The following is a 72089-nucleotide window of genomic DNA, read 5'->3' on the forward strand; positions in this document are numbered from 1 at the left end:
AATTATCCATATTAGTTAAAACATATTCGTCATATGTTTAAATCTTTCTGGAACTATTGCTGGAGTTGGATTGGAGTATTCAAGACCAATTAACTTGTTCTAATTGTTATCCAAAGTTGAGGCATTGAGAAAAATTCTGAAACACATTTTGGAAATCATTTCAGCTTCATTTTGGGAAGCACATAATCTTGTGACAGATGTTATTTAACTTTTATGCTAAGGAAATAAATTTGAAACCCTTCAGTGTTTTTTGGGACCAGATTTGGAGATGTCTCTTTACCTACTTTGTGTTTAAATTGGGATTTGGACCGTAATGGGCTCAAATACATGCGGTAAAGACAGAAATGGGAAACAGATTTCAAAAAGCAGAACTTGAGAACATGAGAGAGGAGTGCTTCTGGGCACTAGCTTCTGGAAAATGCTTCCCTTGCTCTGTCCTCTTTTAATTATGACAACAATGTTGTCAGCATCTCTCCAATTATTGTGCAAATTTAAAAGAATCTATTTTATAGCTTAATTTTTGAGTGTCTTAAAAGAGAAAAAAAATATTAAACCAAAGGCATGGTATCTTAAATTTTGTAACTACTGAGTATCTACAAAGCCCTTTTAAGAATCCCATCATAATTTTATAGTATTTTAAAAATATTATTGGTAGGTGGTTTTTAATGCGTCTGTGGTTTATTTCCAAGAATGATCATCACTCATGGTAGTGGCATGTGATTTATCTCATGCCTAGCCTAGCACCTTCCTTGAGTTCTAACCTTCCTCTCACAGTGTTATGGGAAAGTCTTTGAAGAGTTGATACCTCAGGGGCAATTTTGAAATTGACTTCACCCTTGTGATATCTGCGAAGTGGAAGCTCCAATTGAAATGTACCTGCAGTTTGCCACCAGGAGGCATATTTGGCCATTTCTAAGATGCAAACAGCTGAAAATGCATTCATAGGTATTCAAATGAAATTCAGTTATTTCTACATTTCTGTGCTCCTATTGGATGCAGGGTTTGCAAAGTGCTACAAAAAGACTCATCTTACTCATAATGAGGGTGTAATAATAGCAGGAAAGGGCTATGAAGTGAGATTTTCCATCTGACATTGTTTTTCACAGATCTCTCTAATAGTTTGGTATGGCTTTATTAAGTGTTGCTTTATTCCCCTGAGCTTTAACTTCCGTATTTCATTGTAATTGTATCACTAGTTTAATAAATTCAACTAATGCCTACTGAGGCTTTCTTATATTTATATGTATACAAACATAAAATGCTACTCCAGAATAAAAATCCTGGACTATATTAAGAGAAAGGTACAAGACTGTTTAAATAACATTAAAACATTCAATTATTATTCAGCTAAAACTTCAGCATGGATATTTATTCAAATTCTCACTTCCTGTTGAGGGAAAAAAACACTAAAAAGATTAGTATGTCAGAGAGTGGATCAGCCTTGAATATTATTGGGTAGTCCTGACTCTTCTACACATTTCCATCATGCTTTATGTGGCCTCAGCACTCCTGCTCATCCAAACTAACCCTCTCAAAGTTTCTCCACACACTGCATTTTACCTCATAACTCCATGAATGTGGAGGGGCTGAATTGGGGCAATAATTTGCTTTTCTGCTTCTTCTCCATGTATTTTCCTAAAACTCAGATTTAGGGTCACTTCCTATTAGCAGTGATCCCTGCCTGCTGTGGCTGAGTTAGGGGCCCCATCATTGTGCATCATTATGTCCTACACTTATCCTTTCCACAGCACCTACTTTACCATATTTAAACACTTTTTCTTGCCTTACTACTCTATGCTTGGCTGTGACTTCTTGACGAAGGATACCATGTTAATTTTTATTTCCAAGTATATATTGAGAAGATACATAGTAAACATGTATTATATAAAAGGGCTTATGGAGTTTACCACAGGGCTGTTTAGTTGCAGGGAGATAATTGCCCAGAGAAAGAATTTTTTTTCTTTGTGGGACATTTTTATTTTAGAGAGATGATGAATATTTTGGGGGGCCTGTACAAGACCAGGCTCTGCCAACAGTGTGGGTCATTTACATGAGGGTCAGATCTGTCCCATGACTTCTCAAGCTGAGATCCTATGCAGTAAAGGATTAACTCAGCACAGCTGGATTGTCCACACTCTGTGCACTCCACAGAAAGGTTTAGCCTTTGCTCTGCTCCTCAGAAATAATGTCTAAGCCTTTGAGATACCCTTCCTGATAAGAATGTTTGAAATGTGTGCCCTGGGCCACACTGGTTTATGCTAACATTGTGGTTTATGCTGTGGCCCTCGGGGGCTGGAGGCCAAGGTTAGCCACATGGGTGATCAGCCATGCCAACATGATGGACCACACCAAGGCTGGACACCAAGGCTCAGATAAACTTTTCTGTTTAGCCGCGCTCTGTATCAGCACCTATTGCTGCTGGGAGAAAGAGGTGTTATACGTGTGACTCCACTATGAGAAAGAAATTGGAAGCTTACTTCTGATGTCTCCTGGAACCTGCCCTATGAACCTTTTCCCTTTTGCTGTAATAAACCTTAGTTATGAGATAATAGCTTTCTGGAGCTCTGTAAGTCCTTCTAGCAAATCACTGAACCCGAGTGAGGTCTTTGAACATTCAAATGCAGAATCTGAGCATCAAAGGAACAGTATAGACAAACTTCTGACCATCCGTGGTTATCTCAAAGTGTCTTATTTCCTCTGCATGTGGAAGAAAAGGTTTGTAAACTGTAGTACACAGCTTCAGTTTAATATTCCCTTCTCCTAACCTTCCATGGAATTTTCTGGACCTTTGATGATAACTTATGTGAGCTTGATATTAAACTCTACTTTTAGGTTGAATGTTAATTCTTAGTGTATATTAAATCAAACTAAAATCTGTTGTCTTCTCTGAAACAGATTAGAACAAAATGAAATTAGTATCTGAGACTTCATCATATTCTTCATGGCCTTACTGGTCAAAATATTTCCTGAAATCCACTTTACTGTAAATAACTTCTTACATAGGTTTTAATTAGGGATGGGCTTAAAATGTATAAATATGCAATTTGTATTGCATTAAGTACAATGGAAGAATGGTAGAGAACTAGTAAGAAAAAAAATTTGTCTACTATGGAAGTTAAATTGGCTTTAATATGAACAAGCTTGTTTGAAGATGCAAATATAATTCATAGGGTAACCACTAGGAAATAATCCAAAAATAGAAAGTTAAGAAAATAACAAAGAAGCCAACCAATAGTATACTAAAAAATAACTACTTAAAAAGAAAGTAATAATGGAGGAATAAGGAAATTTAAAATAAAGGCAAAAATATATAAAGATCAATTTGAGATACATAAATACCCCTTATTAGAAAGGATAAAGTCAGTGAACTAAACACTACAATCAAAAGACAAAGACTAGAAGAACAGAAAAAAAGCATAACCCACCTAGAGGCTGTATACATAAGGTGAGAAGATAAAAGTTCTGGATAAGTTACCAGTGGCAGGCAAAACAGTGTTTTTCAAACACTCCATATATTTTCCTTTACTTCTTAGATTCCTTATAGTAAGTTGATTTCACTGTTGCAGCCAAAGAAATGTGAATGGAAGTGAGTATGTTATTTCTAGGGCCATACTTTTTGAGAGCATAAACTCCCTTTGCATCTCTCTCTTCTTCCTTAGTGTCCTTGAAAGTTATTTCTAAGATGTTTGGAACTTGAAACTCTTAGCCACTGCCTGGTAAGGAAATGGCCTGACCCCCACTTGACTTTTCATAAGCAAGAAATAAACTTGTTGCACTAAAACTGTTTTATTATTTATTCCCAGGATCTATTTTAACTCAATATGGGAACAAATACATCAACAAATGAGGTAACAGTTTATAAAATACATAGTAAGGCACTATTCTACAAAAAAAATAATACCTTACGCAGTACAGAGGACTGTAAAATGGATTTTTGAGCTGATCAAGGATGAATCCCTTTTGTTAGCACTGTCTTATTCAAATTCTATAATACCTCAATATATTTATGAATATTTCTTAAATATTGCTCTTGAAACATAATTGAGGTCATCTTCCCTCCAATTCCCACAGTGTCTTATGTGGCCTGATTATGTCAGTTACTGATTAGCAGGCTTCATTCATAAAATTGTTAGGAATCCAGTTTTTAGAAGATATATAGTTAAGTATCGTCGACCGACAAGCCCCCAAATATTAGAAAGTCAAAAAGAAAAAAAGGAAAGAGAAAAGAATTAAACATTCTTTTAGTTGTCATGTAAAAACCTTGGAGTTATCCTTGACCCCTTTCTGCCTCTCATATTCCATATCCAGTCCCTCACAGTCCTGCCTATTCAGCCTTCAAATTACATACAAAGTTTAACTACTTCTTATTATCTCTATTGCTGCCACCCTAGACTAAGCGACCTTCATCTTTTACCAGGATTAATAAAAGCTTTTAAACTGGTCTGCTTGCTTTTCTACCTGTCTCCTCTCTCTCTATTCTCAAAAGAGCAGCCAGAGTGATCCTATTAAAAGGTAGTCAGATCATGTCAATTCTCTGCTTAGTAAGCTTCAGGCATGCCATCTCCTTTGGAGTAAAAGCCAAAGTCCTAACAAAGACCTACAAGCCATACATGGTATTTCTGACCTTTGTTCCTCACTACTTCCACCCTTGCTCCATCTACTTCCTTGCATTTCTAGGAAGAGGTCAGGCATGATTTTGCCTTAGTTTTGTTTTGCTTTATTGTTTTGGAATTGATGGTCTTCAAGTATCCACATGGCTCACTCTCTTGCTTTACTACAGTGTTGCTTTTTGTTAGACTATCCCCTCTCATCAGGTCATTTTATTATTCTATATGGACCCCTTCCCATCCCTTTTCTTTACATTTTTTTTCTCCTTCCTTCTCACTACTTAATGTAATACACACTTCATTTGTCTTCTTAATTTTCAGTTTCTCCCACACAAAGTATGCCCCATGGGGCAAGGATTTTTGCCTATGCGCCTAGGACAGTGCTTGGCACCTAAGAGTCTTCAATAAATATATTTTTAAAAGTACTTCTGAGTGGCAGATGCAGAGCTGGCCTTTTTGTTTTACACATTTTCACTTAATCTTCATAATAATCTTAATATGTAGATTCTTTTGTCTCCTTTTGTAAAAGATAAAGACATTGAAACTAAGAGAGGTTAAAATATGTGAATCTAGGTCTTCCTGACTTCAAAGTCATTGTTCTTTATTCCATCTCAGTTACTTTTACTCTGGAAAATAAGTGTTATGTGACAGGTCCCTAGGTCTTTATTTCCTTTTTATCTAGGGCTCTATTCAATCTTCCTTTTGCTCTCTAGCTTTTCATGTTAACACTGCAAAGACAACCCACTGTGAAGCCTGGCTTAGCCACACTGTCACCATCTCCTCTAAAATCTCACTAGTTGGAGTAGAGCTGTCAGCCTTTTGTGAACATGGCAAGCCTCTTCGTGAAATAAAAGGCCAATGACACGGTGTACCTTGTAAAAGCTATCCTAGTGGAAAAGAACATGCAGCAATGTTCACATCATGAAGAGAAATGTCACCGATGCATATAATTTTGAAATTCTTACCTATATTTTTTATATACGCTACTTGGGTTAACAGTTCTGAGACAATAAAAGAAAGACACAATGATTTTGTTCGGCTCAACTGCTCAAAATGAAAAAAAAAAAAGGTTCTCTATAAAAGTGAATATCAGGTGAGAAATCTCTGAAATATTGCCATTGATCTAATCAAAAAAGACCATTCAAAATGAATATAGTCCAAGTTTATATAATATTTAGAATAAGTCAAATGCTTGGTACTTTTGAGGTAAAAGTTTTATGATATCTGAATAGTAATGGTGGAAAAGTCAAGGTCAGGAAAGATAAATTTGGAATAAAAAGTGAAACCAAGTGGAGTTGCGAGAAGTTGAGTCATTAGGAATGAAGGAAAAAACAAAACAGGAAGCTTTGCCACCCATGGTAGTCCAAGATTTATTTGAATAAGGATATTTGAGTATTCATGGTGGAAAGGCGAGCAACAAGATGATAGATAGAGGCTTTTAATCCTTAGCTTGTTGAATCTAGATTTTTAAACTTCTTACCATGAACAGTAATAAATGCCATAAAAAGAAAGTTTGTTGAAAGTTATCAAAACATGTATATTTAGGTTCTGATGTGTGTATGTGTGTGTATGAAGAGGACACACATACATTTCCCAAACAGCTTATTTTTGTGATTCCATAGGTCAGAGAAAATTTACTTAGGTTTTTTTCCTCACAGATAAAAGCAAATAAACCCTCACAATTCATGACTTATACTCTACAAGTTCATTTCTCACTCATGTAATAGACCAAAGCAGGTGCTCTTAGCCAGCCGTTTCTCCTTCCGCCAGAAATGTAAAGATCCAGGTAACCCTGGGATCATCTCCACTCTAAGCTACTGTAAGGAAAACAAACAGGGAAGATTGTGCCCGGCAGGTTTTCATGGGCCAGGCCAGGAAATGCACAGTTCTCTTTTGCTCATGTTCCATTAGCTACATCTCCACAACGTGGCTATACTCACCTGTCCAGCTATGTGCCCAGGAGGAAGAGGAACATAGCTTTGAGAACAGGTTGCAGTCTTCCCTATGATAATAGCACATGCATGTTGAACTTCTACATACACAAGGCACTATTTTAGTTGCTGACACACATATATATTTGAATATTGTGTTTTTTGAGAACAGAATATTAACTGTATGACGTTTAAGGATAATAAACTGCTCCATTTGGATTATGAAATATGTAATAGTACATATTTGGGCTTATGTCATATACCTTATTAACACGTACTTTTTGGCTTATATCACATGACAGAAAACTTAGAATTTTAGAGTTTCAGAATAGTTTGAATTTAGAAAGCTACTCACCATAGATTATTTGGGGCATTAATAAAGCTGTATAATTGAAATGCTGAAAATGTAAATTAATTGGCTTGTAAATGAGACAGGTATAACAAGTAAATGAGGTCCTGGGGGTCTGTTTTCATTCAGCTACTGAGTTGCAGGAGAAAATGAGAATGTTTACAGAGGTTAATGGAATAATTATGCAGGATTTATCAATTCTATTAAAATTACATTTAAAATATAAAGCTATATTGTACACTTTAAATTATAAAATGGGCTTTCTCAGAACTCAAATCTTCAGAAGTCAAAAAGAGCCATTTTGCATTATCATGGAAAGGTAACAGTCTTTTTTAAATTAGGAATTTATTTACAACTTTCTCTTTCTATCCAGTTTCCAGTCTTTTATACAAGGGTCATCTGTCTTCAAGGTTAGTTCATTTAAGTCATAGAGGAGAGAAATACCAAGAGCAGAATACAAAAGAATATCATGGCCATAATGTGGATTTCTTAGATACCACCACTTAGAAAGGTGTATCTCCAGATGAGACTATTTTAAATATTAGCATGTATAAAATTCTTTTTTTTTACTCTTCTTTTTCTTTCTTTTTTTTTTTTTTTTTTTTACCAGTTTTATCATCTCTAGATTGTTTCTTCCAGTGAATTCTTAATGTACCGGCTAAAATGATGGGAGTGGAAGCCAAGTACAGGCTTTCACCTAAGTTAAGAATTTATGCCTCCAGGTATTAGTGATGCCTAAAAAAAGCTGCTAAAACCATCACCTTCATTCTTCATTTTTTGGGGTGAACTCCCCCATACACCCAAGAGGAGTTAAGCTTGTATCATTTTACAAGTATGTCAGATTAATCTTTCCAATATCCCTCCAGTTAGTTTTATGTCTAGAAATTCATCTTTCCTAGATAGCACTCATCTCTATTCACCTGCTTTTTTCAATGCCTTTTTGAACTTAGGTGAATCAGTAGTTTTTAAGAAACATTATTCATACTCATTAATACTCTAGATTTTCTTAGATAAAAATAAAATTTCATCTAAAAATTGAAAGTCTGAGGAGAAAATATATCATCTGAACATTTACAATCTAAATTTAAAACTTTTTTTTTTTTTAAATAAGAGCTATGCAACTGTTTTTCAACCTTGGCATTGAGATTTTGAACAGATGATTCTTTGTTGCGGGGGGTGGATAGTGGTGGTGGGGGCTGTTCTTATATTGTAGGATATTTAGCAGGAGTCCTGGCCTCTATCTACTAGATGCCACCCAGCTGGGACAACCTCAATTGTCTACATACTGCAAAATGTAATCCTGGAGGAAGACAAATTGCTTCAGTTGAAAACCGCTGGGCATTATAGTTTACTTTAATCGCAAATATTCACATGTATGCTCTAAACTCTTGATGAAATATCACATCCCTCTTTGCAGCAATTCACCATCCAGAGGGCAGAATTGTTTATATGTTTATACAGCTATTAATCGATATGGGACTTGAGGCAAGTCTCTAGTGAACGAGACTTTGTGGGCTAATTTGTTGGTTTTAACTTTCATAATGAAGGAGAAACTAATATGTTTTTATTGTGGCTTAGCCTTTTTAAGTGCTGAAGTGTCAAATTATGATAGTACAAATTGGGTCAGTGGATTTCTTAGTGTTTTCCTATTAGAATGGGTGGGTGAGGGACAAGCATGCTAAATAATAAACTTAAGAGTCACATACCATAGTTATATCTGAATATTAGAGTATTTAAGATTATTCTTTAGATATTTCAATTTGTTTTTATTCAATATTGAAAAATGAACAATTATCTGATGAATTTCAGTCATAAAAAATTCTATAGGATAAATTTTGCATAAAAAAGCATTACACAGTCTATATAAGTCTCATATTTAGGATTGTGATATTTTTGAGAAATAGCCAGATTCTGAAACTCCTGCAGTTTGTGTTCCAGCTAGCTTGGAGGCCACTCCACTACATAGAAAATTCTGTATGTGAGGTAAAACATCTTAGCAATGTGAGGTTATTCTCAATAATGACTCTGGTTTGGTGGGCAGAGGGTGATTCTCCTAGAGGTGTTCACATTGGAACATTCACCAGCAATTGAGAAAAACTTAACTGGAAGATTGAAAAGAGATGAGTAACATCTGTATTTTTAATTGTGAGCAACTTTGGTTCTACCATTCCTTAACTACTTAGCTCACTAATGCTCTAGCATGGATGTTTCATACATGTGGGTTAAATTCTCAAGTTATACTTGTAGTGCTATTCAAATAATCTTCGTATTTGAAATAAGCACACAATTGGGCAGCTTGTTGTTCTAATATGACTCCAGTTCAACTGTATATGCACTTTCAGGTACCCCAAAGGTTTCCTAAGGCCAAATGTCTCTTAAGTAAATATGTGAAGCAATGCACCTTATTTATTTCTTTGCATATACTCTACAGATTTTACCACAGGACCCACATAGAGGCACCCTCATGCCACACTTTTTAGTCTGCATATGTGAACAGAGTATGGAGAATGGGGAAACATTTTTAAACTACATTTGTCAGACTTACACTACGGTGCCAAAAATATTAAATTACCAAGAAAGTACAAATTTTGTGTATGAATGAAAAAATTTTTCCTGGAAATAAATACTACATAACGCATCTCAAATGCCACCTTTTCCATGAAGTATTTCCCAACTCCAAAATTTGTACATTTCCTCTCTCAGGATAACAACCATCATGACCATTGTGTCTTTACGGTTACATGTTTTGAAAATAATATTGTCTTATACTATAGAAATGCTTGTGCTTATCTTATATTGCTTTATTAATCTGCAAGCTCTATCAGGAGATATTTCAGAGTTTCATTTTAGATATCTTGTCTCCCATAGTGATCATTCTAGTTACTATAGCCAGATTTAAAAAAAAATCACCCAAAAGATTTATTATACTTACCGGTCTGTAGTTTGAGTAGGGTGCAATAGGGATAGGTCATTCTTGTTCTACTAGGTATCAGCTAGAGCAGCTAGATATTTGGGCTCTGAAATCCTCTGAAGACTTACTCATCCACTTATCTCATGGATGATAATAACTGTTAGGTGAGCCCTTTGCTGAAACTGTTGACCAGAATATCTATCACTGGACTCTATGTGGTCTCTGCTTCCTAACAACACGATGACTGTGTTCCGAGGGTGACAAATTGATGCAATGGGATATAAAGGATTATCAGCAGCCTCTGATGCAAAGCAAAGTGTATTCCTTTGGGCATACAGGGTCAAGTGACATCTAAAGCTCACTTTATGCGTCTCTGTGTTGCATTGACTATTCTCAGAGAGATCATTATCACTTAGGGAAGCCTGGTTGCAAGGAATTTATCATTGCAATGAAAATTTCCCAGATCTCTTTTCCCAACACCACCCTCCTCTCTACTCTGCCATTCAGCACCTATTCATCTCTTCAAGAGCTTCTGAATGTAGCTCACTTTTCACTCCTATCATTTTGTTTGGAAAGCGTTTTCTTGTTTGCTTCTCCTTGATCTTTGTTCAGAGCCTACCATGTCACTTAAAATTTCAGACATCGAGTTTTTGGTGAAGTAATAGAGAAAATAAATTTTGGATTTTGTGTTGTCAGCTTTATCAGGTGAAGAAAACACCTGTGGCCTTTTGCAGATGGAAACAAAATGCTTTAGGAGCTGACTTGGGGTGGAAAAGAAAACCTGGAGCTAAAAGTGAATGAATGAATGAATGAATGGCAGTAGAAAATCACTGTAATCACTAATTTGGCCATCTAAATAAATTCTGATAACTCACTTACTAACTTTGAAAGGCTTAACAGTACTTGCCTAGAACCTCAAACTCTAGTTAGCACTTCTAGTAGAAAGGTTGAGACATTTTTGCTACATATACCATTAGACAATGAGCTCTTTTTCAGAGCAGTATCAAAATAGTCAGTTGTAATAGTTTCTTTATAAATGTTGAATGAGCAGATTGATTAAGATAGACTTTTGATTAAATATATTTTATGTTCTTGGTAAACATACACTTTGGTAAACCAAGTTTACATGACTTTAATTATTAATGTGGAGAAAGTCATCTTTTCTTGTCTACTACTGTCACCTTTTCCCCATTGTTACAACCATCAAATCTCTATCAAGGCAGAATATTAAATATTGTAAAGTTTAATATCTGATGTTAAGGTATAATGATAAGAAAATTTTTCCTGAACTATAAGAAAAAAGTCAAAAGAAGAAAGAGGGTGGGAAAGAGAATATAATGAGATTGTAAGTATCCAGGAAATATTGTCTGTCTGTTATGATTTATGTAATGAAATTAAAAAGTTGAAAGCCAATTTTAAAGCATTTCAAAGTAATATCAGAGAAATTAATTTGAAGGATACATTTAATGTTTTGAATCAGAATCTGTCAAGCCTGCCATGAATTTTAACTGAGTAAAAAAAGTACTCTGATGCATATTGTATGGATGTTGGAGTTTCAAATACCACAAATCTACCCAAGAGATGGTGATACAATAGAAATCAATTACCTGGCAGTAATAAAGTACTTCAGTTGAAATCATGATAAATGTCAAAGGAAATATTTTGATGTATTCAAATAATGAACTCTACTGTTTGTAAAACCTAGTTGTGCCAGATAACCTTTAGAACAGTATCTTTAATTTTAACTCTACTTTTTCTTAACTTACTAGTATGTGCACACATACACACACACACACACACACACACGAATACATAAATATAAAGTTCATTATATTTTCACAAACCCAACACCCCTGTAAAACCAATGACCATATCAAAAACACAGAATATTGTCAACTCAACAAAAGCCCTCATTATGCCCTCTTCCTATCTTTGCCTGCCTCCCAAAGTAATTAATACCTTGACTGCTGACAGAATAGATTATTTGGAACAAAAAAGGTATATGTATTTTTTGTGTGTGTGACAGGCTTCTTTTGCTCAACACGATTGCCTCGAAGAGTAAAATGGCCAGTTATTTTATCAGCAAAATGGATTTATTCAGAAATAGCAATATGATTGCAATTTGGAACATGCAAGCTATGGCAAACTATAGGCAGGTCTGGAGATCCAGGAGAGGCCTGTTACTTTATAGAGAAAAAAATTAAGTTGGGAGGGACTGCTTTGAATGAAAATCCATTGGAGAAAAGTGAGAGTTCAGGATGGTGATGGTTTCTCATTGGCTGAGTTGTGGTATTTTTGTTATTGGCTGAGCTGGTTGCTAGGCAAGGAGAAATTCTTCTTGCATCCTATTGGAGCAGTAAAGTAGGCTTCTGTTATTGGGAATGTAAAGTATGTCTTTTGCTGTTCGGATCTGCAACTAACAATGAGTAATAGGACATGAGAAGTCCTCCATCTAGCTTCTTGACTACATTTTATATGAGGTTCCAACCTTATGTGTGTGAGAATAATTTTTTTTGCTAATAGTTGTATATTGTTAATTTTATTGCCACATAGTATTCTATTAGATAATTATCCTACAATTTTTAACCACTCTAGTTTTAATGACAATTTGGGTAGTTTCGGTTTGGTACTATTACAAGTAACACCACTGTGAGCATTCAAATACATGCCTTTTAGTGAATATATTCTAACACCAACTACTCTCAGCAGGTGCTATGTAAATTATCATGTAAAATTACACAATTAATGTTAATTATATCTATTATTCAGGTATAAATACAAAATGACTTTTTTTAACCTTCTATTTTAAAGCAAGGTACTTATAAAAGCAGACTCTTTGGGGATCCCTGGGTGGCGCAGCAGTTTGGCGCCTGCCTTTGGCCCAGGGCGCGATCCTGGAGACCCGGGATCGAATCCCACGTCGGGCTCCCGGTGCATGGAGCCTGCTTCTCCCTCTACCTATGTCTCTGCCTCTCTCTGTCTGTGACTATCATAAATAAATAAATTAAAAAAAAGCAGACTCTTTTTAAAAAATATTTTATTTATTTATGAGAGACAGAGGGAGAAGCAGACTCCTTGCAGGGAGCTGGATGTGGGACTCGATCCTCGGTCTCCAGGATCATGTCCTGGGCGGAAGGCGACGTTAAACCACTGAGCCACTGGGGCTGTCCAAAAGCAGACTCTTTAAAGAGAGTCTAGTATATGCCGGATATAAAAATAGATACCTTATCAAGTTATACTTGGTAAATATTCTTTAAAGTGAATATTGCTATACAATTACCAGCTAATGTTATTACGAATTTATCAATATTAAGTTGCAAAAATGAATTATGTTCTAACATAAATTTTGTTTGCAAAATGAAGGAAGGGAGAAATGGGAAGAAGAAAAAAGAAGGGAAATATATTGCAAAGAGTTGTTTCCAAATGCATTTTTTAAAAAAGATTTTATTGATTTATTCATGAGAGACAGAGACAGAGAGGCAGAGACACAGGCAAAAGGAGAAGCAGGCTCCCTACAGGGAGCCTGATGCGGTACTGGATCACCAGACCTGGGATCACGACCTGAGCCAAAGGCAGATAGACGCTCAACTGCTTAGCCACCCAGGCGTCCCTCCAAATGAAGTTTAGAACCCCAGTCAGTTTGATCTCAAAGCCTGTCTGTTTTAATTTAAATTTTCTGAAGGGCAAACCTTGAGACAAAGATTCAATCAAGGAAGTTGCCACTGTGGACAACTAGAAGTCTGGGAACCATTGCAGATTATAGGGCTCAGTGAAGTTTCCCTTTGGGACCATGGGAGCTGGGGTGTTTTTAAATCAGCTCTTGGAGTTGGCGGTACAAGACTGATCCTAGAAGTGTTATTTTTCTGTCACATGCTGCCTGCTGTGACAAGGGCAGAAAAGGTTCCAGATAAACATTTGGGCTGGCACCCCTGGGTGGCTCAGCTGTTAAAGTGTCTGCCTTTAGCTCAGGGCATGGTCCTGGAGTCCTGGGATCCAGTCCCACATCAGGCTTGCTGCATGGAGACTGCTTCTCCTTCCGCCTGTGTCTCTGCCTCTCTCTCTCTCTCTCTCTCTGTCTCTCATGAATGAATAAATAAATGAAATCATAAAAAAAAACCTTTGGGCCAAGAGATAAGATTGCAATTGAGAATCAATTAGTATGTACTTAAATAATAAGGCCTTAAAGGGACATGGGTGGAGACCAAGAGCTTCTGCAACATTTACTTTCCTTGGACATATCCTCCCACATCCCATGTTAAAGTCACTCAAAATCATCACTATTTTTCATGTGGTGGCCAGTCACAGGTTCATTGAAAAAATATAATGGATGGAGAAGGGAAAGAAACTAACACATTTCCTCTCCCTCACCAAACTGTGATTCTATATTCTCTTCACTCTCAGGCAGCCTTTTCACTGGTCTTTCCCAATAAGTCAACATACACCTTGGTCCTTTAGGGATCTGTGTCACTGGATAATAAGCCCTTGTAAGTCATACTTGTAATTACCCATTAATGAATATCACTCATCATAGAAGCACCAGATGATGACTGCCCAGGGAATATCTTGAATTCTAGTCATAACTCTCCCTACCTCCATTATGTAGCAGCAGTCCTAACTCCTCATGATAATCTATTCTATTATTCCTGCTAGAAAAGTAGCATTTTGTTTGTTTTGCTTTCTGGACATGTCAGTCAGGAGAAACCCAAAACAATCAAGTAGCAGTTTTGCATTTAGGTTTTCTGAAACTTTTACCATTTCACCTATTATAAGAGTCCTCCCTGGGAACCAGAACCAGAAACTCTGGTCCAGCAGAGCTTAAAGTTATAAGCATAGGAAGCACAAATCCTAATGTGAGTACCTGGAAGTATGGGGAAAAGAACCACTATTTCTATCTTCTGTTTCTTGATTTATTCATTCTATAAGAGTTATAAGACCATATGATTCATTGGTTCAACTATATCCCACACCTTGGAGGGTAGCAATCAACTCTGAATGGCACCATCCGCAATCTGGTGTCTCGGTTCTGCATTTCAAGAGGCCATGCTAACATTTGATTAGGCTAGCGGCCTCTAAATGATGAAGTATGTCTGGGAATAGAGAACTGCATACTCCTATGTTCGTTGTTCACTTCGTTTGCTGTAAAATGGGTTCCTTGATCCTAGGTTATATTATATGGGATGGATGGACAATAGATCACTCACTCTGTGAGCCCTGACAATGACAAGTTTAACATTCCCCTCAGTCTGACTAGACTTTTGACAGGATTCTTCTTGACCATGGGCCCTGACATCCCTTTTCTCAATTACTTTAGAAAACATCATTGTAAATTCTATAAAATAAAATTAATATAGAGAGCCAGCTATATATATTGTGTATAGTGGTTAAGTGATCTGAATTCCTTCTGATGATATTTGTTTAAAATTAGTAGAGTTAATGCTGTTTTGGGGCAAGACTAAATATGTATAGTTCCATCTATTCCAGGTAAATATAAACTCCTTCTAATCCTCTTTCCTGATTAGTATTGGAGGTAAAAAGCACGTTTGCCAGATCAATAACTGTATATCAAATGTTCAAGGCTGTATCGATCTGTTCTAGTAAAGTTACACATCTGGCACAGCAGCTGTAATTGGAAATAACACCTGGTTAAGTGTATGCTACTTGCTATAATTTGCCATGATCCATTTTTTTTAAGGAAGGAGTTATGTAAACTCATCAATTATATAGGGTGAAAATAAAAACCACCAGCATTATATCCTTCAGGCTTCTGCCATTGCCATTCTGCTCTCCTACCTGGGCTACAGCATTGCTTTTAATTTGCTAACCTTCTTGGAAACGAGCAGTTTCAGAGGCTTCCACTTGAACTTTCCTACCATTATTGCAGTCTTATGCAGGTTGGGTTTCACTTATTGGAGCCCTGTCAACCAATATATGCATCCTGATTATGCATTCATGGACTGAGAAATGTCAGAGGTAAGGGCTCTTTGGAATCACCAGATCCACGACAAGATGACTAATGGTCAGTATTCCATCTATTATGCATCCTACCTAGAGGTCTATGATGACACTGTGGGTTCAATATACTGTTAGCCCAGACTTTGTAACAGGCTTCACATGATAAAAGTGGGTCCTGATATACTTCTTTAGGATCCTCTGAGGGCAGATTATGAAATTTGCTATTATGTATAGTTGTTTTGTTTTATAGAGTATTCCTCAAGAGGATGCAGCCTCTTCTGGAATAAACTCTCTTGAAATTGATCCATGGATATGATTTTGCATTGTGGTAGCTGACATCAGCCTTTTGATCACATGTTTTTAAGGTTTCTGTGTTGCATATGTGTGTTGTTGTTTTTATTGTACAAGACAGGCAATATCCTTACGAAATTACAGTCCAGCAGCCTACAGGATCTGAGTGCTGCCCAGAACTACATGAGCTTGGAAGAATTTGCTTCCCCAGTTAGTCTCCTGTTGAGTCTCTTCTCTCATGAAGAGAAATGTTAGGTCTGTCTATACACTGAAGCCTGACACTTTGATAGTAGCTATGTGGGAAACTAAAGATGATCCAGCTAAGTTATATCTAGAATGACTCATAGAAACTGTAGCATGTCTGTTATTTTAAGCCACTAGTTTGTAATTTGTTATGTGGCAATAGTTGACTGATATGACAGGGATAAGGCTGTTGGACTATCAGCTGGACCAGGCTGAGTCTTACTCATGATTATTGTTATAGAAGCAATGAGGGAAATTAGGAGCAGCTCTGGAAGAGAAAAAAACAATGTCTGTACAAGATATCTGCCTCAGGTGAAGTCTTTGCATCGTCTCCAGAAGAAGGGATGCTGTTCTTGTCTGACAAGAAGAATGTTCCATTTCTGCCAGCTCAGGGAGTTATAGGAAATCTCAGGGTTCAAGGTTCTCAAACATTCTATGTAGATACATCATTCTAAGTTCTTGAAGTCCCTTTCTTTCCTTACCAGAGCTCTGATTTGAGTATAGAAGACTTGTCAGGATGTGAATTTAGCTTTCTCTATACCTTTATTTGGGGGCCTGATTTTCAGTTCAGTGTGCATACTAGTTGCAGGATGGGAGACTCTCTTTAATGGTGGCCTGCCTTGTCATACCAGATGACATGACCTTCAGTTTTTTTTTTTAATTACTTAGTGACCGAAAATTTCTGCCACTCCCATAATAATTATTGTCCACTATGTCTAGAGATACTACATAAGCCAGTGCATTTTATTTCATTTGTATCATAATTCATTACTTGGTTATTACAATGCTACAACATTTCTAGGGTTTTCATTACCCTACTTACTACTAGCAATGGGATCTTAGAAGCATCTGCCCACTGAGTGATGCAATTTCAAAATTTTATCTTGAAGATCTGCATCTTAAGCCACTTATAGTACCAATTGTCTTAATTTGGGTTCCTCCAGAATTTTATACCTAGATGATGCGAGTATCATAGCTTATTTGTGAGATATTTCAGGAAACAAATAACAAAGTAGACATTGAGATAGGGAGGGGAATGAGTGAATAAAAGATATACTACCAAACAAATGATCATCATAGCCAACTGGGACTTAAACTACATGAGGAAATCTCAGAGTTATTGTCCCTAATGGATGAGGTAGTTGGGGTATTTGTATACCAACTCAGATCAATTTTTGGTAGAGAGCTATTTTATGAGCCATTACCTCACTATGACTACAGTTCAGCCACAAGGCTATAGTTCAGCTATTTAAACTTCCACAGAGACTTATCTTGAGACAAAGAGATTCAGATGCTAGGCACTATTACTATGCAGTAATCCACCAAATGATGAGGTAGAGAGAACACAGACTGAGCAACAGGAGCATCTGCTATACTATTCTTTTGCCTTTCTCCAAAAATAATATTATATTAAGAAAATCCTTTAGGGAAAAGTTAAAAAACTGTACCCTCAACTGTACACTAGAATACATGGTAATATTTCTGGGAGATTCCTATTATCAGCCTAATAGAAAGCTATAGGTTAATAATCAAATTCATACCAAAGGGTTTTTTTTCTTTAATCAAAAACTTTCTAAAAATTATTCTTTATTACCATATAAAAATATTTATTATTATAATTTTTAAAGTTGTAATTATTTAATTTTAAATATCCTGGGATTGTCTTATTTACTTTGAAACTGTTGACAGGATACTGAATATTCCTATAAAAATGAAAATTAAGATCATAGTTTGGATTTTTGACAGCTAATAAACAAGGCTTACAGTATCCTGCTCTGTGACAAAAAATTAGATCTAATCCTTTCACAACAATTTGTGTACTGTTGTTTTACTCTCACATACAAATATTTTATGCAAATAGGGATCCCTGGGTGGCGCAGCGGTTTGGCGCCTGCCTTTGGCCCAGGGCGCGATCCTGGAGACCCGGGATCGAATCCCACATCGGGCTCTCGGTGCATGGAGCCTGCTTCTCCCTCTGCCTATGTCCCTGCCTCTCTCTCTGTGTGTGACTGTCATAAATAAATAAAAATGTTCAAAAAAAAATTAAAAAAAAAATAAAAGTGTTTAAAAAAAAAACAAATATTTTATGCTTAAATAATCTATTCCTAACACTCAAAAATTTTACACTAAATATAGCTAAAACATTGAAATGCATATATATATAAGTAAAAAACTATTGTATTAGGATGTGAAATGCTTTTTAAAATTACATCATAATCACCAATTAAAGCATATATTTATATAGGAACTCACTAAGTCAAAGTTTATAATGTAATATCTAGAATAACCATAAAATAACAATAAAGAGAATGAGTAACTATCAAGCAAAAAAAGGAAAAATGGGGTAATGAAATTTAATCAACATAAAAGAAGAAAAGAAAGAAAAAGCAATGTAGTTTAGATAAGAGAGTAAATTATAAAATGGTAGACTTAAACCCAAAACAGTGGTAGTTGCACTAAATGTAAATTAGCTAATCAATTAAAGAGGGATTTAAATTTAAACATTAACTATATTATGCATATAAGAGATATACTTAAAATAGAAAGATACAGAAAAGTTATTTAACACAAAACGTTAATATGTACCTTTAACCAAGAGAAAGCTGGTTTAGCTCCATCAATAGATTTATAGCGAGTAAAGTAGACTTTATTCCAAAGAAATTAATATTAATAAGGAGATACGTTTTATAATAACAAAATATTGGATTCACTAGGGTAATTTAATTTAATTTAGGGTAAATTCTAAACTTGTATATACCTAATAATAGAGTCTCAAATAAAGGGAAAAAATTACAAGAAATAAACAATAATTAGGGTAGGAGAGTTAATATGCCTCTCTCAGCAACTGATCAAACAAGTAGAAAAATACAAAAATAAAAAATACAGAAAACTTGGAAAACAGTGTTCATAAACTTGACCTAATAGAAATACATAAAACACTGCTCAATACAATTACATAAACATTCAAGTTCACATGGATTATTTAACAAAATTTACCATATTTTGAGTATATCTCATCAGTCTTCAAAACATTAAAATCAGAGCGGACAGATCTTCTTACCACAATAAAATTAACCTAGAAATCAATAACAAAAAATAAATGGCTAGAAAATTCGCATGTATTTGGAAATACACTCCAAAACAACCCATAGGTCAATGAGGAAGTCATTGGATATTAGACAATAAACTGAATGATTATGAAGATAAGCTTCATGAAGAGAAAGCTTAGGTCTGTCTATACACTGAAGCCTGATTGTCAAGCATATACAGTTCAGCATATAGTAGATGTTCAGCAAATACTTCCTACAGTAACCGAATGTAACTCCTTTGATGATACTACCTACTGGGTATGAGAGATTTAAATCTGTGCAAAAAAACCCTCAATAACAGTTAAATATTCTGGAAAAAAAAAACCACTGTAAGTAGAGCTCAGAATACAGGCTTCCTATTTTGCAGTATGAGGTAAAGGAATTGGAGGAGGAGGAAGAGAAAGACTAGAGGAGGGCAGTTGAAAAAACAGGTACTATTTTTCATAATTAAAACTAAGACTCCCACCTGCATTGCTTACAGGGTTCACAGAGTGATGCCAAACACAGCCAAGTCTGGGGGAAGAATGAGTTAGCTTATTTTATCTAAGCTTTATATAAATCAACTTATTACTCATTAGAATATGGAATATTCCTTCTGTCTTAAGTTTATATATGCTGGTCTAGAAGTTCTTCAGAATCATAAAATGACTATTACTAATTGTAGAGTCATTTTCAGAATCCATAGCTTCTCATTCCAGAAAAGAAATTCTATTAAACATTACCAATTAAAGATTCAATTGTCATTATTGACCTAAATTAATCAGTTGTAATGATATTAGCATGAAGGTTTACAACATTTTTCTGAAGCATTAATAATCTGTGACTGCAGAAAGGTGGGACTGGAAGATAAATGCCAATATTCTTTCCATTTCACTTGTGAAGCTGCTTTACAAGGTTTCAATTAGATCCTTCTTTTTACCCCTGAGAGAAGCTAACGGATGTATTGCATTAATTATGGTTCTTGGAGACAGGCTCAGGGAAGCCAACATTATAAAATTATAATCACTGCAGTTTTGCAGGCTCTACTTTTTCTCTCATTCCATGTGCTTACAGAGTTGAAATGTGGCTTTACAAACAAGGGTTTCAGAGGTAGTGTAAGACTAGCACCAAAGGCTCTGTAGATCAGGAGAAAGGGAAGGGGGAGGCCATTGGACATTATTTGCCTTTAAATATATGATTGGATGTGGTTTATAGTATTTAATATGCAGCATTCTTTAACCTATTGAATACCACTTCATGTGTATTTATGGCTCTATTAAATTTAGTTTTCTGGGGTGCCTGGGTGACTTAACTGGTTAAGCATCAGACTTTTTATTTCAGCTCAGGTCATGATCTCAGGGTCCTGGGATTGAGCTCCATGTTGTGCTCTACAGGGAATCTGGAGATTCTCTCTCTTCCTCTCCTTCTGCCTCTTTCCTTACTTGTATTCTAAATCAATATTTAAAAAATAATAAAATAATTTAGTTTTGTTTACATATATACATATGTACACACATACATAAATAAAGTGGGAATGAACTCTCATTGAATATAAAAGTTGCATTTGTACATGTTTGTACACATTTGTGTTTATGTATGTATGCGTGTGGGGGTTGGTATATGGGTATGGATAGAAAGGGGTGGGAACTTTTATTATCGTCACACAGAACTGTTCCAAATCACAATGCAGCTATTTAAAAAACAGAATGGATTGATATAGTGATTAGTGATTTCTTTTAATTTTTTTAAACCAAAAATGAATCGAATGGCTCCCCTGAAAAATACAGTGTCAAAAATGTACTTTTTGACTAAGGCAATCACAAGTATAAACTTGCATGTTATTCTAAAAGCCACAGTCTGTAGAAAGAGAAAAGCTAGGGATAAAAATCTTATCTCTCTTTATAAGGGTAACATTTTGAAGAGAGATGCTACAATAGTTTCTTTTTTTTAAATAATAAATTTATTTTTTATTGGTGTTCAATTTGCCAACATACAGAACAACACCCAGTGCTCATCCCCTCAAGTGCCCCCTTCAGTGCCCGCCACCCCAATCACCCCCACCCCCCGCCCACCTCTCCTTCGACCACCCCTAGTTCGTTTCCCAGAGTTAGGAGTCTTCCAAGTTCTGTCTCCCTTTCTGATATTTCCCACACATTTCTTCTCCCTTCCCCCCATTCCCTTTCACTATTATTTATATTCCCCAAATGAATGAGACCATATAATGTTTGTCCTGCTCCGATTGACTTACTTCACTCAGCATAATACCCTCCAGTTCCATCCACGTCGAAGCAAATGGTGGGTATTTGTCGTTTCTAATGGTTGAGGAATATTCCATTGTATACATAGACCACATCTTCTTTATCCATTCATCTTTCTATGGACACCGAGGCTCCTTCCACAGTTTGGCTATCGTGGACATTGCTGCTAGAAACATCCGGGTGCAGGTGTCCCGGCGTTTCATTCCATCTGTATCTTTGGGGTAAATCCCCAGCAGTGCAATTGCTGGGTCGTAGGGCAGGTCTATTTTTAACTCTTTGAGGAACCTCCACACAGTTTTCCAGAGTGGCTGCACCAGTTCACATTCCACCAACAGTGCAAGAGGGTTCCCGTTTCTCCACATCCTCTCCAACATTTGTGGTTTCCTGCCTTGTTAATTTTCCCCATTCTCACTGGTGTGAGGTGGTATCTCATTGTGGTTGTGATTTGTATTTCCCTGATGGCAAGTGATGCAGCTGCTACAATAGTTTCTAAATTTAAAGAACAAAATTTGCTAGGAATTCCTATATGTCACAGTATTACTAAAAGCATGATTAAGTTTAGAAATGGAATTTATTAAGTGATCCAGATCCAGGACTTTAGGTTACTAAGGTTATAAATTAAAAGCACTTGTGTGCAGAGGTAACAGGCACTGGGCTGATTTTTATATGTTTGGAAGGAAAGATTTTATTTTTGATGAAATAAAATTTTAAAAAATAATGGGCAATTAATTAAAAGTCATAAAGTGCAAGGGACAGATTAAGTAATATTAAATTTAATTTAATAATTCAAGGCAATGCTTTCTAAATACTAAAATTGTATAATAAATCATATTTATAGCCTGAATAAAATAAGAAATAAGTGGCTGAAATAGTAGGTTAATTATAATTAGTACATTTTCTAAACTGGCAAACCAGATAGCTTGGTGTGCTAATATATTAGGGATTGGCAGTTATTTCAGCCAAAACAGTGAAAGCAGATGGGCATCTAGACATGGCCTCAACAGACTTTAGTTTTTCATGGTCTTACGCAGGGTCGCAGAAATTACCACATTATCTTTTTTGTTGAAACATTATCATCCCATGATGAATATGTCTATAGACTAAATATTAATTGTATAACTTTTTAACTATGGGAATCTGGCAAGCTATCCCTTTCTCTTTCACCTCATTTTCTTTACTTTAAAATAGAGATAATAAAAAATAAACACAATAAAATAGGAATAATAAGCTCTATCTCCTAGGAATTTTCAAAGGTTAAATTGATATACAAAATAGAACATTGCCAGACACATACTAAACTTCCAATAAATGAAAGCTAACGCATTTTTAAAAATTCCTTTGCTTTGACACTTATGGTATAAAACACTGAAGATATTTTAGATGCAGAGCACAGTTTAAGTCACAAATTCTGCAAATTTTAGTTTTCATTTTGTGGTGTTTGGGTTTATAACAGCTTTGCAAGCAGTTAAATAGATTACAACTAAGTAGACCATGCCAATCTAATTGAAGAGGCAACAGAACTAGGGTTCTATATTTCTTTCCTTTAGCCATTTTATCTATATGAAAATTATCCTCTTCAGGATCTTTTAGAAGAGCTATTCCACTGTTGGAACACTTTTAATAAATGGGATTTAGGCTAGGAAAGAAAATTAACAAGAGACCTCAAAGAAAATTTACTTCAGAAAGAATATAACCTTTTAGATAACATGGTACCTTATAGAGAGTTTAGATATGGACGAGAATTGGTCAGGAAATAAAAAGGGAGGTTTTTTTTTTATGATTCAGGGACTAAAAATGAAATCTGTAATTGGAAAAGGTCTACAAGATCATGATGCCTTTTGAATTGCAAACACCAGGTTAAGAACTTAGGAAAAGGATATTTTGGAAATTGCTCAGGTTGCAAATGATCTAATGCCTTCTCTCTGTTCCCATCTATCAGAGGTCCCATTGCACACTGCTTGTCTAACCTGACAGAAGATTTTTGATTCATTGGCCTTAGTGCTGACCTTTTATTCTCTTAAAACCAAAAGATCCCACATACCGGTGCAGCAATATGGGGAAATTTCCTTTAGAGTTAGGTCTGATTTCAATTATTTCATTTAACACTTTGTGTTTTAATTTTCTTGTGGATGGGGCAGGGAGAAAGTGGGAGGGAGATGGTATAGCATTGCACAAAGATCAAGGATGTTGGGTCCCATACTACCAGGTTCAATTCTCGCCAGTGATAGATGCTGTGCAACTTCTGGAACATATTCTTTACTGGAAAGGACTGTTATTGACTATTATTTATTCCATTGCACACATCATATAGTGTACATAGAACAAGTACTCAAATAATGCTTATTGAAAAGGCGGGCTGTAAAGCAAGTGTTATTTCTTTAACTTCACATTCTCTTTCCTAATCTATAAAGTGGGAATAATGGTACTTTTTAAGCTTGTGGGAATTAAATTAGACAATGTACATGAAATGAACTAGACAAAGCAGCTGACACATGGCAACTTTCCCCAATCAATCACAGGTCTGATTATTTGTATTAAAAATATTCAACCGTACAACAAGATTTTGGTTTTCTTTTTGGTACATAGAGCTATTACTACTTTAAACATTTAGTCTGCCAAGAATTCATACCTTTTGAGTATTTTCTTCACATACAAATTTGATTTTATTATTTTGATATCCATGGAAATAAATATTTTCATAACTATATAACAGAGTTTTAGTTGAACATTTTTATAGGTTAAATTGATTTGGAACAGTTATGATCTATATGAATTATGAAAACCTACATTAAAGAGAGAAAGAAATTTTATGCCAAGAAATACCTTTGTTTCATTTCCTGGAAACATTTCCTTCCTCAAAGACTATAGGATCTGAAGAAGGAAATGCTAAATGCAATTCCATTTATGGTGGTGAAATTGCCTGGAAAGAAGTTGTTTTTCTTCCTATCAGAAAACTGTTTGGTTTTTTTTCCCCCAGAGTTCCATTCACAGAAAGTCATCTGAACTATTTTTTATACTTTCATACTGACTTAACTGAAATACTCTCTAGATTTAATAAAATTCAATATAAGACTGCAATCAAGCATTAGATTCTTTCCTAGTCCATCTTTTCAATGGTCGATATGACCTCTAAATGCCTTCAAGTACTAAATTAGGAAAAGCCAGGCAACTCTAAAGTCTCTTTGTAAGGATTTTCTTTGTCTATGTATTATATAAAGTGCAATTTGTAAGTAAGCTGTCCTGTGTTTCTTTCACCTACAGTACTTTCAGCCAGCAAAACACTGCAAGACCATAACTTGACCTAATACCCATTGATTACCCAGTATGGGGTGATGCTTTTAACCCCATATCAGCACTAGCTCCCTGCTGATTCTAATTTCAATGATAGCAATATGGCTTTAAAGAACAAGAAGGACCACCTGAGACCTTCTACATTTATTCTTATACATTAGATCATCCTTTGGTTCACAGGCCTTTGATGGAGGCGAAACCAAGAGATAGAGTTTTTACTTTTATTAAACTAGAAACACATTCAGATGTACCCCTGCTGGTTTACTGGAAAAGGATACAATCATTAAAACTTTTCACTGATAATTTTGGATACCAGTAGAGGAATGATGTGGTTTCAATACTCTGAAAGCAGAAGCTTAGATAAGCATCCTTGGCCAAGAGAACTGCTCCTGGGGAGTAAAGTCTTTTCCACTAAGCATGTTGGCGTTATTCCTTTTGCTGTCAACACATACCTACTTTCTCCACATGGAATCTAAGAACTTTACACTTAACAGATCTTATATCTTTCTAGCTTCCGTTACCTAAGAGATTGCTTGAATCTTTTAAAATTCCAAGTCCACAAATCCTAGAGAAAAGAATTATTATTTTAAGATAAAGGTTGCATCAGATGCCATTCATTGGGTCCATTAATTGTGGCTAAAGTAACTTGATTACATAAAAATGTGACACCTCTTATGTGAACAATATAGATGCAAGGGAGGAAGGAGAAGATGCTAGAACAATGGAGGAGGTGAGCAAATCGCCTTTTTGCAGTTTGTCATGTCTCATATATTGTCGTACTTTCATACCCACTCCTCCAAATTAGAATTTTCCAGATCCATATGTAACAGTAAATTAATGTACTTTGGACTACCAGGAAAGTACATTTTTATGGCACCTCAACTTGACCTTTTTTGTTAAAGTCCCTTGTTGAGTCAAGAAAATGGTATCTGAATTCTTAATCATTACAGTTTCTCTGCTGTATATTAAATTACAGATCTTATAAGGCATCCAAACTAGTTCTTAACTACTGATATAATGGCTTTCTGGTATTGATTCTATGCACTCTGTTTCTCTGGATCTCATTTTACAATTGATTTTTAACTGACACTGTGATATATTGTAGCTTTTTGTTTGTCTTCATATAATCTCTGTGCATCTAATTTTTCCCATTCTTTTGTAACCATGATAGGAGAAATCATAGTCAACCATTCCAATGAACTATAAAGAAATACGTATGTGGGAAATGTTAAAGACAAAATGTACCAGAAAGCTTTCACTAAAATATAGGCAAATGAGCTCTGTATCAAGTAAAAAAAAAAAAACAAAAAACAAAAAAAAAACAAAAAAACTAGCGTGTACATTGGAAACACTGAATTAAAGCTGTTCATTTATTTTAAGATACTGAGATTTATCACTAATTAGACTTGAGGTCTCACAATTCAGTATAGATTTTAAATATCTCCAATAGGCTTCTCCTAAAACATCAGAATAGTTAAAACAGAAATCTATTGGATTAAAAAAAATCAGTACATTCTTTTCTTCCCAATCGTAGGTAACGTGAACATCATCTGATAGCAATTATTCAGTTAATTCAGCCAAACAGTCAGTGTCACTTTTTGATGTTCAAAATAAGTAGAAACAATGTCCCAAACAAAAATGTTTCCCTAATAGTAGAACAATTTTTCCTTAATTTGTTATACTAACAGTGACAAACCACATTAGTCAATGAAATCTAATTTTTGGTGACTCATTTATCTTTTTTTTTTTAATTTTTTTAATTTATTTATGATAGTCATAGTCACAGAGAGAGAGAGAGAGGCAGAGACACAGGCAGAGGGAGAAGCAGGCTCCATGCACCGGGAGCCCGACGTGGGATTCGATCCCAGGTCTCCAGGATCGCGCCCTGGGCCAAAGGCAGGCGCCAAACCGCTGCGCCACCCAGGGATCCCTCATTTATCTTATGTTTTTTTTAAACATTAGCTTTATTTTCTACGTTATGCCTAAAGGTCAAAATTAACAAGATAAGTTTAATTCAATGGTAAAAAGATTAAAAACTATAATTACTGTATCTCCTCTGTTCATTACTCATCAGGCAATATTATTTAAGCTTATTTAAAAGAACAAAGTGTTACCCTTCTTTCTAGATATGATATAATCTCAGACAGAAGAATCTGGATGTTTAATACTCATAGAACTACTTTAATACAGGTTTTATTACTCGATGACCCAATGTATAGCCGAGCTGTATTTTAACAAAAAGATCCATTAACATTTTCTGGTTCACTGAATCTTATGGAATTTAAATTAACTAATTTATTTTAAAAATTGTTTATTTGATTTATATCCTTTCTGAAAATCAGCTTCTTAGAATCATATGGTAAGACTTAATCAGGCTATAGTCAGAAAAGGTAGAATGAACATTCAAGGGGAAAAAAAGACCCTAAATTATAATAGATTCTGTAAAAGAATACTACTTTAAGTCAACATGTACTCGATACTCAGTCTAAATTAGTCGGTGGATTCTTTACCCATTGTTCCATCATGTGTGCTTATTTAATCATTTCCTTGTATACCAGTTTATCAAAATAATGGTAAGTTTTTGAAAAAAGTCTCTGCAAATTTTGCTAGATATAAACAATAAAATTCAGGTTTTCTAGTACTATTTAAACAAAATTTAAAAAATATATATACTTTTCATTTTTCCCTTAAGCTTTATTGAGGTATAATGAACAAATAAAAATGTATTTAGGTTGTACAATGTGATAGTTTATTAAAAGTATACAATATTATGATTTAATATACATATACATTATGTCATGTTTGCCATAATCAAGTTAATTAGTTCATCACCTTTTGTAGTTACATTTTTTCCTGTGGTGAAAACATTTACGATCTACTCTCTTAGCAAATTTCAAGTAAACAAAGTAGTATTGTTATCTATAATCACCATGCCGTACATTAGATCCCCAAAACTTAATCATTTTATAACTGAAAGTATGTACCCTTTGACTAACATCTCCCCATTAGATACAGGTTCAAGACACAAGGTCCAATCTGTCAAAAGCCCCATGAGGACTGGGATTTTAGTTTGTTGTATTCAATGTTGTATGCCTGTAATCCCAAATAAAACTCCTGGGCATCATTGCTTAACTCTTATTTTAAAAAGAATACTTCTAACATTTTCCAGTAAACATTATATTTACTGTGGATTTTGGAAAATGTCTCTTGGCTTCTCTTTATGTTAACATACATGTCTTCTTATTTATCTGTTTTTTTATTGATAAATATCAATAAAAAGATAAATATCAATAAAAGGATATAAAGATAGATATCCTTTATCTTTTTAAATATAAATTTTAGTTAGTTAATATACAGTGCAATATTGGTTTTTGGAGTAGAATTCAGTGATTCATCACTTAACATAGAACACCCAGTGCTCATTACAAGTGCCCTCTTTAATACTCATCAGCTATCTAGTCCATTCCCTACACTTCTCCCTCCATTAACCCTCAGTTGTCTATTGTAAGAGTCCCTTATGGTTTATTTCCCACCTCCCTTTCACCCCCACTTCTCACGTTCACCTGTTTTCTTTCTTAAATTCCACATATGAGTGGTATTATATGGTATTTGTCTTTCTCTGACTGACTTATTTCATCTAGCATAATACACTCTAGCTCCATCCACATTATTGCAAATAACAAGATTCCATGTCTTATTTTTTAATATATTGAATCTCTATTTCCTTTACACACCTTACACAGGGAGAAGCCCCACTGTGTCCTGCACTGAAGAACTATCCTTACATTTGATGTAATGACAATCATAAATTTTTTGTCCTATGATTTCTGACTTTGAAGTTTTGTTTTTAAAGTACTCTGCTGCCTATAGATCATAAAGATCTCCAAGTTTGTTTTTTCTACTATCTGATAGTTATCTTTCACATTTAGATAATTAATCCATTTAGCCACTTTTGGATGTACTGTTAAGTAGGCATCCATTTTTATTTTTCTCCTTGAAATAGTTTATTTAACCCCTCCTACTAAATTATTTGTCCTATTCCTACTATTTTTAATACTTTCATTGTCATATGTAAGCTCCCATACATACTAACAAATTTTAAAACTTAGAAAAGATATATCAATTCTGGAAAAACACATAGTGTCAAAATGTCTTGTTCCAAAACTTAACAATAAATTTTAAGCAAAATTAAATAGTAGCCAAGGTTTCCCCTTTAGCCATAAACAAAACAAGACAAAAGCCAAGACCAAAAGGTTTTGAAGTGAGTTCATATAAACTTTCAAGTAATATTAAACTCCTATGTTATACAAGTTGTTTCACAAAATAGAAAACGAGGTAAAGATGCCAGGTTCATTTTATGAAGCTAGTGTACTCTTGATTACCATAAAGGTAATGACAAAATAAGTGCATATCCTTTTAACTTGGGAATATATATTTCAAAATAATGCGTAAGCTCAGGGATCCCTGGGTGGCTCAGCAGTTTAGTGCTGCCTTCAGCCCAGGGTGTGAACCGGAGACCCAGGATTGAGTCCCACATTGGGCTCCCTGCATGGAGCTTGCTTCTCCCTCTGCCTATGTCTCTGCCTCTCTCTCTCTCTGTGTGTGTCTCTCATGAATAAATAAATAAAATCTTAAAAAATGCATAAGCTTATTGAATCCTACAGTTTTATTTAATTACATGATCAAGTATGTATATAATGATGGTTCAGTATCAGAAAAATCTATCAATAATATTCAGCCTATTAAAAGAAAACAATCTTTTGGCTATCTCTATTAATTAAAAAAATCAATAAGTGAAGACTAGATGAAAACATCCTTAACTTGTAAAAACTGTACATGAAAACCAATAGTAAACATTATACTTGACAGAGAAATTTTAGATATATATAGATGTTTTAAGATCAGGAACAAAGCCACATTGAATATAGCACTGGAAGTTCTGCCTCATGTTAAAAAGAAAGAGAATTAGGAATTTTAAGGATTAGAAAAGAAAATATACAATTGTCATTATATGCAGATGTTTAATCATCCACCTAAGGGAAAGGAAACAATAGAATAGCATACAAATTATAAGAAAAAAAATGAGTCTTGTAAGTTGCCTGGATACACATTCAGCCTATGAGGCAATACCATTTGTGCACAAGAAATAACCAACTAAAGATACACAGTTCTCTATGGCTCTGTTGTAGGTCTTGTGGACAAAGGTCCTGACTGTCTTTGTTCAAGGCTATCTTTTAAAGGATATCTGTATTTAGAATATGACGGAATTATTTATTTTCCATTACAAAAGATGTGGGTTCCCTTTCTTCAGAGTTCCTCCCTTGCAACACCCCTCACTGCATGTGTAGTCATCCTCTGGCCATCATCTCATTTTCCATGGTAATTGGAGTTCAGAGAACCAATGCAAAAAATGGATATTCTGGCTACTGTTATTGTTGTGAGTAATAAATTACCCTTTGTCTCTGAACCAAGAGTCATGTTTCTTCTGCCAGCATCCATGAATATGTGGTAGGCCAATTTGTTAGCTTGCAAATTGGGTAAAAATCTTAGACCCTTCACAGTTCTTGGCACCAACTAAAGAATTCAAAATAGGGCACAATCACTAACAATAAAAACTTCAATTTACATAGTAATTTACTTCATCTTGAGTATAATGTGGGGAAAAAACTATAGAAATAATTAAGTATATAAAGGGTCTTAATTTTTCAAGAGGTATTACCTTTTTATGAAGAAACAAATTGACTATGTTTAGAAATGGGTCAATTATTTTGAGTGACTCATTGTCCTCTAACAGTTCCAATTTGAAATGTAGATAAAGTTAACAAACGATCTACAACTTATATAGAAGAGTAATTTATGAATAGCTAATTCAATCTTACATAAGTAAGAGTAAAGCAGAGTCATTTGCCCAAACAGAATTAATATTATAAAACATAATTATACATACGATGGGATATTGGCCCAATAACTTTGGCTCAAGAGCATGTACTTATACTTTTAAAAAATGTCAGTGGATTTTTAAATTAATTTTATGTATTATTTAGAATTATTTTGACAATGCAAACCAGTACCATTAAGTAGCCTTTTAGAATTATTTGGTGTGGACAGCCCGGGTCGCTCCGCGGTTTAGCGCAACCTTTGGTCCGGGGTGTGATCCTGGTGACCTGAGATGGAGTCCCACATCTGGCTCCCTGCATGAAGCCTGCTTCTCTCTCTGCCCATGTCTCTGTGCCTCTTTCTCTCTCTCTCTGTTTCTTTCATGAATAAATAAATAAATAAATTTAATTTTAAAAACGAATTATTTGGTGTGCAAAAAATATGCTATCTAATGCAACTTTAACCAGGGGAAAAATGCTCAGGCTATCTAACATCATTTCAAATGTATGGAGTTGCTTCATTACACACATTGATCTGTAACTTGCATGTAGCATGCCTTTTTGAAGTGAACCCAAACTCTAAGCTTACATCGGCAAATATATTTTTTTCACCAGTGATAAAAATTCATCAGTAATGCTGATACCAGGTTACTTTCATAATATAATATGAATAGAAAAAAGCAAATTTCTTTAAAAAAGAAATAAAGGAATATGCAAATTATGATACACTGGCTGTGTTTTAAAAGCAGATCTTCCCATGAGTCTGTATCTAAGTGGAATTCACTGTTCTGAAGGACAAACAGCTGATTTACTCCAAAGAGTATCCTTTAAATCTCCAAGGTTAACATGAAACTTAGTAAATGGATAGTGTAGAAGCTAGTGAAAGATTAGAATATAAATAGAGGATCTCAAACTTTATTGCTGACTTTTGAGGTTTAGAAATAATATTTGTCACATTATTAGAAAGCTATTGCTTTTCAGTGACAAATTGTTTTTCATGAGGGGTTATAATCATTAGACCACACTTTGGATTATATTGATTGTTCAAACATGAAATCTAGTCACAATCTTAGTATTTTTTTCCCTCAGCCTTCCCGGCTAGATCATGCAGTGCTTTACATATTTTTTTTATTGAGGACAATAGCACAACAATGAGGAAAAGAAAGAGTAGCATAGAGTAGTTACTTTGTTTTAATGTATAAAATATAATGTTGCAAATTTAATTATATCACCATGGTCCTTTGATTTTATTTTAATGACCCAGAAGACTTTTTAATAAATGTGCCATTTATTATATAGTTCATCTGTGAGGAAAGGAAAATTAACCCCTAAAAATTCAGGACTTGCTTGACTAAGACAGCTAGGCCTTGATGCTTTTAGGAGTTGAACTGACCTACAGCTAGGCCACTGTGTTCTCCTGCTGGACATAAATGATGTTACAGAGTATCAAATTCAGACAAGGTTATTCTGTGACTATAATGAAGTGAGACAAAAACAAGAACAATTCATGAAGTGGACTAAGAAAAACAACATCACTGTGCAAACCCTAAAAGATCAAACACCCACCTACCTCAGCTTTAGATTTACTCTTCACCTTTCTCTCTTTCTTAGTAAGAATTTTTACTCAATCATCGAACTAGCCACAGTTCCTGAAAGCATCCAATTCAGACCAAAGCCTCACTTGTTTGAACCCTCTCCTAAAACACCTACTCACAGCCCAAATCTTGTAATAAATTCTTTCTAATGTCCTCTTAATGAGATGCTCCATGTTTCCACATTGTGTGCACTCTCCATCCCTGTACTGCATAATAAACCCAAATAGTTTTAGAACCGTGTTCCTGCAAATCTTTTTCTGGAGGATACTGTAACCTTGTCTTATATCCTTAAAAAACAAAAAAGAAAAACAAAACAACTCCCTCTCCAAACAGAGAAACAACAACAGCATAACAGAAACAATGAAAACCTATCAAAGTATGTAATTAACTTTAGAACTAATACCTGGATATTAAGTCTCAGTCAGTGTTGAGAAAATTGTTTCTAGCATACTTCAACATTCCATCTCACTAGGCATCAGGAAATTGCAACTGAAAACAAAAAGTTAATTCTGCTACTATCTGCAAAACCACCTTTCTAAAACTATTTTAAAAAATCAAAAGGAGTCTCAAGAATAAAAGAAGATTGTGGATATGTTATCCTATCTAAAAACTAGCTTATCAAAAACAGTACTTCTAACCTCTATCTTGTAAATGATTCTCTCTTAATTACCATTTAATACTGGTTCTTCACAAACTCTTCCAAAACAGATAAGGGGAGGAACACTTCCCAATTTATTTTTATGGTGTTAGTACCACCTTGGTATCAAAAGTAGACAAGGACACCATAAGATAAAATTATGTACTACTATATCTTAGAGATATAAAAATCCTCAAAAAAATACTAGCAAACCAAATCCAGAAACACACAAAAATAACTGTATACCATGACCAAGTGGTACATATCCCAGGAAAACAAGATTATTTTAACACCCCAAAAAATCAATTGATGTAATACATCATGTATTATGCCGTAATACATATAGGCAAAAAAACAAAAACAAAAACAAAAACAAAAAACCACACACACAAAAAACAAAATAAAACAAAATAAAAACAACCTCATGTGATCATCTCAATAGACAAAGAAGAAACATTTGATAACATCCAATATTCTCTCATGATAAAACACACTAAAAAAGAAAAAATAATAATACAGGGTACTTCCCCAACCTTATAAAGTGTACCTACTAAAATTCCACAGCTAACATCATACTTAATGATTAAAGACTAAAATTAGGAACAAGACAAAGAGTGTGCACTCTTGCTATTTCTATTCAAATTGTATATGAGATTCTAGCTAGGGCAACTAGGCAAGAAAAAGAAATAAAAGGTCTCCAGATGGAGAGGAAGAAAAAAATACTCGATGGGATGAGCACTGGGTGTTATACTATACATTGGCAAATTGAATTTAAATTTAAAAAAGTGTAAAATGAAATCTCCATTCTCAGATGACATGATTTTATGCATAGAAAGTAATCCAATAAATAACTTAAAACTAATAATGATTATGGCAAAGGTCCAGGATATACGATTATTATACAAAAACCAGTTGTATTTTATATACTTGAAATAAAAAATTGAATTTAGAAAACAATACCATTTATAGCATTAAAAGGAAAGAAATATATAAATTTCACAAAAAAAAAGTGCAGAGCTTACACTCTGGAAACTACAAAACATTGCTAAATACATTTATAAAGATATAAATAAATGGAAAAACATGCTATGTTCGTGGATTAAAAGGCTTAACATTGTACATGGTAAAACTGTACATGGTAAAACTGTACTAAAACTGTACATGGTAAAACTGTACTAAAAATTGATCTACAGATTCACTGAGATTTCTATCAGAATTTCAGCTCACTTCTTTGTATAAATTAATAGATGATTCTAAAATTTGTATAGGTTATAAGGGACCGAGAAGAGCCAAAACAATCCTAAAAAAGAACAAAGTAGGATGACTCAAACTACCTGATTTCAAAACTTACTTTACAGCAACAGTAATTAAGACATTGCAGTACTTGCTCAGGAAGACATATAAATCAATGGAATAAAATTGAGAGTCCATATATAAATCCACATATCTGTGGTCAACTGATTTTTTACAATAGTGACAAAACCATTAATAGGAAGAGAATAGTATTTTCTTTCTTTTGAAAAAAGATTTATTCATTTTAGAGAGAGAGAGAACATGCACCAACAAAGGGAGGGAGGGGCAGAGGGAGAGAGAGACACAAAGAAGCAGACTCTGCTGAATGCAGAGTGGAAAGTGAAGCTCAATCTCAGGACCTTGAGATCATGATCTGAGCTGATATCAAGAGTCAGATGCTTAACAACTGAGCCACGCAGGTGCCCCAAAGAATAGTGTTTTTCAACAAATGCTAGTGAGATAACCAGATAGCCACATGTAAAGGTATGATTGGACATTTATCTCACACCATATGCAAAAATTAACTCAAAATGGATAAAAGACCTAAATGTAAAAACTAAAACTACAAAACTCTTAGAAGAAAACATAAGAATAAGTCTTTATAAACTTGGATTTAGCAAAGAGTCCTTAGATATAGTATTAAAGCTTAAATAACAAAATAAAAAATAACCTAAAAATACATAAATTGACCATCAAAATTAAAAATAAATTGTACTACAAAGGACATCATCAAGCAAGTTAAAGACAGGGACACCTGGGTGGCTCAGTGGTTGAGCATCTGCCTTTAACTCAGGGTGTGATCCTGGGATCCAGCATAGAGTCCCATGTGGGGCTCCCTCTGGGGAGCCTGTTTCTCCCTTTGCCTGTGTCTCTGCCTCTCTCTGTGTACCTCTCATGAATAAATAAATAAATCTTAAAAAAAAAGAAAGCTAAAAGACACAAACCAGTGGTTACCACATGGGAGGTGGTAGGGGGATGGATGAAATAGCTGAAGAGAATTAAGAGTACACTTATTGTGATGAGCCCTACCTAATGCATAGAACTCTTAAATCACTATATTGTACACTTGAAACTAACATAAAGCTCAATGTTAATCATATTGGAATAAAAAAAATTAAAGCTAAAAGACACACTGAAGATTGGGTGATAAAGAACTTATATCTAGAATATATAAAGAACTCTTACAATTCAACAACAAAAAAGACAAATAGCCCAATTACAAATTGCAAATAACCTGAATGATCATTTATTCAGAGAATTTGTGACTTTATGTTTATATGATGAATAACGTAAATACAATTATATAAACATAATTTTGGACAAAAGAAGTCACAGAAAAATATGATATGATTCCATTTTTATAATGTATTTTAAAAGACCATCTTGTACTATGGTGATAAATGTTAGGACAGTGGGTACCTTTGTTGGGGCAGAAACTGGAAGACAGAACAGGAGCACTTCTTAGGGTGCTAATTTCTTAGTAATTTGTTAGTAAAAGAGATTAGTAAATTTCTTTTTTCTCGATGTTGGTGTTGTTACAGAAATGTTTATTTTGTAAAAATTCATTGAGCTGTACATTTATAATAGGTGCACTTATCTGCATATGCACTTTCATTAATAAAGGCTCTACAAATGGATATCAATAAAGATACTACAGGGATCCCTGGGTGGCGCAGCGGTTTGGCGCCTGCCTTTGGCCCAGGGCGCGATCCTGGAGACCCGGGATCGAATCCCACGTCGGGCTCCCGGTGCATGGAGCCTGCTTCTCCCTCTGCCTGTGTCTCTGCCTCTCTCTCTCTCTCTCTGTATGTGACTATCATAAATAAATAAAAATTAAAAAAAAATAAAAATAAAAAAAAATAAAGATACTACAAATGTACATTAAAGAAGTTCTATGAGTTAAATTAAGCTTGAGAAACACTAACACATATAACAGTATATTTTTCAATAGGGTGGTCTTTGATTATATGTGATTTTCTTATTTTAAATTTATATTATGCCACATTCTAGAAAGTATTAAAGCTGGATCTAAGAAGATAAATGAAAATATAGCAAGACACAGGCAAAAGAGAAGAAAAGTAGAGGTAGAAATTAGAAGCCTATGATCCCAGTTATGTGTATTTATAAGTTATTTGCACTTCTTTCATCAGTCTTTGTCTTCTTTTGCAGGTCTCGTTGATGTAGGAATGAGTTAGGGGCAGATGGGAATAGACAGGGAAAGATAAGGGAAAGGCCCCAGAGTCAGGCTCCTACCCATCCAGAGAAAACAGAGATAAGACAGAAAAAACAGAAAAAAATAAATCTGGCTCCCTAGTTCCAAAATGTTATGGAGTATCCTCCTTTAATGGCTACTAAGTAATCACAGAAATATGTCATTAAAGTGTTGTCAATAGTCCCTGCTCAAACTAAGACAGCACAAGACTCTCAAGGCCATGGGCTACCTGACTAGGCTTACAGAAATCCCAGTTATAGAGAAATGTTAGGGAGGATATATTAACCAGAAAGAAGGGAACACCTTGTTTGGGCTCATGATATTTACAAAATCATCTTGTTTGTTATTCTGATAGTTATAAGTCCACCATGTTTGTTCTAAATATCCACCCTGATATTGACAAGAAATTTACCAAGTTCCCTAGACAGTTTCCTATAAAAGACAGACCATGAAAGCCCTCAGTGGCAACCCTGTCAGGACCCCTCTCACTTTTGAGAGCTTTCTCTGTATCTCCACCTAATAGAACTCACTCTCTGTTGTCCATAAGATTCATTCTTCGACTCCATGAGACAAGAACCAAGCTTCCCTGTGTCACTATTAACTATGTCTTTTATTCAGCTTGGTGTATAGTTAGATAATAAGGAAAGTAAAGGGAATATCCATATTCCATTCTTAGAATTTTACCTATTTTATATTTATCCAAGTAAAATCTAAAGAATCTCCTCTGAGAGGCTCTGAAGAGTACAGTGGGACAGTGCGAGTCCTTAGCAAGATAAGAAGTTCTGAGAAGGGCTATCCTCCTCTGCTTTGGGGCAGCCCTTGCTGCCACCTTCCTTTGAGCTCCTGTAGCCTTTGCCTTTAGTGTTCATTAAACAGTCTTGTTACATTAAAAAAATTTGTCTAGATTTCTGCCATTTGCCAACTTGTTTATACTATCATGAATCTTATATACTACATTATTAAAGAAAACTCCATCAAAACAGTGTTGGTATCTCAGACTGCAAAATATTATTTCCTTTCTTTCCAGGAAAATGTTCGGAGTTTTTGCTGTTATAACTTCAGAGCTGAGTCAGCTTGAAAAATATGAAGCATAGCTCTGTCTTCTCTGAACTGGGAGAAAGTCTCCTGCAAGAGCCCCTCATCCCCTGACAATGTATGCCTGTGCAAGATTCATCTCTACCCACTTCTTGGTCAGGAGCACCTCTCAACTGTTGAGCTGCACACTGTCTGCAGTGGTGCTAAAACCACTGGAGACACTGACAGATGAGGGCCTCAGCATCTTGGCAGCCCCACATCCCCTGACTTCACGTATTCCCAGCTGCCACTTCCAAACCAGCACCATTTCAAGGGATATAGCATCCAAGTTCATTGTGGCTGGGGTTGCCATGGTAAGGGTGGCTGGCTCTTGGGCTGGAACTGCGATTATTTGCTAGCCTCATCATTGATTATGCCAGGAACCCTTTTCTGAAGCAATGGTTCTTCTCCTATACCATTCTGGGTATTTGCCTTCTTGGAGGCCATGGAGATCTTTTGCCTGATGGTGGTGATTCTCATCCTCTTTGCCACGTGAAGGAGCTGTCTCTACCTCCCATAGGTCTTTGTCCTGTGTCTCAATGGCCCTCTATGTTCCTTTTCTTCTACCTCCCCAGGCAGCCTGGGGAAAGTGATTGGCTCAGGATATGATAGAGGGAAGACAAATAAATATACTCTATTAATAAGGAAAAAAGATTAAATAGTTAAGGCTTATTTTTAGGTAACATCTATTATTCAAATAAAAAATGAAATAATGATAACAAAGTATTTTAAAATCCCTTTACTTTTGTTGTTAATAGTCTTAGGAGCCATGTTTCGGTTCAATTCAGCTATGAGTCTTTTCTTTTTCTCATTTTATAATTCTGTGTTCAGTCATATGCTAGATACTCTGAAAAGATTTTTAAGACCTCTGCCTTTAAATAACTTGCATTCTCATTGAGTGCCCATCTTGGCTATACAAAAACAATAAAATGTGACAAGGCTCATTTCAGTCCATGCTCTGCCAGGACCAGTCCAGGTACCAAGGGCTGCTTTCTTTGAAAACCCTTAATTAAGATCAGCATGATTGGCTTGACAGATTGTGTTCTCATTGTCTTGATAAAATGAAGCAAGTGATTGGCTCAGGGATGCTGCTGATGGACAACTGAGCTAGGTTGAAGGTTCGTTTGCTTTCAAAGTTTGCTTTGCATTTGCTTTGGTTTAATTTTATTTTTCATAATATTTTGTGGTTCCCCTGACCTCTTACTTTAATCTACAGCTGTTGTCAAATACATAAATAAGCAGACATTCTAGCTCTAAGAAGCAAGACAAATGATTCCTCTGATTCAATTTGTTTGAGAGCACAGACAGGACTATGCTTGCTACTACTTTCTACTTTTTTTTTTCTTTGTCCAAGATGATCCATTTATTGTCAGTATCTGAGAGAAAGAAAACATTTTTATAGTTATGTGTATTTATAATTGTGACATATACCAAAGATTGAGAAGATAGTCTGGTAATAGCCACTTTCAGTAGACATGTCTTTAAACAGATGGAAAGAACTGAAGATACTAGAATTGTTAAGTTCTTAAATTGAGAAAAAAAAAAAACTTATACATGAGGTAAAGTCCTTTATTTACTCTTTTGAGGTTCAAAGAATTCTGAGCAGAGTTGAGAGGCTTGGCTCCTATTCCTGATTTTGCATTAGAGAAAACTAGTCATCTCATTCTTTTGGGCTTCAGATTCTTTTTTTTTTTTTCTTTTAAGGATTTTATTAACATATGTGAGAGGGGAAAAGGAGACAGGGAGAGAGCATGGAGAGGACAGAGAGAGAAGGAGAAGCAGACTCCCCACTGAGCAGGAAGCCTGACATAGGGCTCAATCCCAGGACCTGGGGGATCATGACCAAGCCAAAGGTAGATGTTTAAATGACTGAGCCACCCAGGCCCCCCACAGATTCTTTTTTTTCCTTTCCTTTTTTTTTTTTTTTGTTAAACTTAATGGCTTTAAGTTATTTTAAAAGTCTAATTTCTGCATGTCTTTTACAATTACCCTTTAATCACTACCTAATAGGCAAGCAAGTAGGCTTTACTTTACCATCTTGCTTGAACCTCCTAATGGTTTTAGGAAAAGGATGTTGTAGGTATCTCCATTTTATAGATCAATAAATTGTAGCAGAGATGAAGAAACATCTTGTTGAGAGAAACACAAGTGGCTAGGCCATGGTGGAGCCACAAATCCAACTCATTCTGTGGGAAACCAAAATCTATTGTTGGTTCCCCTCCATTAAGTAATCCTACTTTTATGAGAAGCAATCCACTTTCTTCTTTAAATGAATGCATTTTGAGCAGCCTGGCGGGCTCAGTGGTTTAGCACCACCTTTAGCCCAAGGCCTGATCCTACAGTCCCGGGTTTGAGTCCCACATCAGGCTCTCTGCATGGAGCCTGCTTCTCCCTCTGCCTGTGTCTCTGCCTCTCTCTCTCTCTCTCTCTCTCTCTCTCTCTCCCTCTCATGAATAAATAAATAAAATATTTTTTAAAAAATAAATGAATGCATTTTGGAGTCAGTCTGCAGAGGCTAAACTGAGCTCTGTTGCTCAGCCACTATACAACCTTTAAGAAATTATTCTACTCCAGTCTAGTCTCATCATCTATGAAAGGGGATAATAATTGCTCCTTCTAGATCAGGTTCACATGGGATTTAAAGTTCGTGTACACAGAGCACTTAGGACAAAGCCCGGTACCATTAGCACTCCTTTGGCGTTACTCACTTCTATTCTTTTCCTTGCTCTTATATCAAAAGAAGAGCCAGAGGATTAAAATCAATTAGTGTATGGGAGTGGTTCTATTGCATCAAATATATCAGTTCATTTTGCATGACAAAATCGTCTAGTTCTTGTTTTAAATCAGAACTCTACAAGTCAAATGGAATTTCAGTCATCCCATAATAGCCTTGCAAGATTTGATTTAAAAATTAAAATGAAAAATCACTTTATGCTGTACATGGCTTTAACAAGACTTCTATCTCCTATCAATTATGTAGTAATGTCCATTGTCATGGTGAATCATTTAGAGTAGACATTGAAGTAGATGGCATCACTTGAGGAGACCCATTTCAAAGCAGAGTGTATAGTATGCCCATGTGTGTGCACACATGCATACACATAACTGGGATTAGACTCAGAATGCCAGTGTGCCAGTCCTAACTCTGCTGATCACCTTCTAGTAAAGCATATTTAAAAAATCTTTTAATCTCTATGTGGTTAAATTCTTTACTGCCAATGAAACAAAACACCTATTCTTTCACTGGGCCTATTTTGAGGATCAAATGAAGTAACATCTGTGTACAGTGTTCAGTACAATAAACTTCTTTTCAAAACCAAAATACAGTGTTACAGAAACTTAATTTTATATTTAAAAACTGCTTTAAATTCACCCCCAAATTCTACTAACCGTTTTTATGCCATAGCCTTTCAGAGTGCAAGAGTTTTGGAATCTAGGGGCTTACATTTCTATACCAGTCTCCTGTAAGAGATCAAATGCTTTACTGTTTCTAGGGTTACAAAGATTATCTTCTCCAATAGTGGTTTAGTTCAAGGACTCAGAAGAATGAGGGCAAAGGGGAGTTATATCACACATTACATCATTCTTTCACCCCCAGTTATTCGAGAACATGTAATGCACTAGGAATAATGCAATGAGACTCAGTGGCCTACATTCCTTGCTCACTGAGCATTCCACAGAGAGTATTGATGGGAAGTCCCTCTGTGTAGCCATTAGGCAGAATGTGCTTTGTAGCAATCTGTGTCCAGCTTGCAGATTGTGACTTCCAGTTTATATGCATCCTACAACCTAACCAAATGTAGCTGGGATCCCAGCACTGGTTTCCCTAGAGCAAGCTGTACAATTGGTAGCAGTTTATGCCAAATAGCATCTTCTGGCCATTTCCCTTTTAATTAAGTATGTGTTCAAGGCCTGAAGCTCATGGATGACTTTTTCAGTTTTTCTGGTATATTCATTTTGAGGTTAATTTTTCTGAATCACATTCCTTACTCTCAGCCCCCAGGTCTCCTCACCATTTTTCAGCATCATACATTAAACTAGCATGCCAAACTTGATTAAATGAGTAAAAACAATGTGGCAATATTTTCTTTTTAATTCTGAATTAGTAAGTTATCAAATAGACTTCAAGAATCATTAAGCTTCATCCCTAGCAGACACCATTAATCTTATGGAACCAAAGAGATTCCAAGAAAACCTAAACCCAGATATGTTGTTCCATCAATTAGACAAAGGTTTTGTGAAAAGGCAGAAGATAATACTGGCCATTGGCCCACTCATCACTTAACATTACAGCAGATTTTTCCCCCTCTCCTTTTCACTAATGTGAGGATACAAAGGATAGAAATTGTTGACTCAAAGCCCACACTCAAATATTTTTTTTTTCTCTCAAATAGGAATAGACCTTTATATAGAATTCAAAGGTCATTCAAGGTCAAGGCCTAAGTGTTTATGTATTATGATATCTGTTTCCCTCTCTGTCTTTCTTAGCTAAATCTAGTCTTGAATCAGTTTTAGTTGGTTGCCTTTTTTTCCCTGACTTCCACTGATTTTACCATTTAATATTAGTGGGTTTTTTTTAAATGCAATCCTTGGTGACATTGTAAAAGCAAGACATACTGACTGATAAGCATAAAATCATCAAATGCTTATGCTATGAACCAAATATAATTACTCAGCTTGGGATACAGCCAGAAGCATTTGCTATTGGAATTTTAATGTCAAATGGCAAGAGATTTCCATTTACTTTAGTTCAGAAAGTTCATGGGCACGTGTCAATCATCGTATCTGTTTTTGAAAATAACACTACAGTGTTCCAACTATTTTTCCAATTAATTCTTCCCCGTTATTATATTCTCACCATGATTCTACTGCAAGTATGTTCTTTAAAATCTAGATATGACCTCTATTCAAGAGCTGTTTCTTGTTTCTCTGAGGATTTCTGGATGAAGAGATGGCTTTGTAATTTAATTGGGTTTTACTCCAATATAATAATAGCATGCTTCTAATTGTCAGATACTTCAAAAAGCAAGTTAAATAAACACTATTTTATGAACTGAAAAAAAGTTTTATTGGCCATTAACTTTTATAAGCCAGTTTCAAGGTAGTACCTTATACAATCAAATGTGTCGCCTTACTTTTTGTTTATGGGTCATTTTATCACTACATGGTTTTGTAAAAACAGTAAAAACTATTGAAGGGTTCATATATCTAAAGACACACACAAATTTATTAATGCCATTAGTGTTTATATGGTTATAATACATATTCTATTGACTTTACAGAATTCATTTAAATACTATCTCTGGAGAAGTCAATAATTAATGGGAACTTGATTTTAGAAATGCACACTTGATTTGATAAACATTAAAAATAAACTATTACTGTTTTCATTGTTGTTGAGTGACTAATATATAAACCCTAAATAATTATTTCTTTTTACTAACATTTACCATGGAGGAAAAATTTCTAGATTATATGACTGGGTTTTTCTCAATCATCATTTCTTATGTAATCCAGATTTGCTATTTCCCAGCTAAGGCTGAACAGCTTTGTCCAGTGCCTGTTCTCTAGTGCTCAGTCTGGAGCCATGGATACTTTCCAGCCAACTCACTTACTGCCAAAGCCACTGTTCCCTTGGGCCTTATTTCAAAGTCCAGCTTGCATGCATTCTTACAGCTGACCCTGAATGCTTTCTCCTGATAGTTTAGACTATATTGTTCTTAAGGCCATATCTATTATTGTCTCAGGTGACTTGCTAGGATCTTGAGGGAAAAGAAAGCTATGGAAATTGATTTGGGAAGGCCTGCTTCATCAGCTTTCCAGACACACCAGGTGTATATAAATTATAGTTTAGGATTGAGCAGAGATAGAATTATTAACCAGATTAATGTTAAGCAGCATTATATTATGTACCACACAAATCAATAATGATCCTTACACCAGGTCTTTTTAAAATTATTTCCAATGCCTACCACAGTATACTTTCTATATGTGATAAATAAATCTTTCTGCTGAGTGATTTAATGAAGGTATTTTTAAAACTATTAACACCAACACTGCAATATACATACACAAATGTATCTCATTTACTTATTAAACAGGTGTTTAATGGAACAAATTTTACGTCTGCTGCGATATACAGATGTTGCTGAATAATCACTATAAGACTTAAGAAGGGGAAGACACTTAAAGACACACAGTTACTAAGGTGTAAATGACATTATTAACATAGATCTGTTTCATTTCAAATCCTATTTTATTTCATTGAGTCTCACTTTATTATACATTACCCAAAAATGTATTTAAAAAGCACATAGAATGATAATGGTTAATACATATTCAGTTCTTTCAATGTTTTAGGCATTTAGCTAAGTATATTATACTTAGGTAATTTAATATTTACAACAATTTATAATTTATTGTTCCTATAATACAGATGCAAAGACTGAGCTGCAGAGAAACAAGTCATATGCTCAGGAAAAGTTAGTAACAAAACTTTTATTTCCTAGATGTTTCACTCTAAATTTATGTGTTCAACTATTGCAGTAAATGTGAACAGGATAAAGAACTATCAACATAAAGTCTGAACTAAATTATTTGCAAATGGTTTTAGGCAGAACAAGAATATATACAGAGTGAGCTCAGAGAGTAGCTGAAAGAAAGTGCTGTATCTAGAGAGGGTAAGAAGTACTCAAGCATACCTTGATAACTGAGAAATGCTTTTTGGGGAAGTTAAATTATGGAACCATTTATTGAAGACTAAGTCATGAGAAGATCAAAAGAGGGAATTTGGGCAATTTAAGCATGCAGTACTATGGCAAGTGCTGTAAGGCAGAAGTGAAATAAATGGATAAAGCAGTTTTTGATTACTTTTGTCAGGAAATTGGCTGGAACTACAGTGAAGGAATAGGGAGTTTGGATGAAGGAATTCAGGCATAGATGAAGATTTTTGAGGAGTATTAAAAAACAATGGGATCCTATAACATACTTTTAAGAAAAAGGCATATACTTACTCACATCTTCACTTTTACTGATGTAATAAAATGCCATTCTTGTGATCAATAAAAGATTCAAGCATATTCTACAATTATTTTTCCAATAAATAACTTGGAGGCAAATGTAAGAAAGGATAACATAAAGCAGCACTGTATGGCTTAATTTCAATTTATTTATTTGATTAGTCTCTCTAACTTAAGTTCACATTAACATAGAGGAGAAAATTTTTATCTATGCATAGGAAATATATCTCATTGTAAAGGTTAATAACTTAGAAAATATGGCAGCAATTTTCTTTAGCATTGGCTTGATGTTAAATGGAAGAATATTCCACTACAGCCAACTTTGAAGTTTATCACTATAGCCATTTGAGTGCTATTGAGCTAAATAAAAGTGCTGTAGCAAATTTTTATAATGAGAATTTTCTTATTCATATTACTTACACTTGGATGAAGTGATTTTACTCTCTTTACTCATAAAAAGATAACATTTGAGAAGGCTTCCTTTGAGAGGTCATTTGCAGATATAAACACTTTTTTTAAAGATAAGGAGGAATGGCTTTTCTGTTTCTAAAGATCCTCATGTTTCAATTAAACATTGAAACTTTCACAGAAGTTGGGCAGCGCCAGTGGTGCAGCAGTTTAGCGCTGCCTGCAGCCCAGGGCGTGATCCTGGAGACCAGGATCAAGTCCCACGTCAGGCTCCCTGCATGGAGCCTGCTCTCTTTCTGCCTCCTCTCTCTCTCTCTCTCTCTCTCTGAATAAATAAATAAACAATCTTTTAAAAAAATTTCACAGAAATTATACCAGTAATGTCAACTTTGAAATACCTCAACATTGTCAACTATGTTAAGATATGAGAATGGAGTAGAATAAATAACATTCTTTTATTGAAAGAGTCTGGAGTAAGACTAGAATAAACTTTTTAAGTGCATGTGCTTGGCTTAAGTTCTAACTTCTTCTTAAGCTTGAGCAATACTTTTCTGTTGGCAGATGCAAGGTGCTGTAAATCTCCAGAGATCCAAATGTATTATTTCAAAACGTTGTAACACATTTCTTCATCTTTCTTTTTTTTTTCTTTTTTTTTTTCATTTCTTCATCTTTCTCCACTGTTTTCCATTTTTAAAAAGTCATAATTACATCGGAGCTTTGATTATAGAAATTACCGATTAATGGCATTGGAAAATATTTCAAAAGAGTATCATATCTCCCATTTGTTTTCTAGGCAGGACTTCGTCTAAACGGGTTATCATACCTGGAATGAACAAACATTCCTAGAAGGGAAAATCTTGCCATCCTCATTAAAACCCACTTCAGATTAACCAAAAGAAAACCTGAACTGTTACCTACATATGAGTCTACATATTTAATGTGGTAGCAAGAGGTGGTTCATAGCAATCAAGTACTATAAACCTACCACCACAAACACTACCAGCCAACCCTCCACACAGTCACCCCTAAAAAAATAATCTCCTAGTAAAAAACGATTGTTGTGGCAATACAACCTCAAGAAATGTTTCTTTTTTTTTCCTTGTGTTTCGAATGGGATGATATCTATAAGCTTTCTCTAGAAATTCTGGAGTTTCTGCTAGCCTATATATGTATAGGCTTGAATGAATATATATCTAAAACACTGTTATATAATACATTCAGTTCTGGTTTCCACCTATAAAGATTGAAACCATTATCCAGGTATATGTAATACCTGGCCCTTCTAAGTGACTCCAATCCAAGCCCACTCCCTCAAACAGGTTAAATTATCACACATCTGACAATTTGGAAGTCCTGTTACCTCAATCTTTAACCCATTCACTTCCTTTTCACCAGACATTATATTTCTTCCTCCCCTGGGTTTATGGCAACACTCTATTTTCTTTCTTATCTTTTTCTAGATATTCTTGTGTCTCTGCCTTTCTCCCCCTCTTCAGAATCCACAATTCGTCCTAAAAATCCTATTCTCACTTCAAGTACATGTTTGTTAATCAACAGTAGACCTAGCTTTTCTGTCATCCAGATCTATATTGTAGCAGCCTGCCAGATATGTCCACCTTCATGTCTCATGTTCAAAATGGAAACAAATCAAACAGACAAAATAACAAGTCTAGCCTTTTCACGTTCAGTTTTTTTATTTTTATTTTTTTAAGATTTTATTTATTTATTCATGAAAGACACAGAGAGAGAGAAAGAGAGAGAGGCCGAGACACAGGCAGAAGGAGAAACAGGCTCCATTCACGGAGCCCGACGTGGGATTCGATCCCAGGTCTCCAGGATCACGCCCAGTGGCCCTAAACTGCTGAGCCACCACGGCTGCCCTCATGTTCAGTTTTTTAAATGAAATCCTTACTAAATGTAGTCACCTAAGGCAAATTTGCCTTTGTTTCCTTAACAGCACTGTACTCTACTATCCCCCTGCTAAGTCCATCAAATATTGTTGATTCTACAATCTATAATCAGCTTCCATCGCTTTAATCTTTTGTGTGTTATACATTTCCTCTGCCACTCAGTGCAGACTCCGGGAATTTCACATAGACATAAGGAAAGAGCCTCCTGTACTGCTGCCTGGTACTAATTGTATCCTCACACTCCTGACCCACAAGCAGAGACATTGCCCATTCTCCACACTGCTGCGTATTGGATCCTGTCATTCTCATTCAAAGCTTCCCAAAACACCTTTAGGATTTCCTCCCACACAAGTCCCTCCAAGGTCTGGACCTACCCACAACTCCAACTTCTTTCTCATGTTTTATGTTGGTAAACTATGCAAGTGATTCTCCTTCTGTCTGAAATGTGTTTTTTTTTTTCTCTTTGTCTTTTTCTTCTTTCATCTTTTATGAAAAATTGAGCTGAACACAGCCTTCAAAAATCTTAAGGTCCAGTCAAGAGTCACTATCTCTTGCTCTGTGCAATCCATGTAACATTATTTTTTTAAAGATTTTATTTATTTATTTGAGAGAGAGAGAGAGAGAGAGAGAGAACATGCCAACTGAGGGAGGAGCAGTGGGAGAGGGACAAGCAGACTCTGCACAGAGCCCCCACTGCGAACTCCAACCCACAATGCTGAGATCATGACCTAAGCCAAAATCAAGAGTCTAGCATTCAACCTACTGAGCCACCCAGGTGCTCCATGCATACTATTCTTACACAACAGTACTCAGAATCTATTATTTTTAAACAAATTAAAATTGATTTAATTTTACAATTATTATTCAGTCCAGTAAATATTGGGTGGTAAATCTGTATTTGCTAAATAAAGATAAGTTGAATAAAATATAGAGAAACAACTTCTATTTTCTTTTACTTGTAAAAGGTATTACCTTTTATTACCCCTTCACATTTCTGTTATTGCCTATTTCCAAGTGGTCTAAAAAAATGAGAACTAGTTCTCATAGGAATAATAATATTCTTTAAAAATAGGTAGTTTGTGGATTCTCTGAATAACTAGATATTTAAAATGATATTATTTCTTGGAAAACTGTGCTGAGTTATGTGTTGTCAGAAGGCATTCATTCAAATACCTCAAGATAGTGCTTAGCTCTCAAGGGAATGCAGTTATGAACATACACAGGGATAAAACTCTCTAGGAGAGAATATATTTCCTGCTTCTTCAACCAAGGAGTTAAAAAAATAAGCTGCATAGAGCATCATTAGAAAGATAAACAGCCAGTTCTCACTTTTCTAAGAGATACTCTGGGCATCTTCTTTATTTTTTCTCTCTCACATTTTACGGCTTATAAATACAGCTATAATTCCATCTAATATTACTTTTTTGGGAAGGAGCAATTATAATTGTGTATTTACAATCATTAGTGGTGTTTTACAAACTCCCTGTGGAAATAGCAAAGTGCATATGTGCATGTTGTATTAATTCACCAACATTATTTTGGTCATTTAAAAATCCAATGTTAAGTCCCTAGAAACAAGCACTGATGTCCAAGTATGTATATGGATATCACTTTGTTTTTACTCAATTTAATTCAATTCATATTTACCATGAATATATGTGTTGAGAATCAGATAAAACACCAAAGGTAAAAGACATGAATGTTGTACTAAGGAAATTTTACATTTTTATTCAGTGTGGGGCATAAGAAAAGAAGATATGAAAATATAATATGAAATAAGTTAAATATCCAAGTGTTTGATCTTTAAGTATATTTTTCTCCTAAGGACATCAACTTATATTTCCTTTTTCTCATGAACACTGGATTATTAGGAAGATTCTAGTATTCTGAATTGCAACTTTCAAGGATTTCTTAGACCAAGGAGTGTGTATAAGACGTACCCAATTTATAATGCAAAATAGTGTACTGTTAAAGGAACATTAACATAAAGTGTCTTATGATGATAAATAAATGTGATAGAATGTTCTAAAATATTAATTGCAAATAAATACACTTCAAATTCAGAATAATTGCTGGCAGGAAGGACTGGTCCTACTCATTGAAAAGGTAATTCCACTTCTAGGGGGTGTCTCAAGGAAAATACCTGAAGCATATTAAAAGAAATAGGTTTATGCAACTGATGTTAAAATTATGTTATGAGGTAAAGTATAAATGATCATAAAATAAAATGATCATAAAACAATGCAGTAAATAGTAGGCAATGATTAGGGCACTTATACAGCCAAAATAATCTTTTTCTCTAAGCTTATGTTATGAGGAATGCTTTTGCTCTAATAAGTAAAACATTCAGGAATCTGAATTATATTTATGCTATAAGTGTGTTAAATTAAGCAAACTATACAAAAGGGGTCTAGTGCTAAGCATATGAAGTATTTAATTGGGCTTATCTGAGTTCTCTCATGCCTTTTGGCTCTTTTTACTCTTTTAAATATTTAATATTTTTAAAATTATGGATATATATAACAACTGCACTATGAAAATAAATTTTAGTTAAAATTTAAATAAATCATATAAAAATAAATGAAATTGTTTAGATCTATAAATCTATCAACAATTCCTCCTTTCTGTCTTCTGGAATGAAAACTGCTCATTTCCTTTGTGTTTTAATTGAGTACAATTTATTTAAAAAAACACTAAAACTTATAAAATCTTATATAAAATGATAGCCAAAATGCTTATCACATGTAATAACCACTGACTTCTCTTTTTTGACAAATATGTACCTCAATATATTCTAGCTTTAGTCCATTTATAGACAATGCCAATCAAATTTTCAGTTGTTGCTGATTCTTCTCTGAATTTCCTCGATAGGAGAGCTAAACCTAAGAATATTACAATTAACATCCACCCAAAGTATAAACTACCAACCATTTTGCCTGCCATGTTTTGAAGTAATGAATCATCTTAGTAACAGATATGGAGGTAAAAACTGTACTGTCTGTGCAAAATAATTTATATAGCAAGTAAATTTTAATAGACTATTTGTTTTTAAATAGCTTCAATATTTACATTGTGGAAAACACTTAATGTAAGGTTAAGATGAAGGAAATTTAAATGGTAAATTTCTTATGTAGCTGATATGCCAAGATTAATTGATAATTGGCTGCTAGATAGTCTGGGAGACCACAGGTGTCAGTGGTAAAAGTGATTATCAGTTCTACCATATGCATTATCTGAAGTCACAAACACAAAAGAATCATTTCTTTTTTGAAAAAACTAATCTTGGGTTTCCATCTTTGACAAACTTTTCACATATAAAGCTTAAATTGGTGTCATAAAGTTCTGTACTTTACTGATCTTAAATAACTCAGCCCAACACCTCATGTCTAGAACAGCAGACCAAATTCAATTCAATTTTAAGAGGAGTAAAAAAAAGACTGCAAAGGTAATGGAAATATACTTACCCATCAATATAAGGTGAGGAAAGGCAAGAAGGTGAAATGGTGGAGAAAAGTCCTCTTGAAGGAAATAAAATTAGCAAAGAGATAATTATCTATTATATGGGAAATAATGTAAGCCATTTGGAATGAAGGTCACTTAAAAAAAAAGAAATTTCAGCAATGCATTCACAATAGACTTCAGCAAATCTGAACACTTAATCATTTTTAATATTTAGACTGGTTAGTCTGGTATCAATGTTTGTTGCTACCCACAGATTGTATTCCATGTTTTTGGTTGCACGTTAAATGGTTGCAAGCCAAAATCATGTAAATAAAACTGGCACAGGAAAAGTAAGAAAAGGATACAAGATATAATTGTGATTTGTATTTGACATTTTTAAAAAGATTTTATTTATTTATTCATGAGAGACACAGACAGAAAGAGAGAGAGGCAGAGACATAGGCAGAGAGAGAAGCAGGCTCCATGCAGGGAACCTGATGTGGGATTCAATCCCGGGACTCCAGGATCATGCCCTGGGCTGAAGGCAGGCGCGCTCAACCACTGAGCCACCCAGGTGTCCCTGTATTTGATGTTTTTTTTTGTCATTCTGATAGACTATTGGTACTAGCTTCAAAAGAATAGGTGTGGATAAACCATATTTTAGAGGCAATACAAATTTTTCTCCCCAGGCCAGAAGATACAGACTCATTTTAGGCCAGAGGATAATGACTTCTAGCCACATTTATTTCTAGCATAATAAACATGATAGGCATAAGTAATTTCTCTTTTGTTGGCTTATTTGGTCAATAGCAAATTGAGCTTTTCATTTTTTCTAAGTGAAAGTTTTCCAAATTTTCACTTTTTTCAAGTGAAAAACAAGTGTAGACTCAACAAGATATAAGTAATGCAGGAACACATTTAGTCTATGAGGAGCCAACTATGCTAAAGGAAGCATCATAGGTCAGAATAGTACTGCTACATGAGTATGGACTGACAGATAAACTGACCTATCACTAAAAATACATTATAATTAAGAAAAAATAGAAACATATATAGTCATTTATTTATATGAAAGGTAGTGAAACAGAGAAACTCATAATCTAAGATGAAATAATCAGTTTTTCCAGCAAAAATATTTGATATTTGAATTACCAGTTATATATATATTCTATAATATTTGAGAATAATACCAGCAAAGGCTTAGTGAATTATATACTGTAATACCACATCATGTGTCCTTCTAAATGCCCGTCATCCAGTTACCCCCATCCCCCATCCACCTCCCCTTCAGCAACCCTCTTTGTTTCCAGTTAAGAGTTCTGATGAGCACTGGGTGCTATACTGTATGTTGGCAAATTGAAATTAAATTTTAAAAAAAGAAAAAAATTGGTGCAGTTCTCTTAAGAATTGCGAAAAAAATTATAAGAGCAAATTGCATAAGAAAGTGAATATTTAATTAGAATAAAAGTGAAACATGTTATAGATTTTAAAAACAATACCACAAATATTTTTCTCCATAACACAAATAAACAGCTTTGTGCTCTGTGGCACTCTTAAAACATTTCAGGATTTTTCATATACTTATAAGCCCATCAAGTGTAAGTAATATCTTTCTTGCTGAAAAAAAGTTACCAACCAAAGAATATATTCAAACCTTGGCTTTGGAAAAAATGCTAGTGATGAACTGACATTTGAATATGCTTATTAAAAATGTGTTTAAACACTAAAAAAATAAACTTGTGAGTAATATCAATGTCAACTCAATCATATATTACAAAAAAATACCCCATCAAGGATTTATTGCATAATATCACTATCTTTTTACATCTTTAACATGTATACCATGTGCCAATACTTATGATAAATGTTTTGGAAGTGTTAACTTCTTTAATAAAAACTCAATTTTAAAATATTTTATCAATAAGAAAACTAACGCAGTGAAGCATTAAGTAATTTGCCCAAGGTCACCCAAGAGGTAAGGAGTAGTGGTAGAATTTGAACTTTGACCACAGGACTTAGAGCCACTACATTGTACAGGTCCTTATTTTATTAATTTTGGGGAAAAAATGTTTAAATAACTAATAATGTTTCATGCAAATGAGACTCCATATCCAAAATTAATCATTCATAGATTCGGAAAAGACATCCTAAAATTCATCCTAATCCCCCGTACACATGCAGGTTAAAGCCTAGTATATCTGGTAAATATTTGGTACTTTTTATATATTTGCTGAATCAACAAGTGAAAGAATACAGTATGAATATCCAAATCAACTCCTACAGGAAGATGTCATCATCTAAGTCTCATTATTCTGTAGAATAGTGGCTTTGACTATTTCAAGGTGATAGGACTACTTTGATATAACAATAACAGCTCAATCATACCAAGGGCACTGGGATCATTATAATTGGTTAGCAGCATGACATTCAATAAGTAAGGAGTTGATCAGAAAGAGATAATATCTAAATTTGGATCAAATACTATGTATTTTTAAAGAAGAAAGAGATAATATTGACTGCACAAAACAAAATACAAGTGAATATGAAGTGTCAGATCTAAAAATAAGTGCTAGAGAAATACTTGCTGATTGATGTCTTGGATCAGTGAGTTATAGTAAATTAAGTTTTCTTTATTTAACTCTGACACTTTTGGAATCTCACCTTAAACCAAACCCACTCTTGGAATAATCTTTAGCTGTGGTTTCACTGTGTCCTGTTTTATGACCAAAGTTCTTTTTAATTATAGAAAGCAATTTAATAAGCAAATATTTAAATGCAAACTGTTATCAAAAGCTATTGACTGATGTGATATCAGACTCTAGGCACATGTGGAAAATTAATGAAATTATAGTGAGAAAAGAGACAAATGCCAAGGGGTTAGTAATCTAAAATGTCTATAACTTCTGTTAACACATGTAGACAATTTCCAGGAGGATTCTTCTAAGGAAAGGCTAATAAGTTCAGATCCCTCCTCTGTAAAGTTGCAGGTCTGTAATCTCTTGTCAAGAGGTATAACTTTTAGAAAAGAGTTGAAAAGGCTTATGGATGAGTGGGAAAGTGCTGGCTCCCATGGAGAAGATGATTGGGATCTAGATGACTATATGTTCTGGAGCAGAGGAACCCCATTGCTGAGACAGAAGAAACCAGAACAATTTCACCTCTAACATTTTGGATAAAAAGTCCAGGGGAAAAAGTCATTGTTTATGATTTTCTTATTAGTGTACTACTTAAGAATGTCAGAAATGCCCTGAGTACTCATGGAAAGATTTTTCAAAATGAAAATCTAAATACTCATAATGTTAGGTGTTTAAATAATACATCTAAGCCCTGGAAAGTGGACCAATTCTAGGAATATGAACTATTCCTAGAATAGTTATATATATATTTCTATTTATTTGTAGAAAAACAAATACTAACCAACGAATTTTTATCTCCTCAATTTCATTTGCTACATTCTTAAAAAAAGATAGCAATTTAGAGAATAAAACTAAATCACAGAGGTGTTCTTTTTTTTTTTTTTTTGCCTTTAACACATTTTAGACAAATGGTATTTGAAAGTTCTCCATTCTTTAATCTTTACCTGAATATTTTGAATCACATAAAGTCCAGAAAGTCTGGTGGTAGAGAAGAACAGAAGCATAGGGGTTTGAGAAATATTAGATTTAACACCCAATAACTACTCACTCTTAAAATAAAGTTTTCTGCACTTTTCAAGCAGTTCTCTGAGTATACCGAACGCCCTTCTCCCCTCCAATGATTGTTATAACTTCCTCACATTTGTTATCTACTCCAGATTTCCACTTTATTTCCATACTTTCTCTATAATTTTCACTTTCTCCCTTTTTCATTGCTTCCTTTCTCCATCAATACCCCCTAACACGGAAATGACAAAAGATTGAGACTAAATAGAAAATATAATTAAGACTGAATATAATTGAGATTAAATAGAAAAACATAATTAAGAAATCCATCCAATAAAAAGAGGGAAAAGTTTCACTTGAGTTTACATCAAGGGGGGGGCAAAGTTCTACATGGAACAGTGCGCCTCAACCTCTCTAGTTCACATAACCCTTAAAAAATAAGAGCATAAGACTTTCTTTAATGTTAACATTTCAGAACACATTTTGTGTGGTGTAATGAAAACAAATATTATAAACCTAACTTTTAATGTTGAATGTACATTTTCTACCTATCTAAGACTTTCTTCTAACCTTTTCCTCAATTTGGTGTGTCATTCAAGGGGTCAGGATGCCCTTCCTCAAGAAAGAGGCACTTCACCAAATTTTACAACAAATGAGCAAAAAATTTCTTTTCCACCTGTGGGCCAATGAAACTACCATTTAGAAATCCCCTTGTGGGCATTTGGGACAGATATTTGAAATGGTAACACCCAGGTGTTGTAAATCAGAACATCAGTTCTGTAGGGGGATTTTACAAACTTTGGGTGAACTGGAAGCCACATCAGTAGCCAAGTAGTCAATAGTCCATAGCTTATATGAAATCATATGAAATCAACAGGGACAAATAGCAAATAAAACATTTACAGAGCACTTCTATGTGCCTGTTATATTACAGGTACAGACACAAAACAAGTAAGAAAACAAAAACAAAAAACAAAAAGAAACAACAACAACAACAACAAAAACCAGATCAAATAAGGCAGACATTTTTCTTTTTCCTTCCCTTTCCACCTCTACTTTTTTGATAGTCTGACTGATTTCCATGGCAACAGAAGCATCTGAGAAAATCCACATGTCCGCAATGTCAACTCAAAGTGTCTCAAATAAGCTTTCAGCCATGAGCCATGTCCAGGCTATAAATGCTGGGATCACCATACAACAGATACAGACTCAAGGCTTAGATTAAGTTATCATGACAGTACAAGGATATGTTCTTTCTATAGGAATGTGGAAGATCACAAATGGGGAGGATGGCGGAAGGGAGGACAATAGCTCAGAAACTGAACTGATAAAAAAATTTCTACATTTCAGGGGCACCTGGGTGGCTCAGTGGTTGAGTGTCTGCCTTTGGCTCAGGTTGTGATCCCTGGGTCCTGCAATTGAGTCCTTCATTAAGCTCCTTGCAGGGAGCCTCATTCTCCCTCTGCCTATGTCTCTGCCTCTGCCTCTCTCTGTGTATCTCTCATGAATAAATAAATAAAATCTTTAGAAACAAAAAAGAATTTCTACATTTCCTTCTGAGAAGGATGTTTGGTTGTAAGACTGGTTGGCTCTAAGGCTCAAAGTCGAACACATAAAAAAAGAAAAAAATATTGTTTCCAGTCAAGAGATTGAAGGACTTCAAGCTAAACAGTGCAGGTGAAGAAGATCCAAACTGCTAAACCAAAATCAACTGTGGTAAACATGAGATACCAAGTGAGAGAAATCCAGGCATAAGTGTTACTTGGAATAACAAGATCCCAGACATGGGTCAGGATATATTAAATGATAGTATCTATAGGTGTATAGGTGCATGAGTCTGAAAAATGGTCTTCAAAGATATTCAAATCCTAATCCCCAGAATCTGTCAGTAAATTATCTTTCCTGGTAAAAGGCACATTAAAGATGTGAGTTAAATTAAGGATTCTGTGAAGGGGAGATTATCCTGGATTATTTTGGGTAATCACAAGAGTCTTAAAGAAAGAGGTGGATGATCAAAGTCAGAGGAGATGATCTGACTATGCAAGGAAGGAGAGGGAGGGTAAAATATGTATAGAGAGGCAGGGGTCGGAATGATGGAGTGCCACAAGCCAAGAAATATGTGGAGCCTCTGGAAGCTAAACAGGGCAAGTAAACAGATTCCTTCCTAGCAACTCTAGAAAGAATGCAGTTCTGCGAAACTATTTTAGACTTCTGATCTCTAGAACAGAAAGATCAAACATTTGTCAAACATTGCTTCATGACTTTTTGTGGTAATTTATTACTGCAACAATTGGAAACTTATAGAATAGGGATGGTGTAACATGAGCCAGATACCCAGGCATGGAGACACAGATAATAAAGGCTGGAAATCACATATTTGTATGGAGGTAATAAGATAGGATCCCAGGTAGAGTAGGGCCTAGACAGTAGGTCAGCAAGGAAAAGTCAATAAAAAATTATCTGTCCTCTTATTTGTGGAAAGAACTGTCTATATTTTTCCTTCCCATTGATAAGACAAGACTAAGGCAATAGATATACCTGAATAAAGTAAGGTTTAGGGGTAGGGAAGACAAGCAAAAGCCCGAGATAGAAGTTTGGAAGGAGCACATAGCCCAAATATTGCTTTTTGTATGTGTGTCATCGACTATGGATATATCCGTCATCCACTAATTTATGAGAAAGATTGCTTTACCTTCCCATAAGGGGCAGAATGACTCATTACCCCTCCTCTCTCACTTTTCTTTCCCTACCTTCCACTGCTATTTTTTTCAGGTAAGTTTCCACTAAAATGCCCTTCATTATTCATTTTGTATCTTAATAATTTAGCAGGAACGCTGTCTTACAAAGCTTCACTGCAGGTTGCTGGCATGTATAACTTTCAATAAGGACTCACTAACCACACACTAATAACTATGATATAAATAATTGAACACACCTAAGGCACTGGCACCCTGTTATTCTAAGTCTAAAGAGAAAAGCAAATAGGATTTTCTTATGTTCAAGTGCTGTTGTTTGTTTGTTTGTTTGTTTGTTTGTTTGTTTTGGTAATCTTGGTAGACCCTAGGAATGGCTTCCAACTTACCCAGACATAGCATTTCTGAAGTCTTCCACTTATAATTAAAGTAGTTATAATGCCCCGCTGGAATAGAAAGTCCAAAGAAAGAATTGCCAGGGAGTGAGATCTTTGAGTAAGATTAATTACAAAAGCTTGTCTGTCTTCTACCCTCTAACTGTCTGACTTTGAGAGTGAAGTCTTTCCTCCATTCCCCACTACAGAGTGAGCCCAAGGTTGGAAAGGATAGTCTATAGGTGGGGACACTCATGTTTCTTGTGTGTACAATAAGTATTCCCAATTAGAGTGCAATTTCTGTCTAAATCTACCACAGTTCAATTTTCCACTCAAGTGGGCACAAAGCCATTTTACTATTTTCATTACAGCAAACTAGACAACTATTACTATTTGCTCCTAATGCCCATTCCAGATGTAGCCAATTATTTTGGGTGGATTTCTCTTCATGTTCAAATCTAAGGCTAATCTATAACATTGAGAATTAGAGAACTATGTGTCAGTTGTTCTCAAGCATACCCTATTTTAGTGGCAGGTTCTGAGGTAACCTTACCGCTCTCTCCATTCCTCAGGTAGTTTTCTGTTGTATTCTTTGAGGGTTGTGTCTGGATCCCTGTGCTGGATATTACCAGTACTAAACTCATCTTCCATTTTGAGTCTATCATTGATAAAGTACAATTATTAATTAATCTGTTAAAACTAGCATTTGCTTTCTCTGTTAGACCAATTTCACTGACCTCAGAAGCTCTATTATTTTCTAGCCTCAGACTCTAAAAACTGAACTTATAGTAGCAATGTCCTTCTATTATTCTCTTACTCCAATTCCCAGAGGAATCAGACCTGTTTATAACATTTCAATTCTTCCCAACTCCTAGCTCAAGCTACCTTTCCTAAAAGTGGCCAGTATTACCACTATCTGACACAGATGATCTTTTCATCAGCATCTATTGTTCACATAGCTTAGCTAATAGATAATTGCTTCATGATTCAGGGATGCTTTAGTGACATCAAAGGGGAAGAGAACAAGAATGAAAAGACAATGAACAAGTAGAAACATTTTTCAGTGTTGTTGAAAAATTGCATACTGATGACCCCCTGACCTCTGAGCAAGGGGTATCTCAGAGCCTATCTCTGAGTATTCCTTAATACTCTGAAGTTGATCTGATGATTAATTAGAGAGACCTGTAAAGTTGCTGCTGAATAGCCAGCAATCATCTTGTTATATTTTACTGTGGCAAGAGCACGAGTTTCCATGCTATATAGTAACATCTAATTATTTTAATGACAGATGTGGTATGTGCATGGATGGCCCTTAACACTATTTTTATGTGAAGTAAATTTAGTAAGTCAAATGGAATTTTGCAGATTTATAGGCTGATGACATCTATTTATTTACAGAAAAAAAGATACTTTCACAGGGTGAAAGCTCATGAAGAACATCTTTATTCGATGTTAATAGTGGCCAAGGAGCAGTTGGCCAGGAAAGGTGGTTCCTGTCATATGCTCTGACAGTCCAGATTACTGTCTCACCACACCTGTTATGGCAATTTTCAAGGGGGAATGGATAAGGAATCTTAAAGATCAAAACTAATTTTTAGGACCATCTGCCTTGCATTATTTTAAAACAAGTGTTGTCATATTTAAAGAAACTAGCATACATAAATACATGCATATTGATATATAAAAATACATAGAAAATCCTTGCTTTGCATGTTTTAATATGCATGAATTTCAGTTACCACAGTTTAGTGAAATAATACCACTCTCTTAACAGTACATTCCAAATTTCGATTACCAATATATATTAACTATTAGTCATTACAAAAAGTACAAACTTCACTGTTGGCTCTTAAAGTCCATAAATTATTATGTGAATGACAGACATATATCATGATCAGTGGCTAATCACATCACTTCCTTCCACATCTGTCAATAATTATTTACTGTCCATTTGCTTGTTATTCAGATTATATACCTAACAAAATGCATAGTTGAGTTGCCTCTGTGTCTTCCAGTGACAAACTCAAATATAATTTTTACAAAAATGGGTAACTGAGAAAGGGTACTGGCCAACAACGATGGGGATGCAACCAAGAAATGAAAAGTAACACCAAAAGTGAAACTCAAATAAAACATAAGTGGATTTGGAGAAGAAATGCTGGCTGTGAAAATGTTCCTACTACTCCTATTCTATAGGTACCTGAAGGAAATTAGTGAAGGCAGACTTAACCACACAAATGAAGAACATAGTTGTGATAATGATGAAAATATCCTAGTAGAAAGAACACTGGAAAAACACTTTACATAAAAGACCTCACAGAGATATCTTACAGTGTTGAATACACAAAGGATAAAGTGTTAGAAGTTGATCCCATATTAGAAAAGAACATGATAATTTACCAAGTCATAGAAAAGATGCTTGTTCTGTACTGTAACTGTGTAACAAGAAGGAAAACACTATTCAAATCATCCTTGGCATTTCATTTCTTTATTTTTTGAAAGATATATTTATTTTAGTAGGGGAAGGGGCAGAGGGAGAGGAAGAGAATCTCCAGCTTACTCCTTGCTGAGCACAGAGCCCCATGGGGTTCAAACCCACAACTCTGAGGTGATGACCTGAACTAAAACCAAATTGGATGCTCAACCTACCAAGCCACCCAGATGCCCCATGAGATTAAGCCGTGCCTCAGGTTCCATGCTCAGCAGGGAGTCTGCTGGAGATTCTCTCTCTCTCTTTCCCTAAGTGCCCTTTCTCTCTCTCTCTCTCTAATAAATAAATCCTTAAAAAGTAAAAGAAGATATTGAATTCTTAATGTTACTAATTTTTAAAATTACAATTTACTAAGTATTTGTTTTATGATTTTTAAAATTTTCCCATATGTTTATAACCGACAGTATGAGAGTTTTTGATGCTTGGAGAAAAAATATCTGTAATAGTCACAAGATGTTTTATATTTTGCTCATTGACTATTGAGATCACTTTATACAGTTTCAGCTTACATGGTCACTTTTACAGTCTTGCACTACCATGCTTAAAAAGCAAGGACTAATTCTACTTATACTATGCATGTTCTCACTTGGAGATCAGATCAGTCAGGTTCACTTAAAGGACTCTTAAATCTTGAGTTGATGGCAAGATAGCTATATATATATATATATATATATATATATACACACACACATATATATACACACATACACACACATATATACACATACATATATAAATATATACACACACACAAGTTGCAAATATATATATTAACAAGTAAATAACTTGCAAAATCTTGTATTCTGAAGGGCAGAAATAGGGCAGGAATGGCTGAAACTACACAACCTTCTATGAATCAAGAGGAATAAATTGTGAAGAAGGTTCAGCCCTATGGATTGGAGAACTAACCCAGTTGGACAGAGAAGAAGCTGTATGTGGAGTAACAGAGACACAAATACTTCTGTAATTGTGCTTGGGCTCTAACTCTTCCCTGTGTTTGATACCCCATGAGGGAAAAAGAAGAAAGAACATAGGAAACATGTGTGTCTCTTTTACACACATACACACAAACACATGTGCACATGCACAAACACACTTACAATGTGTTACTGACTTAACTTCATGCTCCATATGTTAAATGAGTTTTATCCACCTGAATGCCTTAAAATCAATACATTGATTTTGTGTTTTTATTTAATGGAGATTAGTTTTAGAAATATAGAGTCAGTAAGAAAGACACTGTAAACATGTTGGGATGAAAAGTTCTGAAAAATTACTATAATCACATCCACAGTGAGTGAATTAATATTATCTCTTAATCTTTTGTGAGGCTTCATCTATCTGTCCTCCTTTACTACACAGTGAAAAATGAGACAAGGTCTACCTTTGTTTTGTGAATTGCATTATGTTGAGTATTGTTGAGAGTTTTTTAAAAACTAATTTATGATGTATTCTGAATAATTTTCTATGTGCATCCAAGGGAGTAATCAATATACCTTCCTTTTAAATTGAAAGCTGTGTTCAGCAACTCCCACAGTTCTGTAATTTCCAATTTTATCTCTGAATTCAAATAAGAAGCAAAATCTTGTAAGTGGACAGTGTGCAGAATAATAAATGACCTGCTAGAGAAGAACGTCGCTTGTCATGAGGATCCCGTTCTTCATGGTTTGGAGGGGAAGTGACTTGTAGTCATCATCCCCACTTACCTTTTTAGAATCACTGACCTGATCTGTTCTCTGAAGCAAGTGATGTGCTGAGATAACTTGTGGGTTAAGTCGCTCTCTTGCTAACACAGCCATCAGCAGGCATTGTATGGCAGAGCAACTTTACCTGGAACTTTAACACAATAAAGACGCTGTGGTTAATACTGACTTCAGCAGGACTCATGGTAGCTTTCTCCTAAGCCTGTCTACATTGGGCTGTAGAAGGTATTGCTTCTGACTTGATCTGTGTGCCACTGTCAGGCTACTGTCTATCGCTAAGTCTCAATACTTCAACAGTGAAATGAATGCTTCATGTATTTTACCTCTAAGATGAAACATTTTCTGATTTGAGTTTCACTCCAGTCATACATCTATATATATGTATTTGGGTGTACGTATATATATGTTTTTTTCTTCTGAGGTTTGCTTTTTTTACTTAGTATCTTTAAAATACCACTTCATATAAGTTCATAGAGAACTTCGTTTTTTTTTTTTTTATGGCTGCAGCGTGCTTTATTGTATCTATGTACAAGAGTTGATTCAACTAATCTCCTAATTTTAACATTTAAAGGCTATCGATATTTTGAAATTTTTACTGAAATAAAAATATTAGTTCTCTATACCATATACTGAGATAAATTTCACGTCTGAATGGATTAGAGATTTGAATTAAAAAATGAAAGTATACAAGTACTAGAAGAAAACAAGAGTGAATTTGTCTTAATCTGGGTATAGGAACTTTAAGTCTTTAAGATTTAAGTCTGAGTATAGCAAGGCTTTAAGTCTTCTGAACACATAATGGGCATCATATGGGGGATGGTTAGTCTTTGAGAGATATTTAACCATAGTGAGTTCATCAGTACAATAAATATTAATTGCCTTTGTTTTTTTTCTCACACACACAATGCATCTTAATTCGGGGTACCTTCTACTTGTTTTAAACAGGGTTATTCACCTGCTCTTCTGTGTCATCAAAGCACTTAAACCATCATATGATATGGTAGTTGTCTATGTGATTTCTTTACTAAACTAGAGATTCCTAAAACCAGTGTTCCTTCTTCTTTTCCCTGCATACCTTCCACTTTCTGATTCTATCCTTCTATGCTGATGGCCAGAAATCTGCATTTTAACCAGGACTCAGGAGCTTTGACATAGGTGGCTTCAGGAACCATGTTTTACCAAATGCATTAGATTTTGAGGTCCTTGAAAGCTAGAGCTATGCATATTTGTTTTTCTCCTATAATTATCCATCTAACACACACCTAAGGATGAAGAATGTAATAAGTACACAACAAAGTATTTTTGAAGAATAAGAAATAATTAATAGTTGATAATTAGTTTCTTTAATAGAACAAATTAAAAATGTATTTAACAATGACTGTCAAGCTTTCAAGACAATGTACTTTAGATTATTTTCTTTCTTCATAAAGCTTAGGGATTCTGGAAATATTTTGCCCACTGCAATACCTAATTCTATGTGTCGACTTGACTGGACAATGGAGTGCCCAGATATTTGATCAAACATTATTCCCAGTGTGTCTCAGTGCAGATGTTTTTGGATTAGGTCAACATTTGAATACACTGAGCAGATGACATTGCATTCCTAAAGTGGGTGGACTTCATCGGATCAAGACAAGATCTGAAAAGAACAAAAAGATTCAGTGAGAGGGAAATTCTCCTACTTAACTACTTGAACTGGGACATTGATCTTCTTCTGCATTCAGACTAAACTTACACCCTTGGCTCTCCTGGTTCTCAAGACTTCGGGTTACAAATGAAATTATACCATTCACTCTACTAAGCGTCCAGCTTGCCACACACAGGCCATGGGACTGCTCTGCCTCTGTAATTACATGAGCCAATTCGTTAGGATAAATCTCTCTCCCTCAATCAATTTTATTTATATTTATATTTATTTATATTTCTATATTTACATAACCATCTATCCTATGGTTTTGGAGAACCCTAAATTACCCGCCTAGGCTATTTTAATGGAGACTGAATTTAAAACAACCCAAACAGCAATAACAACAAATCTTCTATGCTTCAAATTATGTTTTTGATGTTACTTTCTTTCTTTAAAACTTCATGTCTTTTCCAGAATAGATACACTACTTTATCTATAATATGTATTTTGCTAAAATAACTACCTAAAATTTGGGCTTTGCATACAACATTTGTTGAACTTTTATTTTTGATTTCCAACATAGTTATAACATATATATTGTATATGTACTTTCATTTACATATATATGAAGTGATATAGTTGTGGATGTAAAGATAAATAGTGTATCAGTCAGAGTTCTCCAGAGAAACACAACCAAGAGCTATATGTAGATATCTATGAATAAATTAATTACAGGAATTAGCTCACATGCTTATGAAAGTTAAGAAGTCCTACAATCTGCCTATTGAAAGCTGGAAAACAAAGAAAGCCAGTAATATAATTCAGCCCAAATCTGAAGTCCTGAGGACCACAAAGCCACTGGTGCTAATCTCTTCCAGAAATACTCTCACGGACAAACCCAGAAATAATGTTTTACCAGCTATCTGGGCATTTCCTAGTCTAGTCAAGGTGACACATAAAATTAACCAACACAGAAAGATGGATAGACAGATGTTTCATGTTCTACATATATGCAATACGGACGACTCAGAGAAAAAGAAATGTATAGAGGCTTTTAAGTGAGACTAACTCTTAAAATCACTGATATACTCAGTTCTGTATTGAGGGTAAATGTATAGCACCTATCTTTAGAATCAAGAGAAAGGAAATCCATTAGCATATTTTTTTGAGAAAAAAATAACATTTTTGTCTGGAAATATCAAGAAAGTCAACAAGAAAATGAATAGCTAGGAAAACAATAAATTTATTTGATGCAGCCAAATGTTGGCAGATACAGGGAACTGTAAGGCAAGACTTACAAAAATGTGACGGCAGGCAAGAAAGATGTTAATTTAGAAAAAAAAAAACACCTCTGCTGGTGCCTTTGTAGCATGAAAAACCCTATAAAAGAATCTCATGCAGTGGTTTCTCATTACTGGTTCTGTTTTCAGAGTGGCACATCATTCCCTATGCTTCAGACTGTGCTCATCCAGGCAAAGGAAGAAAGATATGATTGAATGATTAACCAATAAATGAGATTCATGCAAATGGCCTCTTGGAAAACTCTCAAGTCAAAATAAATATTTTATGTATTGGGAAAATTTTGTATAGCTAAATAATGCTCATAGTCTATATTTTGCTTCATCTGCACATACATACGCACGACAAAACCAAGGCAGAGTGGACAAGTACATTTCTGACATCCTCTTTTCTGGCACCTACATGCCTTTTTTTTTTTCATCCCTCCCCCATCCTAACTCATGGCCACTCTGATCTTTTCACTGTCTTCATGAAGACAGTAACATGAAAATGTTACACAGTTAGAATCAGCCTTTCCATATTGGCTTCCTTCATTTAGTATTACATACTTAAATTTACATTATATCTTTTTGTGGTTTGATATTCATTTTTAGAACTGAATAACATTCAGTATCTGGATATGCCATGGTTTGTTTATCCATTCTTTTACTGAAGGACATGTTGGCGGCTTCCAAGTTTTGACAATTATAAATAAATCTGCTATAAACTCCATGTGCAGGTTTTTGTGTGGATATAAGCTTTCAACTCTTAGGGATAAATACCAAGGAGTGGGACTGCTATATGAAACGGTAAGAGTATGTTTAGTTTTGTGTAAGAACCCACCAAACTTTTCTGAAGTGGCTATACCATTTTGTGCTCCCACCAGCAGTGAATGAGAGATCCCATTACTGTACTTCTTTCCCAGCATTTGGTGTTGCCAATGTTCTGAATTTTGACTATTCCAAGAGGTGTATAGTGGTATATCAATGTTATTTAATCTCACATGCACTTTTAATTAACTTTTCTGGTTCTATGTCATGGGTACTGGGTTTTGTCTTGCTGTCATTTGTGATCCTATGCTTCTCTACAACCTTAAGTGTTGCTTGTTAAGATTTTTCATGCTCTAAAGTAATTTTATTGAAATTAGAGGTTTCTGAACCAAGAAAAACAATAAAAGAGATCATGATAAGAGAGTGGGGTTTCAGATCAGTGGGGTATATTGATCTTTATTTTTTAGGCAGAAGTCTCATATCAGGTAGAAAGCCTGCCTACTCTGTTGACATTTCAGGACAGTTATGCACCAGGATGCTTTGAAGGAAAAAGTACAGATGTTGATACTAGACAGACTGAGTTTGAATCCTGACAATTCCATCTAATGGTTATTTGACCTTAGACAACTTATTTAATCTTTCAAAGCCTCAGTGATCTATAAAATGGGAGTAAATATCTCCGTGATACTGCTTGGAGATTACAATTTAACTTAGACAATACATTTCAAAAGCATGGTAAATACCTATTTAGTACTTCAATGGGATATATTAAAATGATTCTTCCTCCTTCTCTTCCCTCCTCCCTCCTCTCCTCTTCTTCTTTGCTATCGAGCGGCAGTATTGTTACTAGGAGTGACATTTTTATGTATATGGGCTGTCTAAGGAATCAATTAAGTTATATTTGAGAAATTTTACGTCACAGTACATGGCAGATGCATCCATTGAAATGGATCTTCCATTTACAAGAAGCACAAGGTGAGATTGCATTTATTTTGTTGCATTGAATAGTTTTAAGCACTTTCTGAGAGGCGAACTACAAATCAAAATAGCCCTGTTAGTACAATTATGTCTATGATTATGCCATGCTTTTGGATTTATACCATTTTCTTTCTTAGTTTCCTCAAATCATTCATTTGTACTTATTACAAATATTCAGACATGATAACAATTTCCTCGAAGCTTCTAGTAATGAGGATCCAACATGCTACTTGAGTCTAAGCCAAAATGGAGAGTTAATTTTTATTCTTAAGTTCTTTACAGGAAACATAATTTGAGATCTCTTTGTATTACAACCTTCATTTATAAGAAAATACCTATTATTTACATTTAAATATTTTTATTTAATATTTACATTAATGTTTTCTATATCTTAACTATGTTCAAAAACCTTAAAAGATAAAATTATATGATTAATAGTGGCCACCATTAGTTGAAGGAAATATATTTAATCATATCTATACATAAATGTTCCAAAATGAATATTATTGTTCTTTAATCAAGGAGAAATTTCTGACATCACACATTTTCAGGAGATGCTATAAACTTTTGAGTTTTGAGTGATTTCTGAACCAAAGGGATTCCTAGATATGCTTTCAAAAGGTAAACATAGCTGAAACGTCACTATATGCAATTGCTAAATTTTAATGTTTAAAGGCTATGTTTGTGGCACAAATATTCCTGTTTCTAAAAGTTTTATTAAGGTAATTAAAACATATTTACCTCAACATTTGCTCAGAATTTTAGTTCAACTATATCTAAGTACAAAATTTGAGTAGTCTTAGTCTATTATTTTATATATTTCTAATTTTTTAAAATATTAACAATGATATTCATTCATTTTTCTATGCAGCATATTCCTTTTCTCTTTATCTTTAAAGTGCCATCCAAATTACTAACTTTCAGAAGTAAACATGAAAATACCTGTTTTCCTTATCTTATGATTTTGTCTTCAGAAGGTAATCAGATTTCAATCATTAACTTCTAAGGGAGAATTGAAGGAAAAACAGATTTTTCAGATATTCATGTGAATTTACTCAAATGGAGATGATAATAGTTTATTTTAAATAGTTGAATTGGCTTCTAAATTTTTTCTTTTTATTTCACTGATTTGTATGTGTGACCATGATCACATTACCAGTGACTAAATAAATCAGGTTGATCTTAATATACCTGTATTTCAAAAAGGTCATTGAATTGTCATTGTACAATAAAGCATTCTGGAAACATGACCTTGAGAGTCCCTTTCTCTTCTCTTTGTGTGGAGATGATCAATTTTGGTTCATACTGTAAAAGGGCAAATTTGCATATACTCAATATTTTGGTTTTGGGTTCAGATATTAGGCATCCCCTCCCCCACTCCTCCCTAAAGAAAAAGCAAGGCATCTTTCCTCTTCAATTGCTCTAGCTTAATAAAAGCAAAAATTGCAACTGCTGTGAATCATAGACAGAGCTCTTACCACTGCATGTATTCTAAACACATCTTCAAGCTGGCTGGCAACCTTGTTCCCTAACCCAAAGCCTGCATACTAATGTGAAAAGTCTGACGTTATTCAGGCCACATAAAGAATGCTTTTTTCCCTGAAATACCACCTTGTAAAGATATCAAACACAGTAAGTTATATGTAAAAGGTGAATATTAAAAATAATCTCACTGTCTCACCCAGGAAGTTCATCAAGTTTTCTGGATCAAAATTTAGTTGACTGCATGCAAGAATGACATATTGCATATCAGTTAGTCATATACATAGGCAAAAACAGGTGGATGTCACTTGAGAAACACTGTGTTGTTAGCTATCTATATCAAACCTCCATAAGCAATGTCCTAGATTCCCTGAATTTCCTTTTTTTTTTTTTTTTTGGAATTATTCATTTGGGTTATTATTTTCTCTAGAGAGTTCTTATTAAAAAGCAATTGTTAGCTTGCAAAAGAGTGTTGATTTATTAGAATAAATTATTTATGAGGTTGTTAAGTTTTACTTTGCCGAGAAGGAATAAGGATGCAGATGATGTAAAAGAGAATCCTCAGGAAATTATGTCTAGGGTTTGTGTACAAGACAACTCTTCCACCACACTGTAACTCTTTGAAGACAAAGCCCTAATTGTATTTATTTTTATATGCTCCATTTTGCTCATTGGAGTGCAATACATCTATTCCATTATAGAATTTAAGAAGTAACTTCAATTGATAGAAGCATTAACAAAGATGAAAATGTTTCTACACAAGGACTGCTTAAGAGAATCTTGAAAATGGATATGCCTAAGCAGAAGCATAGGCAAGAATGAAGCTATTCACCATATAGTCAGCTGTTCTTACTTTGGTCTTTTTCAGGAGCCCACCCAGATACTCATATAATCAGCCTCCAGTTGGGGAAGTATCCAAATCAAGGGAAAATAGATTAGTTTCATGCTCTGCTTACAGTCATACTGCAATAGAAGAAAAGTGTTTAATCCCTGTGCAAACACCCAGGAAAATCTTCTTTTGGAAGTAAGCTAATCAAAATGGATTGATGGGCTGGATAGAAATGAAAACAATGATTTTGCAGTATCTCACAATGGCTCATACATGGGGTAGCAAGAGAAGACTAGATTCTGAATTTCCACAATCTGAGGTTAGTATCTTTGTTACATGGGTCTTTGGAGGTGTGATTTGTCCTTTAGGAGAATCAGTTACCTTTCCAAAAATGGAAACACTGATATATGTCATCAAATGAAACAAAATGATCTTTATCAAGCACCAAATCTGGCTTCAAATAATAATAGCCTTCATTCTCACCTCCCCCAGCACAACACTCCCTAGAATACAAAATCCCTGTTTCACTACAGTTATATTCAAATTCAAGAAACTTTGGTCAATCAAAAAATACTGTTCTCAAAGAAATTCTGGTTTCATTTTGTTCAAAAGCAAAAGAAAGAGAGATCACACAAGACTCTCCATTTTCGTGTTTCCCAACAAAACTTTCATTTTCCTTTCCATTTTCTTCCATCTCTATAATAAACTTATGTTAGGGTCACTTAACATCAGGCCCTTGCTAATTTCTAGTTTCTCTAAAGTTTCTAACACAGGAGAAGAAAAGCAAGAGTATCTGGATTTTTCATATACGTGACCAGGTTAAAAAAACAAGTAGACCTTTTTTGAACGGACTAGGAACTGGTTTTAAGTTGGGCAGTATTGAGAGTATGGTATGCATTTTTTTTCTTGTTGCTGTTTTGTTTTTAATGGATTTCAACCACATTAATAAACAAACAAGCACTGGAATATAAGCTGCTGGATGTTTCTGGTAAATACAAGGATCAGTCAGACAGAAACAGAGAATGCTGAGGGTGTTGATATAATCACTGGACAATGTATAGAAATAAACTACACACACAAAATTCAAAGCCAGAGCCCTTCCTCTGCAAAACAGCATTGTAATTGCTATGACTTTTGATGTCTTTCCATCCTACTTTATCTCTTCTTTCATTTCAAAACCATACTCAGCCCTACCCCAATGCGGAAAGACAAATGAATGCACACACATGCACACATAGACACACACATACCATATGCACAGTTGATGGCATATATATATATATTCAATAAAATATATATATTATTGAATATATATATATTTTATTGAAGTTCGATTTGCCAACATATTGACAATTGATGTTTATAATAAAAATTTGCTTGGCTTACTTTCTGTTTCCTCACAAGGTCTTGCTTTCTATTGGGCTGTTTTAGTAATATCTCTTTTAACTAAAAAAAAAAATTAATGCTTAAGCAATCAAAGAGTAGTGGGATGAGATTGGGTAATGCTTCCTTTAAACTTAACTCACAGGGACACCTGGGTGGTTCAGCAGTTTAGTGGCTGCCTTCACCCAGGGCGTGATCCTGGAGTCCCGGAATCAAGTCCCGAATTGGGCTCCCTGCATGGAGACTGCTTTTCCCTCTACTTGTGTCTCTGTCTCTGCTTCTCTTTCTCTCTCTCTGTGTCTCTCATGAATAGATAAATAAAAATCTTAAATAAATAAATAAAATAAAAATAAACTTAACTCACAGCATGTAAACAGTTAAAAGATCAGACCAGCATCCAGCACTATCACTCTACAGCACAGATCAATTTTGATGAGATGCTATATATGGAAGTAGGATCTCTGACCTCATGAAATGAGGATGAAAATCCCATATCCTTGAAGAGCTTGGAGAATGAGAAAGGGATTAGTATGGGCAGAGTAGAGCGACGCTTTGTAACTAGGACACTCAATATGTGTTCTTACAGGAATCCTTTAAAGATGGAACTAATGGCAGGAAGAGAAAAGAAGTAATACTTATTGAACATTGGATGTTCTGGTTGATACTGATCAATACATACACAGATATACATATGATCTAAAACAGAAAAATAATTAACTATAGAGATGTATTGCACATTTGGATTAAGGAGACTCAGAGACTTCCTACAAGCTGCCTATTTCTTCAGTTACATGAAGAAGATTGCTATTGCCCATGTTCATATCCTGGCATAATGGCAGATGAGGGATATAAATGCAAGTTTTTTTCACTCAGAAGACAGTTATTTTATTAATTCAAATTAATCTATAATTTCATGAGTCAAAAAGTTATTTACTTTAATTCGGTTCTAAGGAAGCTAGAGTAAAGAAAATTCTGCTGCTCCTGTCCTGATTATTCCCTGTAGAGAAAGAAAGGACTGTTTCATAAGTAGTTTAATTATATGCAGCACCTTCCTAAAATAGAGAGTGAACTTTAGCAGGGGATTTATCATGACTTTCCCATTTATTTAACCATACTGATTCTTTGATGAACGTGACAGTGTGAGCTCTCCCCACCTCTTCATCTCAAATCCACCACCAAGTCTTCACATTTAATTAAGTTTGTATTTATGAAGCCCTCCTGTCCTCTGAGCAATTCAAAGAAGACATAACTAATACAAAATTGCTAAATGTCAGCCTCCAGAGAAGTGAGATTTCTTCATGAGAACCAGGCTCTCTGCCCACATTCCTCAACCCACACTGATACACCAAATGACACCAGTTATATTGCTGATCTTATGAAATCTGTCTTAAAATAAATGCAAGCAAGACCTTACTTCTATTTCTTTTCATCTATGAAGAAACAAAATTGCCAATTTTCAATTGTGTATTTGAGATAATGTTCCCATCAATCTATATATAGATTTATGTTGAAAAAATATTAAGTCCTTGTCTCTTTTCATCTGAATATACTAGATGTTCCAGATGAGGTGACTTTTGAGTCACTTTTGCCTGACCATATATAATACCACTCCATCTAGAGTCCAACTGTATTCGGTTTACCCTTATTGGCATTCCCCTACTTTTCCTTCCTTTTCCCCCTATTTGCTCACTTTCTTTTATTCATCCATTTTTTAAATGACTACTCATCCCATTGATGAGGGAGGGATTCCCAACCTATGGCTACAGGGGTGGCCAAAGTCACACATGCAACACTAATTGTTACCGTAATCACTACGAATCACCAATTTATTAATCACAGATAGTATCATTCTGAGGAAGAGAATACCACACGCTATGCAGGGTCACATGGGGCTGTACTTGGGAACAAATCAAACGAGCACTGTAGGAGGCAGGCTGTGCAGTATCAAGAGGGTGAGGTGACTCCTGATCTCCACAGAAGGATGAGATTAACTTATTTGAAGAATTCAAAGGGCTGGCAGGGAACTCAAACCTACCACTCAAAGATAATCAGGAACCATACTTGCTCCCCATAACAGGAGGGTTGTTTGGGCAGGGGATCGTGTCCACAGAGCAGAGTAAAGAGGGGAACTTGCCATTAGGTCATTTGTTGCACCCTTATATTTACCAGATGTCAAGGCAGCACATAATACAGGGCCTTAAATTTAAGCTTTACGTGACATCCATCTTCCCATTTAAGTCAGCAAATATTTACAGGGTAATCACTATGTCCAAAATAACAGACTAGATCATCTCTATACTAGCTACAGTCCTGGGCCATATGTTACCCCATTTTAAATATTATTTGTCCTTGGGGTGCTTGGATGGCTCAGTCGGTTAAGTGTCTGACTTGGTTTCAGCTCAGGTCATGATCTCATGGTCATGAAATCAAACACCATGTTATGCTCTGGGAAAATGTAGAGACTGCCTGAGATC

General features: G+C 34.9%; 1 pseudogene; it reads left to right on the plus strand.

Annotated features, from left to right (window-relative positions):
- Positions 1-15804: 15804 nt before the first annotated feature.
- LOC112665001 (ATP synthase F(0) complex subunit C2, mitochondrial-like) lies at positions 15805-38084 on the plus strand (annotated as a pseudogene).
- Positions 38085-72089: the final 34005 nt, after the last annotated feature.

Source organism: Canis lupus, chromosome 17 (genome assembly GCF_003254725.2).
Source record: "Canis lupus dingo isolate Sandy chromosome 17, ASM325472v2, whole genome shotgun sequence".
NCBI lineage: Eukaryota > Metazoa > Chordata > Mammalia > Carnivora > Canidae > Canis > Canis lupus.